Source organism: Pituophis catenifer, unplaced genomic scaffold (assembly GCF_029215685.1).
Source record: "Pituophis catenifer annectens isolate HBS135680 unplaced genomic scaffold, rPitCat1.0.hap2 SCAF_3, whole genome shotgun sequence".
In the NCBI taxonomy this organism is placed as follows: Eukaryota; Metazoa; Chordata; class Lepidosauria; order Squamata; family Colubridae; genus Pituophis; species Pituophis catenifer.
Window position 1 is genome coordinate 211344349 of NW_027256883.1, and position 69971 is coordinate 211414319.

The 69971-nt window shown below is 47.0% G+C and overlaps 3 protein-coding genes across 3 annotated transcripts; 1 reads left to right on the forward strand and 2 right to left on the reverse strand.

Moving 5' to 3' along the window:
• Positions 1-8988: 8988 nt before the first annotated feature.
• Positions 8989-21624, reverse strand: ZGPAT (zinc finger CCCH-type and G-patch domain containing). Its single transcript, XM_070940229.1, has 7 exons — positions 21362-21624; positions 19222-19964; positions 18442-18575; positions 16186-16347; positions 15133-15264; positions 14586-15003; positions 8989-9548 (listed from the first exon to the last, which is right to left on the reverse strand). The coding sequence occupies exons 2-7, from the start codon at positions 19833-19835 to the stop codon at positions 9410-9412; spliced, it is 1599 nt and encodes a 532-aa protein (XP_070796330.1). The 5' UTR covers positions 19836-19964; positions 21362-21624; the 3' UTR covers positions 8989-9409.
• Positions 21625-22146: 522 nt separating this feature from the next.
• Positions 22147-44181, forward strand: ARFRP1 (ARF related protein 1). The gene is made up of 8 exons (XM_070940230.1): positions 22147-22232; positions 23956-24055; positions 26377-26464; positions 28714-28796; positions 30999-31080; positions 31784-31854; positions 42021-42121; positions 43123-44181. The coding sequence occupies exons 2-8, from the start codon at positions 23963-23965 to the stop codon at positions 43208-43210; spliced, it is 606 nt and encodes a 201-aa protein (XP_070796331.1). The 5' UTR covers positions 22147-22232; positions 23956-23962; the 3' UTR covers positions 43211-44181.
• A 16776-nt stretch (positions 44182-60957) lies between these two features.
• LOC139314555 (tumor necrosis factor receptor superfamily member 6B-like) lies at positions 60958-67870 on the reverse strand. The gene is made up of 4 exons (XM_070940237.1): positions 67853-67870; positions 65513-65897; positions 63454-63648; positions 60958-61387 (listed from the first exon to the last, which is right to left on the reverse strand). The coding sequence occupies exons 1-4, from the start codon at positions 67868-67870 to the stop codon at positions 61107-61109; spliced, it is 879 nt and encodes a 292-aa protein (XP_070796338.1). The 3' UTR covers positions 60958-61106.
• Between the last annotated feature and the right edge of the window lie 2101 nt (positions 67871-69971).

Here is a 69971-nt window from a genome sequence, read left to right on the forward strand (position 1 = left end):
CCTTGAAGCGCACCCGGAAGACCACCGGAAGCCAATTCAGCTCGCGCAGGAGAGGTATTACATGGGAGCGCCATGTCGCCCTCATAAGTACCCGCGCGGCTGCATTCTGCACCAGCTGGAGCCTCCGGGTGCTCCTCAAGGGGAGCCCCATGTAGAGAGCATTGCAGTAGTCAGATGGAGAGTCAACAGCCCCCAGGTCTGGAGGTGGCTGATGAGGAAGAGGAGGAGCAGCTGGGTCCAGTGTCTGACGCGCGGATGCGCAGAAGGCAGAGGAGAGGAGAGCAGTGGAAATCTATGGGCCGGTCCTTGGGACGGAAGAGCCACTGCTGCTAGCGAAGCCTCACCCGAGCTCTGGGGATAAAAGGGGGGACGGGGGGCGGAGATGACATAGGTGTGGCAGACAACTATTCATCTCCCTGCCGGATGGACTTGTTAGCCTGTGGTGAGCGAGAAACTTTTTGCCGGGGCTGCTGGCGCTCCTAATAAAGGAATCATTGATTTAACTACAGAGGGTTTGTCATGTTTGGGGGAGCTGAGTCAGAACAAAAACCACCAACCTCAGAGAGCACCAAGGACTCCACAGTTAAACCCAGAGCTACAAATATTTTCTGGAACGTTCTAAAGTCCCCAGATACCCTCCGAAGGATGGAAAGACCAAGAAACGCTCAATTCTATTCATCGGAGGGTATTGCTTCATCTTCCAACATACCCAGAACATCCCTTGGAGGACTAAACAAGGCAGGTGTCAGGTTTCGATGTCATCTCAAATAAATTGCACTCCCAAACAATTAATCTTTGCTGAAATATTCCATTTATTGAGTACGACAGATCTGGGCCCGACTTCATCGTAGCCGATACTAACCCTCTGACCCCCAAACCCTTCCCTTTCTGTTCCCGAATTCTCATCTTCTCATTGGCCATCTTCCAAGTCAGTTTCCCCAGCTTCTGACCTCACCCCACAGGAATGTTCCCCCCCACATCCCATCTCCTAGGGGATATTATCTACAGAGAAAATAAGTAGGTGAAAAGTCAAGCCTCGGCTTTTTATGGCAGCATCAGAATGCTGACAGCAGGGGCTGAAGATGGGGCTGGGCCAGGGGTGGGCTTCAAAAATTTTAGCAAGGGGTTCTCTGCTTGGTTGCTGGGTGGGCGTGGCCATGGTGGGTGTGGCATAGTCAGCCTCCTGCACCATGGCAGGAGGAGAGCATTTTTGCCCTCCCCGGGCTCCAGAGGATTTTCTCGAGCCTCCGGGAGGGCGAAAACGGCCTCCCCAGGCTCCGGAGGCCCTCTGGAGGCCAAAACTGGGCCCGTTTCCGGCCTTCCCAAACTTCTAGTAGGCCCGTTTTTCACCCTCCCTGAGCCTCTGTGTGCGCCCTGCACTTACCTGCATCCAAAACGGGCTGCGTGGGGACTCCTGGGAAGGGTGGGCGGGGCCAGCCAGGAGTGGGATTTGGGGCTTCTCCAAACTGCACAGAATCTTAGCTAGAGGTTCTCCCGAACCCCTACGAACCCCCAACAGCCCACCCCTGGGCTGGACAAGGGGAAGATGGTCAGGGTCACGTCTGATACATCTGTTCATTTTTAAAGTAGGGTGTGCTCAGATGCTGAGCTCCTTTAGGGGGGTCCCTGGCCAACAAATTTCCCAATGTTTACCTTTTGCAGGCTGCACAGAGAGCCACAAAACAGGCGGAGAGCAGGGATACCCCGGCAATGAAGAAGGGGAGCCCTCCCACCGGTCCTTCCCCGAAGACGGATGCCATAAGATGGAGGCCGAAAAGCTGCTTGGCACAGGAAGCTGTAAGCAAAGAGAGAGAGAAAAAAAATCAGCCACTGAAACACAGGTAGTCCTCGACGTACGACCACATCAGAGCCCCACATTTCTGTCGCTAAGCGAAACATTAAGTGAATTTCGCCTCATTTCACGACCTTTCTCGTCATAGGGAAGCACTGCAGTTATTCAGTTAGCAACCCTGTTGTTAAGTGAATCTGGCCTCCCCGTTGAATTTTTATTTTTTTTTTAATTTGATTTATATGCCGCCCTTCTCCGGAGACTCAGGGCGGCTTACAATGCGCTAAGCAATAGCCTTCATACTTTTGTATATTTTTACAAAATCAGCTTATTGCCCCCACAAACTGGGTCCTCAATTTACCCACCTTAGAAAGGATGGAAGGCTGAGTTAACCTGGTGAGATTCGAACTTACAGTAATTGCAGACAGCTGGAGTTAAATTACAATGCATTAGTCTGCTGAGCTATCCAGGCCCTTAGAAGGTTCCTTGCTCGTCAGAAGGTCACAAAAGGGAATTACGTGACCCCAGGGCACTGACAACCGTCATAAATACGAGTCAGCCGCCGTGTGCCTGAGGTCATGGGATTGCTACAATGGTGTGAAAGAAATGGTCCTAAGTATCTTTTTTCAGTGCCGTTCTAACTTTGAAACCGTCACTGTGAATCATTGTAAGTTGAGGACTACCTGTACCAAGCGCCCGAATTGCTTTTTTGGGTTACCAAGCGCCCGAATAGTTTTTTTCAGAAATCAATCTTGGGACCTTAAGTAATTGTCCCTCATATGCCAAATTAGAATGTATGGATTCCAATAAAATAAGCCATCTTAAACAACATTTAACCAACATAGCTGATGGAACCACCATCCATCTTCCAGAACATCCCTACACCTTGATCAGTTGGTTAGTCTTCGCCATCTCACATCATCTTCTCTCCTGCCCTACGTCTAAGCAAGCCCATTCTCAACATCTGTCTCCTCTCTGGAGCTACATCTGAGCTCCAGGTTCCACAGAATAACAGAGCTGGAAAAGACCTTGGAGGTCTTCTAGTCCAACCCTCAGCTCAAGCAGGAGACCCTGTACCATTTCAGACAAATGATTCTCCAGTCTCTTCTTAAAAAGTTCCAGTGTTGGAGCATCCACAACTTCTGGAGGCAAGTTGTTCCACTGGTTGATTGTTCTGTCAGGAAATTTCTTCTCTCCTTGATTAGTTTCCACCCGTTGCTTCTTGTCCTGCCCTCAGGTGCTTTGGAGAAGAGCTGGACTCCCTCTTCTTTGGGGGCAGCCCCTGAGATATTGGAAGACTGCTATCATGTCTCCCCTAGTCCTTCTTTTCATTAAATTAGACCTACCCAGTTCCTGCAACCGTTCTTCATATGTTTTAGCCTCCAGTCCTCTAATCCTCTTTGTTGCTCTTCTCTGCACTCTTTCTAGAGTCTCCACATTTTTATATTGTGGTGACCAGAACTGGGTGCAGTATCCCAAGTGTGGCCTTACCAAGGCATTATAAAGCCTGAGTGGCGTAGGAGGCTAATGCCTCCTACTAAGGCAGCATTTAACATCCAGCTGCCTGCAATTACTGCGAGTTCAATTCTCACCAGGCTCAAGGTTGACTCAGCCTTCCATCCTTTCTAGGGTGGGTAAAATGAGGACCCGGTTTGTGGGGGCAATAAGCTGACTTTGTATAAAATATACAAAAGTATGAAGGCTATTGCTTAACGCATTGTAAGCCGCCCTGAGTCTCCGGAGAAGGGCGGCATATAAAAATAAATAAATAAATAAATAAATAAAAAAATAAATAAAAAAATAAATACTAATACTTCACGTGATCTTGATTCTAACCCTCTATTAATGCAGCCTAGGATTGCATTGGCTTTTTTGGCATCTGCAGCACGACACGGGCTCCTATTTTAAGCGATTGTCCACTAGGACTCCAAGATCACAAACCCAACCACGTTGGCCTAGAAAAGGACCAAGGGGGCTTCACAGAAGAGAAGAGGACCCCCAGCGAAGTTATAGTAGTGTTCAAAGAGGCAACTCGCCAAGGCTCAAGGTCGACTCAGCCTTCCATCCTTTCTAAGGTAGGTAAAATGAGGACCCAGTTTGTGGGGGCAATAAGCTGACTTTGTATAAATATACAAAAGGATGAAGGCTATTGCTTAGCGCATTGTAAGCCGCCCTGAGTCTCCGGAGAAGGGCGGCATATAAATCAAATTAAAAAAAACAAACAAACCTTACTTCACTCGTTCAGGAAGAGCAGGAAGCCAACAGTCATGCTTACGATCTTTCCCACCCGTTTCTCATGGATCTTCTCGCCGGCTGGATCTTCTTGTAGGCGTCCTTCAAGCCAACTCAAGCCCCCAACTCCTGCTCGGATGCCCTTTTCTGCTGCTGGAGGCAGCTCTCTCACACAGCCGTTTCCACCAGGAGGTGTGGAGAAAACCAGCCAAACAGAGCCCAGTCAAAGATAATGCTTTGGTTTCCTGCCCACGCGCCCCAAAGACAAAGCAGCTGTTTGAAACCAAACAACTGAAATGCAGGCAACTCTGGCAGGCAGGTAGGTGGGGAGCGAATCGGCTCCAGGTAGTCCTTGACTTACGACCACAGCTGAGGTCGGCATTTCTGTTGCTAAGTGAAACATTGGTTTGAGTAGAGTTTTGGCCCATTTGAGGGCTTTCCTTGCGAGGGTTGTGAAGTGACTCCACGCAGTTGGTTAAGTTAGTCCCACGGTCGTTAAGTGAATCCGGATTCCCCGCTCGTCAGAAGGTCTCGATCAGGTGGTCCTTGGACACCGCAACCGTCATAACTAGGAGTCAGTTGCCAAGCGTCTGAATTTTGATCAAGTGAGCGCGGGGAGGCTGCGACGGTCTTAAGTGTGAAAAAATGGTCATAAGAAGTCACTTTTTTCAGTGACGTTGTAACTTTGAGCAGTCACTAAATGAACTGTTGTAAGTCGAGGACTACCTGTACTTTGGAGGGACCTTTTCAGCCAAACCGTCGTTCTTTGGGGCACTAATTCATAAAGGGCAGAGAGAAAGCCTGGGAGAAAGGAATGGATGTTCCTGACCATGAATGGATTCTCATTCGTCCCAATCAGATCAAGACTGGTGGGACCCATGTCAGCTGAACAAGAACTCACAACAGCTCTTGTAAGAAACCCAATTTATAAACAGAAAAATCATTTAGCAAAACATTCTTGAGAGCCAAATCACAGGTAGTCCTCAACTTACGACCACGATTGAGCCTGGAATTTCCATTGCTAAGTGAGACAGTTTACATTTTGGCCCATTTTATGATGACGTTTCTTGCCAAGTTTGTTAAGGGAATCACTGCAATTGTTAAATTAGTTACCCGGTTGTTAAGTGAATCTGGCTTCCCCCATTGACTTGGCTCGTCAGAAGGTCGCAAAAGGGGATCACGTGACCTTGGGACACAGCAACAACAATTATAATAATTTAACAAAGTTAGAAGGGACCTTGGAGGTCTTCTAGTCCAACCCGCTGTTTAGGCAGGAAACTCCATACCACTTCAGACAAATGGCTGTCCAGTCTCTTCTTAAAAACTTCCAGTGTTGGAGCATTCACAACTTCTGGTGGCAAGTAGTTCCACTGGTTAATTGTTCTCACTGTCAGGAAATTTCTCCTTAGTTCTAAGTTGCTTCTCTCCTTGATTAGTTCCCACCCATTGCTTCTTGTCCTGCCTTCAGATGCTTTGGAGAAGAACTTGACTCCCTCTTCTTTGGGGCAGCCCCTGAGATATCAGAAGACTGCTATCATGTCTCCCCTAGACCTTCTTTTCATTAAACTAAACATACCCAGTTCCTGCAACTGTCCAACCTTAGTTTTATCCTCCAGTCCTCTAATCCTCCTTGTTGCTCTTCTCTGCACTCTTTCTAGTCTCCACATCTTTTTTACATCGTGGCGACCAAAACTGGATGCAGGATTCCAAGTGTGGCCTTACCAAGGCCTTATAAAGTGGTATTAACACTTCACGTGATCTTGATTCTGTCCCTCTGTTGATGCAGCCTAGAACTGTGTTGGCTTTTTTGGCAGCTGCTGCACACAGCTGGCTCATATTTAAGCAATTGTCCACTAGGACTCCAAGATCCCTCTCACTATTGAGCAAGGTACCACATATACTGTACCTGTGCATTTTGTTTTCCTTGCCTAAAAGTAAGTACTCATAAGTACGAACCAGTCACCAAGCGTCTGAATTCGGATTGTGTCTCCACGGGGATGCTGCAACAGTCCTAAATATGGAAAACAGTGATAATTCACTTTTTTTCAGTGCCATTGTAACTTCGGTCACTAAACGAACAGTCGTTAAGTGGAGGACTAGCTGTGTTCCCAGATATTTCCCTCCGCAACTGATCGTTGATGGGTCTTTGTACTTTCTATATTGCTAATGTATATATAATAAAAGGAGGAAAATGGAAAGGTTTGCGGACGTTAAGGGGGCATTATTAGATCCAAAATGAGAAACTTCCCAATTTGGGGAATTAAAAGAGCGAAGAAAAACTGCATTTTACAAAAGGACAAACTGTCTTTAAGCAGTTTGCGATGGAGTCTGAATTTGCAAAAAACGCTTACAAAGATGAAACGGGGGGAAAGAGAAACCATAGCGAGCTCATTTTTTTTTCACTTCAGGGGATGCGCGAGAAAATGTGCACAGGAAACGGCAGCGATAAACAGTTATTGTGGTCCCATGACTTCACCGCTGCTCTTGGCGTGCACGCCGGGAACAGGCCGCGGATTATCTCGCTGAGGTCTAGCAGCTTGTTCGCTTGCCATCATTGCCCCTGGCTGAGTCTAAGGAAAAAAACAACGGTTGTTTTCTCAAAATTTTTGCTTTTTCACAAGGCAACCGGGCTTTGTTTTGCTAGAAGACATTTCGCTTCTCCTCCGAGAAGCTTCTTCCGTTCTGACTGAATGGTGGAGGATGGAAGGATTTACTGTATATTCTTTACAGTCATCTGGTCGTTAGTACTCTCTCTGAGAGTCATTGAGGCCACTTGGTTTATCTGTGCCCTCAATCGCCTGAATAGTGATCTTCTTGCAACTGCTGAAAGGAGGGTGTGGTAGACAGGGGAGAGGGGGCGTCCTATTCCTCCATCCCTTTTCAAATAATCAGTGGAACCACTTGCCTCCAGAAGTTGTGAATTCTCCAACACTGAAAGTTTTTAAGACGAGATTTACCATTTGTCTGAAGTGGTGTAGGGTTTCCTGCCTGAGCAGGGGGTTGGAATAGAAGACCTCCAAGGTCCCTTCCAACTCTGTTATTCTAATTCTATTCTATTCTATTTTCTATTCTATTCTATTCCATATTTTCTATTCTATTCTGTTCTGTTCTGTTGAGAGAGGGCTGTTAAATCTTAATGCAGATGGCCTCTTTGACCCCATGCTGGACAGAGAGGACCGCTGGTATGAATGAATTCTAATCCCGCCTTAGGCATGAAAGCCGTCTGGCTGCCTTTGAGCCAATCACCAGGAGACGAGGAATTCTAGTCCCGCCCCTTAGCCACAAAAGCCGTCTGGGTGACTTTGGGCCAATCACCAGGAGACGGCGAGTTCTAGTCCCGCCTTAGGCACGAAAGCCGTCTGGCTGCCTTTGAGCCAATCACTAGGAGACGGCGAGTTCTAGTCCCGCCCCTTAGCCACAAAAGCCGCCTGGGAGACTTTGAGCCAATCACCAGGAGACTGTGAGTTCTAGTCCCGCCTTAGGCATGAAAGCCGTCTGGCTGCCTTTGAGCCAATCACCAGGAGACGGCGAGTTCTAGTCCCGCCCCTTAGCCACAAAAGCGGTGGGAGACTTTGAGCCAATCACCAGGAGACGGCGAGTTCTAGTCCCACCTTAGGCATGAAAGCCATCTGGCTGCCTTTGAGCCAATCACCAGGAGACGGCGAGTTCTAGTCCCACCTTAGGCATGAAAGCCATCTGGCTGCCTTTGAGCCAATCACCAGGAGACGGCGAGTTCTAGTCCCGCCCCTTAGCCACAAAAGCCGTCTGGGAGACTTTGGGCCAATCACCAGGAGACGGCGAGTTCTAGTCCCGCCCCTTAGCCACAAAAGCCGTCTGGGAGACTTTGAGCCAATCACCAGGAGACGGCGAGTTCTAGTCCTGCCTTAGGCATGAAAGCCGTCTGGCTGCCTTTGAGCCAATCACCAGGAGACGGCGAGTTCTAGTCCCGCCCCTTAGGCACAAAAACCGTCTGGGAGACTTTGAGCCAATCACCAGGAGACGGCGAGTTCTAGTCCTGCCTTAGGCATGAAAGCCGTCTGGCTGCCTTTGAGCCAATCACCAGGAGACGGCGAGTTCTAGTCCCGCCCCTTAGGCACAAAAACCGTCTGGGAGACTTTGAGCCAATCACCAGGAGACGGCGAGTTCTAGTCCTGCCTTAGGCATGAAAGCTGTCTGGCTGCCTTTGAGCCAATCACCAGGAGACGGCGAGTTCTAGTCCCGCCCCTTAGGCACAAAAGCTGTCTGGGAGACTTTGAGCCAATCACCAGGAGATGGCGAGTTCTAGTCCCGCTTTAGGCATGAAAGCCAGCTGAGTGACTTTGGGTCAATCACCAGGAGACAGCGAGTTCTAGTCCCGCCTTAGGCATGAAAGCTGGCTGGGGACTTTGGGCCACTCATCTCTCTCAGTCCAACCTACCTCACAGGATCGTTGTGGGGAAAACAGGAAGAGGAATGCGTGCGTTGGATCCTTTTGCTGCCTTATTTGTAAAAAATAATAAAGGCAGGATGTAAACAAATAGGAGCCTTGGTAGTACAGTGGTCTAAAGCACCCTGTTATTAAGACCAGCTGCCTGCAATTACTGCAGGTTCGAATCTCCCCAGGCCCAAGGTTGACTCAGCCTTCCATCCTTTCTAAGGCAGGTAAATTGAGGACCCAGTTGTGGGGGCAATAAGCTGACTTTGTATAAATATACAAAAGGATGAAGGCTATTGCTTAGCGCATTGTAAGCCGCCCTGAGTCTCCGGAGAAGGGCGGCATATAAATCAAATTACAAATAAAATAAAATAAAAGAACCGAAAGAGGCATGGCCCCTAGGAAAAGGGTGGGTTGAAAAGCTATGCAACCCAAGGAAGTGCTTTGTGCAAGAATATTGTTGCGCCTCCTGCTGGTCAAACAGATTAATGGTAGAACAAAAAAACAAACAAAAAAAGACATAATAGAGTTTTTCTCATTTTATTTTTCTCCATTCACCATAGTAGTGCTCCTGTCCGCTAAGAGGGGGAGAAAAGAGGCCATCAGTCCCCAAGGAACCATAGAGAAGTCCTGGAGGAACCAAGTACCAAAGAGATGGGCAGGACATAACACAGGAGTGGGCAACTCGGGCAACTCTAGGACTTGTGGACTTCAACTCCCAGAATTCCTGAGCCAGCGTTGCTGGCTCAGGAATTCTGGGAGTTGAAATCCACAGGTCGTACAGTTGTCATAACAGAAAACCTTCCTTAATCAAATCAGTCCTGAATCTGCTGTGGATATCTGGGGGAGCTTTTCTCTGAAGCTACCAGTTCAAATCCAGCCCACTTGTCCAACGGGAGAGAATGAAACCCAGAAGAAAGGAAGGCTCCTCTGCAGCCTATCCTTTTTTTTTTCCCCGCAACACGGAGAAAAACCTAGAACTCGGTCATTTTTTTGTGCGTGTCAGCTTTCTTCTGCTCCTGCTGAAGACTCGCCTCCAAAGATCGCAGCTCGCCCAGTTTCTTGTGGGCTTCAGAGAGCTTCTCTTCCAGCTTCGCGGTGGCGACGGTGTGCCTAGAAATCGTCAAGAGAGAGAGAGAGAGAGAGAAAGAGAGATCAGGAATGGGACAGGTAGCCCTCGAGTTACAACCGGCCCCTTTGCAATCGTTCCAATGTACGACTGACATCTATGAAAAGAGGACTTACGACCTGGATTCAAAGTTCTGACGGATGGGTCCCTCCGTGGTCGCATGGCCGAACTTCGGGTGCTGGGCAATACAGCTGCATTTATTGTGGTTTGCAACATCCTATAGCAGTAGCACGTAGACTTATATGCCGCTTCACAGTGCTTTTGCAGCCCTCTTTAAGCGGTTTACAGAGTTAGCCTCTTGCCCCCAACAATCTGGGTCCTCATTTTACCGACCTCGGAAGGACGGGAGGATGAGTCAACCTGAAGACGTTCAAGATCGAACTCCTGGCAGTGGGCAGAGTTTACTTGCAATACTGCATTCTAACCACCGGGAGGGAGGGAGGGAGGGAGGGAGGGAGGGAGGGAGGGAGGGAAGGAAGGAAGGAAGGAAGGAAGGAAGGAAGGAAGGAAGGAAGGAAGGGCAATACCAATAGCACTTATATACTGCTTCATAGTGCTTTTACAGCCCTCTCTAAGCAGTTTACAGAGTCAGCCTCTTACTCCCAACAATCTGGGTCCTCATTTTACCGACCTCGGAAGGACGGGAGGATGAGTCAACCTGAAGACGTTCAAGATCGAACTCCTGGCAGTGGGCAGAGTTTACTTGCAATACTGCATTCTAACCACTGGGAGGGAGGGAGGGAGGGAGGGAGGGAAGGAAGGAAGGAAGGAAGGAAGGAAGGAAGGAAGGAAGGAAGGAAGGAAGGAAGGAAGGAAGGGCAATACCAATAGCACTTATATACTGCTTCATAGTGCTTTTACAGCCCTCTCTAAGCAGTTTACAGAGTCAGCCTCTTACTCCCAACAATCTGGGTCCTCATTTTACCCACCTCGGAAGGACGGCAGGATGAGTCAACCTGGAGACGGTCAAGATCGAACTCCTGGCAATGGGCAGAGTTTACTTGCAATACTGCATTCTAACCACCGGGAGGGAGGGAGGGAGGGAGGGAGGGAGGGAGGGAGGGAGGGAAGGAAGGAAGGAAGGAAGGAAGGAAGGAAGGAAGGAAGGAAGGAAGGAAGGGCAATACCAATAGCACTTATATACTGCTTCATAGTGCTTTTACAGCCCTCTCTAAGCAGTTTACAGAGTCAGCCTCTTACTCCCAACAATCTGGGTCCTCATTTTACCGACCTCGGAAGGACGGGAGGATGAGTCAACCTGAAGACGTTCAAGATCGAACTCCTGGCAGTGGGCAGAGTTTACTTGCAATACTGCATTCTAACCACTGGGAGGGAGGGAGGGAGGGAGGGAGGGAAGGAAGGAAGGAAGGAAGGAAGGAAGGAAGGAAGGAAGGAAGGAAGGAAGGGCAATACCAATAGCACTTATATACTGCTTCATAGTGCTTTTACAGCCCTCTCTAAGCAGTTTACAGAGTCAGCCTCTTACTCCCAACAATCTGGGTCCTCATTTTACCCACCTCGGAAGGACGGCAGGATGAGTCAACCTGGAGACGGTCAAGATCGAACTCCTGGCAATGGGCAGAGTTTGCTTGCAATACTGCATTCTAACCACTGGGAGGGAGGGAGGGAGGGAGGAAGGGAAGGAAGGGAGGGAAGGAAGGAAGGGCAATACCAATAGGACTTATATACCACTTCATAGTGCTTTTACAGCCCTCTCTAAGCAGTTTACAGAGTCAGCCTCTTAACCCCAACAATTTTGGTCCTCATTTTACCCACCTCGGAAGGACGGAAGGATGAGTCAACCTGGAGATGGTCAAGATCGAACTCCTGGCAGTGGGCAGAGTTTGCTTGCAATAATGCATTCTAACCACTGGGAGGGAGGAAGGGAGAGAGGGAGGAAGGGAGGGAAGGGAGGGAGGGAGGGAGGGAAGGAAGGAAGGCCAATACCAATAGCACTTATATACCGCTTCATAGTGTTTTTACAGCCCTCTCTAAGCGGTTTACAGAGTCAGCCTTTTGTCCCCAACAATCTGGGTCCTCATTTGACCCACCTCGGAAGGATGGAAGGCTGAGTCAACCTTGAGCCTGGTGAGATTTGAACTGCCAAATTGAAAGCAGCTGGCAGGCAGCAGAAGTAGCTTGCAGAACCGAACTCTCACCACTGCGCCACCGTGGCTCATCCTATGATCATCTGATCACGTTTTGCGATCCTTATGCCCAAAACTGGAACTTATTTCGGGCAAAATGGCACTGATTCACTAAACGACCACTTTATTCGCTTAACAATGTGTTGGGGAGAGTGAAGAAGACATTCAGAGGGGTACAAATCAATCTCAACTAGGGGAAAGTCAAGATTAGCCAAACACCCCCTCCCCCAACAAGGGGAGCTGCCGTCTTTCTTATTCTTTTTGCCATTTCTGTGTGGTCAGATCTGCAGCTGGGTAGCCACGAGCTGCAATCAAATAATCCTGAAGCCTGAATTGGTGGCCCTGAATTGATACCCACAAAAGAGCAAATGCTGGTTATGGACCCCACACCACTGGGAAAATCCCCCATGTTTGTTTGTTTATTATTTATTTATTTATTTATTTATTTATTTATTTATTTATTTATTTATTTATTTATTTATTTATTTAAATTTGATTTATATGCCGCCCTTCTCCGGAGACTCAGGGCGGCTTACAATGCGCTAAGCAATAGCCTTCATCCTTTTGTATATTTATACAAAGTCAGCTTATTGCCCCCACAAACTGGGTCCTCAATTTACCTACCTTAGAAAGGATGGAAGGCTGAGTCAACCTTGAGCCTGGCAACCTTGAGCCTGGCAAGATTCGAACTTGCAATAATTGCAGACAGCTGTTCTTAATAACAGGATGCTTTAGACAACTGTACTACCAAGGCTCTTATTTATTTATTCATTCATTCATTCATTCATTCATTGGTTCGATTCTCCAGAGACTCAGGGCGGCTTACAATGCGTTAAGCAATAGCCTTCATACTTTTTGTATATACCTGCTTAGTAGGGCTTTCGGGGCCCCTAAGCGGTGTTCTTTTTTATATAAAGTCAGCTTATTGCCCCCACAATCCGGGTCCTCATTTTACCTACCTCGGAAGGATGGAAGGCTGAGTCAACCTTGAGCCTGGTGACATTTGAACTCGCAGTAATTGCAGGCAGCTGGCAGCTAAGTGCTACTTTAACAGCACTTTAGTCCGTTGCTCCACCAAGGCTCTTCTCTTTTGCCCTTCCCTTCCTTTCCCCTCTTTCCTTCCCTTCCTCCTTCCCAACCCTCCTTCCTTCCTGTATTCCTTCCCTTCCCTTCTCAAAACCTTCCTCTCTTCCTTCACCAAACTTCTTCCTCCCTCCCTTCATTTCACACAACCTATTGACACTGGTGGGATTCAGCCGGTTCGAGCGAATCGGTAGTTAAATTGCTGGCTGGCCTTGCCCCTCCCAGCCCTGCCCTGCACCCCATTTTGGCTCCCAGGTAAGTGCAGGGAGGCCTTCCAGGCCCAAAACAGGGCACGGGTGTGTATGGTCCCCCCACCCCCGCGGTCCATTTTTGCTCCCAGGGAGGCCTACTAGGCCCAAAACGGGGTGCGGAGGTGGTGGTGGCGCGTCCCCCACCCCGGTGGCCCGTTTTTCCTCCCAGGGGGATGCAGGAGGCTGAGTGCTGCCTGTCACACCCCTGGCCACTCCCACCCATCCGGTCATTAGGGCAGAGAACTGGTTGTTAAATTATTTGAATCCCACCACTGCCTAACTGACCAAATTCAGCTTAACTCCCCGGTTTGCACAATATAACAAATCACGAACGAACTCAACAGAGCTGGAACTCCACAACCGGCTAACTGCACTGGCTCCCTATTGGTCTCCGGTCACAATTCAAAGTGTTGGTTATTACCTTTAAAGCCCTACATGGCTCAGGGCCAGGTTATCTTCGAGACCGCCTTCTACCGCATAGCTCCCAGCGACCGGTAAGATCCCACAGAGTTGGTCTCCTCCGGGTCCCGTCAGCTAAACAATGCCGGCTGACGGGCCCGCAGGGGAGGGCCTTCTCTGTGGCTGCCCCAGCTCTCTGGAACCAGTTACCTCCTGAGGTCCAGACCATCCCCACCCTATTGGCCTTCCGGAAAGCGGTGAAGACCTGGCTCTTCCGGCAGGCCTGGGGCCGTTGATCTCGCTCTAGCGATCCGGTGAGATCCGGCCATGAATGGCGCGAATGAGTTTTAATGTTTTTAATGTTTTTAATTCTTAAACAGGGTGGATAAAAATCAATGATTTTTTTTAAAAAGATCAAAAAAACCAGATTTTTTTGATTTAAATCGGATTTTTTTGATTTTTATTGAATTTATTTTAATAAAAAACTTTTGGGGTAAAAATCTATCGTAAGATAGTTTTCTGTTTAAGATACATAAATCATTTAGTTTATTCAGCATGAAACGGAGCTTAGTGATGTAGCAGGAGGCTGTTTATTCTGCAACACTGGGACTATCGGTGAGTCAACAGCGGGTCAGAGGAGTAGCAGAGAAGACAGTTGCTCTTTAAAAATTATGATTTAAATCGAGTTGATTTAAATCAAGCCTTTTTACTAGTGATTTAAATCATGATTTAAATTGTGATTTAAATCAACTCGATTTAAATCAAATCCACCCTGTTCTTAAATGTTTTTTATAATGATTTTAAATATGTTGTGAGCCGCCCTGAGTCTTCGGAGAGGGGCGGCATACAAATTGAATTAATAAAAAAATAAAATAATAACCCGCATAAAACCTTCATCCGAGCGAGCCACAAGCAGAGCCTGCAGGTTGGGGAAATCTAACCTCTGGACCTTGGTCTGACCTGCCTATAAAGGCCTTTTTCTTAAAGGCAGAGCTGTCCTACTGAGAGCAGGTACCTGCACTCTTGCCTAACCTACGCGGGAAGACCTGAGAGATGGGTGTTAATTTCTGCCCCCGCCACAGGAGCAGCAGAGAAGGTCATCCGAACGACCCCTCTCCCGCCCACCAGGCCGTCTCCTTACCGCCCGACGTTGCGTGCCAAGGCCTCGCGGATCCCTCGGATGTCCCTCTGAGTCTGCTCGATTTTTTCCACGGTCTGGAAGAGGCGGACGTTGAGGGCCTTCTTGGTAGTCTTGCTGGCGTGGTAGATCTCCTTGCTGCTCCTCTCCAGCGGGGGGAGCGTCCCTCCCGGCTGCCCCCCCGAATCCTGGCTCTGCAGCTTCTCGTTCAGAAAATCAAACACGTTTCGGCGTTTCGGGCTCTGCTGCCGGACGCGGGACGCGTTCTTGCCTTTCGCCCTCCGTTTCCTGGGCTTGGACGGATCCAGCTTCCCCTCCCTCTTCTTCTGCAAGATCTCCGCGCACTGGTCCAGCGATTTCCCCTTGGGGAGCACGACGGCTAATATTGGCTCGATCCGACCCTCTGCATTTTTGCCCAGGCCTGCAAGGAAAAGTGTGATATGGGTGTGCATGTGGTACAAGAAGAATTGCAGCTGGGGCATCCATCGGGGGGCAGAGCCTCCTTGGGGGTGTACACCTCATACTGTCCTCCCACTGGACCCACACGTACCTTTTCCAAGCTCGTAACCCATCTGGGCCATAAGTTTGGAGCCTATGCCGCGCGTATGGGCTTCCCAGCTGCCGAAGGACGAAAGACAAGTGGATGTCCCTTCCCCATTCTCCGGAATGCTGCCATCAATGACTGGAGACAAGAGGGAGAGATAAGAGGCAGAAAGAGGCATTCTGGGAGTTAAAGTCTGCTGGCTGGGGAATTGTGGGAGTTGAAGTCCACCCATCTTAAAGGATGCTGGCTGGGGAATTCTGGGAGTTGAAGTCCACCCATCTTAAAAGATGCCGGCTGGGGAATTCTGGGAGCTGAAGTCCACCCATCTTAAAGGATACTGGCTGGGGAATTCTGGGAGCTGAAGTCCACCCATCTTAAAGGATGCTGGCTGGGGAATTGTGGGAGTTGAAGTCCACCCGTCTTAAAGGTAAGCTGGCTGGGGAATTCTGGGAGCTGAAGTCCACCCATCTTAAAGGATACTGGCTGGGGAATTCTGGGAGTTGAAGTCCACCCGTCTTAAAGGATGCTGGCTGGGGAATTCTGGGAGTTGAAGTCCACCCATCTTAAAGGATGCTGGCTGGGGAATTCTGGGAGTTGAAGTCCACCCATCTTAAAGGATACTGGCTGGGGAATTCTGGGAGCTGAAGTCCACCCATCTTAAAGGATGCTGGCTGGGGAATTGTGGGAGTTGAAGTCCACCCGTCTTAAAGGTAAGCTGGCTGGGGAATTCTGGGAGCTGAAGTCCACCCATCTTAAAGGATACTGGCTGGGGAATTCTGGGAGTTGAAGTCCACCCGTCTTAAAGGATACTGGCTGGGGAATTCTGGGAGTTGAAGTCCACCCGTCTTAAAGGATGCTGGCTAGGGAATTCTGGGAGTTGAAGTCCACCCATCTTAAAAGTTGCTAAGGTTGAGAAACACAATGTTACCCAATTGTAAGTCAAGGACTGCCTGCACGGTGGCCAAAGGGAGATTTGGAGGGTACAAGCAGACGATTAGGAGTAAAATAAATGCAGTAACCACAGGGCAGTGGGAAAGTCAGAAAAGCATTATCTTTTACCTTTAGCGTACGCAGAGCTATCCAGTTCATCGCCTTCGGACTCAGAGGAGGAGGAAGAGGTCTCCTCGCTACGGAGCGGAGGGATTATGCCATCCCCTTCCACCACCGCTTCCTTCAGGAGCAGCGAGTCAAACTTCACTGTGTAATAACCGCTGTCAATGTCTGAGAAAGGAGATTATTCATGTTATTTACATCCGCCTTAATTATTTCTATCAATAACTCAGGGTGATGTATATACAGGTAGTCCTCAAATTACAACAGAATTGAATAGAATAGAATAGCATGTAGAATAGAATAGAATAGAATAGAATAGAACACAGAATGGAATGGAATGGAATAGAACCCGGAGTGGAGTGGAATGGAATGGAAGGGAAGAGAAGAGAAAAGAATAGAATAGAATAGAATAGAATAGAATAGAATAGAATAGAATAGAATAGAATAGAATAGAACAGAACAGAACAGAGGAGAGGAGAGGAGAGGAGAGGAGAGGAGAGGAGAGGAGTGGAATGGAATGGAATAGAATAGAATATAGAATATATAGGACAGGATAGGACAGAATAGAATAGAATATATGGAATAGAATAGAAAATATAGAATATATAGAACAGAATAGAGAATAGAATTATTGTCACTTTGAATCTACACTTATTGGCATACATTAAAAATGAAATTTCATTGCATACAGCTCTTAAAGGGTTACCACCTCCAATTTTATAGTACATAAACGTGACAAGATAAATAAAAACAAAATTATGTAGATATCCACATATATTAGTTCACTTGGTGATCGTTTGACGTTAAGGTGGTCCTGAAAAAAGTGACGTAGGACCATTTTTCACACTTTTTCACTTTTCACACATGACTACTGCAGCATCCCCATGGTCACGCAATTTACATTCGGATGCTTGACTCATATTTATGACGGATGCAAGGTTCAGGAGTCACGTGATTCCCTTTTGCGACCTTCCGACAAAATTGACGGGGGAAACCAGTTTCACTTAACAACCACATGGCCAATTTAACAACCGCAGCGGTTCACTTAACAACTGTGGCAAGAAAAGTCGCAAAATGGGGTAAAATTCACTTAACAAAATCTCTCACTTAGCAACATCAATTTTGGGCTCAATTGTGGTGGTACGTTAAGGACTCAACTGCTTGGAAACTCATCGAATTTGGTACTCAATGCAATCTGATGCAAAAATTTTGTCCCAGTACTCATTATTTGTTTGGTACTCAACGCATATTTAGAACTTGTCGGTGTTTGGCTGCCTTGTGATTCACTATATTATTCCTTAGGGGGAAAATGTGGGATCTGGGATTTTAAAAGCTGCAGTTTGAGAAACACTGAGTTAAAAGGATGGCAAAAAAATGGGCTGCCTCAGATCTCCGAAAGCTTCTACATCAGTGAGCCAAGGAAACGTTTAAAAAATGAGCAAATTTGGAATACAGCAGCAAAGCTAGGGGGGGAAAAAGTGATCTCTGGATTTTCTTAAAAGAGCAAATCATCCACCAAATCTGGGTGCAATTAAGGGGCCCACAATTCTAGGTCAGAGTTCTACCTGTCCCAGGTGTAGCTGCCAGCGTCCTAAGCTGTTCTGACCCAGCCTTAGCACAAGCAAGAAACAGACTCCATCTTTATTTATCTCCTGTGAATTAATGGCATTCACACACCAAAAAGTCTAGGCAAGAGTCCTTCAAGGAGTTAACTGCAGTAAAAGACCTTATCAGTTCCTTGAGATAATTGCCAGGCCACAAAGCTGCAAATTAAGTTCTGGCAAGCAGTCTGAGGCACGGAACAGGATAAGCCAAATCTTCAGAAATACAAACTGTTGTCTCCTACGACCACCCACTCCACTTTCCTTCTATTTATTCCCCAGCCAGGGAGGGGCGATTCAGCGTCCACATGTGCTTTCCTTCCCAAGTTGACTCCTTGTCCTCCGTTGCTCACCTCTCCTAAGAGCTCTGTGCATACATGCATCTGGAACAGGCCCCAGCTGTTCTTCCTCCCCACTCATATCACTCTCCAAAGGCAGCTGCCTCTCCAATGGCTGGGAAATGTCGGACGGCCCTGGCTCTATCTTTGCGTCCGACGCAGAGCATCCATCAGAGCCTTCTCCAGACTCCAGAACTGGCTCAATTTCCTCCCCAACTTCCTTATCGTCCGAGTCTGCCGCCAGCTCAGCTGGCAGCTGGAGGGCCACAACATAGACTCTTCATACAATGAAAACCCATGGGGCGTGCCGAAATCGACCTCACCTGTGATTTTAGCAGCGTACCAGATCCCATCCTGGTGTCTCGCCAGGCAGGCTGACCCCACAGCTAGACAACTGAGGTCAGGCTCTTCGAAGGGATGCAGTTCCTCAATGGATACCACCTGCCCGTGGGAAAACCTGCCATGAAGACCACGAAGGGAGAGTCCATTGTAAGTGCCTGGGTTTCAAAACAGCGTAGCTTTATACAGGAAGTCCTCAACCTACGACCAGACTCTGTAGCAAACATTGCAGGTTATGACGGACTTCCTTGGCGGCACACATGACCCAGATTTGAAGAACTGATGGATGTCCATTCCCCACTTCCCTGGACAATTGGGCTGCACTTATGGCCATTGGCAGTGTCCCGCACATGATCAAAATTTGGACACTTGGAAATTGACTTAAAATAATGACGGTCGTAGCCGTCCCAAGTCATATGACCACCTTTTGCGACCTTCTGACAAGCAAAATCAATGGGGGAAACCAGACTCACTTAACAACCGGGTAACTGACTTAATAACTGCAGTGATTCACTTAACGATTGTGGCAAGAAAGGATGTAAAATGGAGCAAAATTCACTTAGCAACCCTTTTTGCTTGGCAAAAGAAATGTGGGGCTCCACTGTGGTCATAAATCAAGGACTATCTATACAGAGATTCCCCAAGCAGAAAAAGAGCAATCTTATCAGGTAGATTCTGCCCACAGGATGTGTCCTGCATAATGAAAGAAGTGCTTTTTGGACATATCAGGGTATCCCGCCCATACTACCAGTCGATCTACTTACCGACAATTCTCCTTAAATCGACATTTGTCATCCAGGAAAAAGGGACATGGCTTCAAAGACTTGTGAGTTGGGTAGAGGTAGAGCACCCTAACTCCAGGCCCTCCATCTTCCAAACACTCACTACCTACAATCATAGCATTGTGATACTCCAGGGTTCCCCAGGAACTGTAGTAAGGAGCTTTCACTTTCATCCCGCTGGCTATTTCTTCTTCTTCCTCCTCCTCCTCCTCCTCTTCTTCCTCTTCATCACCCGTCCCATCTCTGTCCTCTTGAGTCCTTAATGGACCATCCTCTTCCCCTATTTGCTCAATGGCTTCCTTAAAAGCAGCATATTCGTCATCAGCGTTCGGGCGGCCAGCTTCTCCACCACTCTGTTGAGGATGGGTGGAGGAAGGCGTGGAGAGCGCCTCGGGGTTCAAAACTGAACAAAGTTTGCTTTTTTTCACAGACAGGAGGCTGGCTTCGGTCAGTTCTATCAGCTGCCTTAAATCGCCCTGCAGCTGCATTAGATCGGCCTGTTGCGTTGGGTCCAGCCCAGCTCCCAAAGCCAAGTCCACCTGCTGCAGCTGAGCACTGTAAGTCTGAATGGCTGTTTCCAAGCTCTCCTCGTCCATGGCTGCGCTCCTTTTCTCTTCAGAATTCAGCACATTTCCAGCTTAACAGGCAACAGAGAAATACGATATTCATCCAACAATAAGGGCCGCACTTTAGTTCATCGCTGCGTCTGTTTTTTACTCATCTCACTGCAAGAAACGCAGATAATTGTCAGTAGGTTTATACTATTTTTCAGGAAAAGCTTTCACAATTCTGCACAATGGCACATGAGACATTTGAGCAGGTTACAAAGCAGTATTACAGGTAGTCCTCAATTTACGATCACAGTTAAGCTCAACATTTCTGTTGCAGAGCAGGGCGGTTGTTAAATGAGTTGCCCGCATTTTACCTCTTTTGCCACATTTATTAAACAAATCCTGTGGTTGTTTAAGCAAATCTGGCTCCCCCCCATTGATTTTGCTCGTCAGAAGCCAGATGGGAAGGTTACAAAGGGGAGGGGGGGGTCGTGTGACCCCAGGACAATGCAACTGTCATGAATACATGCCAGTTGCCAAGCGCCCACGTGACCATGGGGATGCTGCAATGGTCATAAGTGTGAAAATTGTTCATAAGTCATTTTTCTCAGTGCTGTTGTAACTCCACTAAACAAATGATTGTAAGCCGAGGATTATCTGTATTGGGAAATTATGCCGATAGCATCTAAAAAGCACCAAGGTATTTATTCTATCTTCTAGAGTGGCAGAAAATTTGCAGTAAAACGTGCCTCCATGTTATGACTCCGGAAACGAGTGCCTTTTCAGGAAAAATAGATCAAAATAGAGCCCTGGTGGAACAGCAGACCAAAGCACTGTTATTAACATCAGCTGCCTGCAATTACTGCAAGTTCAAATTTCACCAGGCTCAAGGTCGACTCAGCCTTCCATCCTTTCTAAGGTAGGTAAAATGAGGACCTGGATTGTGGGGGCAATAAGCTGACTTTGTATAAATATACAAAAGTATGTAAGGCTATTGCTTAGCGCATTGTAAGCTAGCCTGAGTCTCCGGAGAAGGGCGGCATATAAATCAAATTAAAAAAAAAAATTCAAAGGAAAACCAAGTCAGAAAACCAATTTTTTGTCAGGAAACCAGGTTTGAAAATCCATGCGCTGTAGATAAAAACTGCAACCAAGCTATAGCCCCCCCCTCTTTTGCTGCTACCGGTGTTGCCTTTTACGAAAAAAGCCAATGAAATAATTCCTAATACAAAGGGATTAAAATTTCCTGCGGTTGATATTTCTTAATTTCTTAATCAATTAATTTCTTCACTTTGATATTTAATGGCACAGGAGCAAAGGCAGGAAAGAAAAGGTGGCAACTCCAGGTAGTCTCTGAGCAGAGAAAAGAAATATGATTTTTTTTTCTCTCTTTTATTCTTCGGAGCTGACAGCTTCTGCCTTATGAGCCAGGCAGAAATTCAACAGGAAAAGCCCCAGCAAAAAAAAAAAAAAAGAAAAAAAAAAGGATTTGCGAGCAGATAGGAAGAGGCCTCGTTCCAGGCTAAACTTTTCTTTCGTTTGCAGTTAATTCAGACGAAAAAGGAGCCCACCCAAGACAATGGACGCATCTCCCATCATCCACAGCCTTATGGGTCCCTTAGGAGGGAGGACGATTAGCGTTGTAGTCCTGGGCTTCTGGGCGGGGTCCGACTGGAGACCAGCGAAAGCTCCCCCGCGCCACCCAAGCGAGGGGAAAGCGATTCACCAGCACGACCTCCCCGCCTCAAAGACGGACAGCTTTTCCCTCTTTCAGTATCCAACGACCGCCATGACGGTTCTCGCAAACCGCCTCCGCTTCCGGTCTCCTACAGAGGCTTTCATGACCATAGAGAGAGGCCGACCGGAAACGGCTCGTCCTCCCTCTTCTTTCCTTCCCTGTCTATGGTTCACGCCCGGCGAATCCCACCGGAAGTGCCTTCGCCTACCTCTTCTTTCCTTCCCTGTTTATGATTCGCGCCCGGAGAATCCGACCGGAAATGGTTCCTTCTCCCTCTTGTTTTCCTTCTCTGTCTATGGTTCGTGCCCGGCGAGGCCGACCGGAAATGGTTCCTTCTCCCTCTTGTTTTCCTTCTCTGTCTATGGTTCGTGCCCGGCGAAGCCGACCGGAAATGGTTCCTTCTCCCTCTTGTTTTCCTTCTCTGTCTATGGTTCGTGCCCGGCGAAGCCGACCGGAAGTGGCTCCGCCTGCCTCTCCTTTCCTTCCTTGTCTATGGTTCGTACCCGGCGATCCCAGAGAGGGCGCGGCGTGGAGGCGCAGAGGCTCATGGGGATCGTGGTCTTTTACAGGCAGCGGGACGCCGTCGGCGGGCGGAGACCGGACTCCATTTCCCAGGGTGCCTCGCACGACCGAGGAAGAAGCCCATAAGGAAGGAGAGCAGGAGCCGTTAACCGAATTCGCCCCCCCCTCTTGTAAAGTGCCCGGTAAGTCTCCTCCGGCGCCGCCCGCCTGCCTCGGGGACAGCGAAGGCCAAAACCTCAGCGGGGAAGGCGGGACTGCAATCCCCATCTCGCAAGTGGGTGGGCTGAAACCAGAAGCGCCTTGGGGGGGCAAAAGAAATCACTCTGTGCATGCTCAGGGGCCCTCTTGACACTTCCCAGAGGACGTTGAAAGGCCAATACATTTGCATGAATAATTAAGCAAATAGAAGGAAATTCCTTGCTGGGATATTATTATTATTATTATTATTATTACTTTTGGTTCCTATTGTGCAGGTAGTCCTCGACTTACGACCACAGTTGAGCCCGGTGGGGGGCCGTTCTGTTGCTAAGCGAGACATTGGTTAAGCCCATTTTATGACCTTTCTTGCCCCAGTGGTTAAGTGAATTGCTGCAGTTGTTAAGTGAGTAATGTGGTTGTTAAGCGAATCTCGCTTCCCCGTCGACTTTGCTGGTCAGAAGGTCGCAAAAAGGGGATGAAACGATCCAGAGGACCCGGCAGTTGAAAAAGGGTAGCTGCTGCCACCTGTTGTACATACTTCGATGGGTACAGAACTCTGGTTGTATATACACACAACGTCTCCCTTGAGTTGCATTGCGCACTTAGTGGAAGGGTTCATGTAGTTTCCTTGAAAGCAATGTGGAATTTTTTTAGTGTGAAAAAGGTAGGTGTTTTAAGGGCGAGATTACAGGTCGTCCTTGATTTATGACCGCGGTTGGGACCAGAATTTCCGTTGCACAAGGGAGGCAGTTGTTCAGTGAGATGCACCCAGTTTTACTACCTTTCCAAGTTAGAAGTTGTAAGTTACAATACCTGTACAACCATTTGTGCCTAGACCAAGTGGTTAAGGCACCAGAAATTGGGAAGCTTTGAATTCTAGTCCTGCTATAGGAATGAAAGCTGCTGAATGACTTTGGGCCAATTCAACCAGGAGACTGTGAGTTCTAGTTCTGCCTTAGACATGAAAGCTGGCTGGATGACTTTGGGCCAATCCCCAGGAGACTGTGAGTTCTGGTTCTGCATGAAACATGAAAGCCAGCTCGGTGACTTTGAACCAATCACCAGGAGACAGTGAGTTCTGGTTCTGTCTTAGACATGAAATCCAGCAGGGTGACTTTGGGCCAATCCCCAGGAGACTGCGAGTTCTAGTTCTGCCTGAGACATGAAATCCAGCAGGGTGACTTGGGGCCAATCCCCAGGAGACTGCGAGTTCTAGTTCTGCCTGAGACATGAAATCCAGCAGGGTGACTTGGGACCAATCCCCAGGAGACTGTGAGTTCTAGTTCTGCATGAGACATGAAAGCCAACTGGGTGACTTTGGGCCAATCCCCAGGAGACTGCAAGTTCTAGTCCCACTTTAGGCATGAAAGCCAGCTGCTGACTGAGCCAGTCACTCTCTCAGCCCTACCTCACAGGGTCATTGTCAGTAAAATAGGAGGAAGGTATGTGTTGGGATATGTTTGCTGCCTTGAGTTAAATAATGAAGGTGGGATACAAATAAGTAAATAAATATAAAAGGAGCATAATGCTAGGCTCACACAGTTTCATCATTTTAGAAAATCTTGGGAAAATAACCGTGGTATCAATTGATGAACCTTAAATAAGTCTCCGTTTCTTTTCATTAATGAGGGAAATTCCTGCCTGGATTTGGACCAGGAAGCAGTATCAAACTTTTGGCCAACTCAGTGTTGTTGTCTTTGTTTACAGGAGCACAATGTACACACTGCTTTCCGGCCTTTACAAGTATATGTTCCGGCGAGATGAATACTGCATCTTAATCCTGGGATTGGACAATGCTGGAAAAACGGTGTGTATCTAGGCTTGTTCATAGAAACGGGAAAAATCTTCACCCGCTCTCTGTGCTTCTATTGGTTTATTCCTAGTCACAAAGTAGAAACTTCCAACTCCTGGATGGGATAAATTTCACCCGTCTCTAATTTCATTAGTGTGGTGTCACCTGCAGGTAAAGAGGCTGTCAACTCAGGGCCTCCTCAAATGAAAATTTTACAATAATAATAATAAAAAAAAACCGTTTAAATTGCCAAGACTTCATGAGATTGACTGTGTGCAAAAACAGCGTCTGCATTTCCTGTGTCGGATGAGGAGAGCACATCTTTCTCCTCCTCTCCTGACCGCTTTTTACAAAGGCACAATTGAGAGCGTTTTAACAAACTGCATCCCTGTTTGGTTTGGTAGCAGCAGTGCCTCAGAGAGAAGGTCCATACAGAGAGTGGTGAGGACAGCAGATAGAAAGTCCATACAGAGAGTGGTGAGGACAGCGGAGAAGATTACAGGAAGTTTGCTTCCCGTTATTCAGGATGCTGCTTATAAGAGCTATGCACTTAGAGCTTGAAGCATTGTTAGAGACCCCATACACCCATTTTACGATGTGTTTCTGCTGCTCCTCTCTGGGAGGAGGTTTCCAAGTATTTCTAGCAGGACTACCAGATTCTGTAACAGCTTTGTTCCCTAGGTCATCCGTCTGATAAATTCACAACAGTCCCTTAATAAATGGTTGTAAATCCATTATAGCAAAAAAAGATGCTGAACATATAATTAAAAATAATGTCCTCAGAGAATCAATTAAATATCAAAAATATTCCAGACGGGCAGTCCTCTATGACTGTTCACTTAAAAATGGTTCGAATTAACAATGGCCTCCAAAAAATATCAGTTATGGATTCAATTTAAACTTACAACTGAATTGTGATTGCAATTCAAGCCCTGGGCAACCACCTCACAATTTCAGACAAGTGATCACAATTTGTGACATTTCCCCCCCCCCCCACTTTGTAGTAAAAACTACCACTGGTTTAGCAAGATTCACATTTATGACCATGGTGGCTTGACTTATGACCATCGTAATATTTGGTTCAGTCACATAAGGACTCAACTTACAACTGCAACGACTTAAATTCCGGTCCCAATTGTGGTTGTAAGTCAAGGACTCCTTATAAGCAGAGATGGGCTTCACATAATTTTAACAAACCAGTTCGCCTAGTGCAGAACGGAAAATGTGAGCGTGCCGCTTCAAACATACGGGGATTTCATGTGCACAGCTTCCAGCATACCTTCTCGGGCAGCTGCGTAGAGTAGAGCGGGCAAGGCGCGGAAATCAGCTGGGCTGTTTGGGCAGGGCGAGCGAGCCAGAGAGTGAGATATATAGGACGGGATAGCACCGGGGCGGGGGGGGGGGGGGCAGGCCCAGCCGGTGGTCGGAACTACCGGTACGGGAGAACCGGTGTGAACCGGCAGCAGCCCACCTCTGCCTATAAGGGATCTACTACTCATTCTAAAACAAATTTGGGGAAAGGAGTGTTGTGACCCAGGCCCCGGAGGCTGATTTATCTTCGCATGCTGATTCGGAGGATGATATGGAGGAGGAGGAAGCTGTCACGAGCTATGTGCCGGAGGGGCCGTCTTCACTGGTGAGTCAGCAAGAACTGACAGTTGCTGACGTGCCTATGGACCCCAGCCAAATTGAGGAGGAAACAGAGGCCGGTAACGACGAGGGGGAGCCCCTATTGGATGCAAGAGAGAGACGTAGGAGACGTCGGAGAGAACAGCTATTGCCATGTCCTAAGAGGGGTGGTCAGGAGACGTAGGGCCACACCCTACAAAGTATAAAAGGGGTGGGACTGGGCTGGAAAGGCGTGGTGAACAATTTGTTGGCGTTTTGGATGCAGTGGAGTTACAACTGTTAGTTTGGAGTTTTTGACAAGAGTCTGCATTCCTGCATTAGCCTGCTGGCTGTCTGCCAAGACCTTTGGAACATTGCCCGGTAACTATTGGACTGATATACGCTTTGGAAGAGAACTATTTATTAAAGGGCCAGCTTCCGTCTCTCTAGCCTGCGTTTGTTACTGCTGGGCTATTTGAGCCTCTGCAAGGCCACTCGTGGGAGGGGACAGAACAAGGATCATTAAACAGATCCATCTCAAAGGCCAATAGTTTTTCTGTAGTTTCAAAAGAAATGGTTAACAAATCGTTCTGAGACAGCAAGGTTCTTTTTGCTTAATCTCCAGATCCAGAATTTGCATTAATTTTTGTCTCGTTTCCATAGCAATCAACGGATATAAACAACTCAGGTTTTCCTCTACGTTTCCTTTCCTTTCTTTTCTTCCTCAGACTTTTCTTGAACAGACAAAAACGAGATTCAACAAGGCCTACAAAGGAATGAGCTTATCCAAAATCACAACCACGGTCGGCTTGAACAGTAAGTTGACCTCGATAGCTGAAGAGCGGGAGAGTACGAGTGGGGGACATTTGCCTTGGATTGGCGTTACCCAAAACTATGTGGGTCACCCAACAGATGCTGAGGAGACCAAAAATTAACCCCATCAATTTTCATTCAGAGGAATCTCTGAGCTTGGTTGTTTTCTTGTAGACATTTCATGACCCAACTAGGTAACATCCTCAGTGCTAGAAAGGAGTGTGAGGAGGAGGAAGATTGTGAGGTCCCTGGTGCTCTCTGAGCTTGGTTGTTTTCTTGCACATTTCATGACCCCACGAGGTAACATCATCAATGCTAGAAATGAGTGCGAGGAGGAAGAGGAAGATTGTGAGGTCCTTGGTGCTCTCTGAGCTTGGTTGTTTTCTTGCAGACGTTTCATGACCCAACTAGGTAATATTATCAGTGCTAGAAGGGAGTAGGGTTTGCTCTCTTTCCTGATTTTATGATGGGGTTTTTAAAATTTGAAATTGGTTAAATTTGAGATATTTAAATTATGGGCCAAATTATTTAATTATTTTAAATCTATTTTAACTTTTGTATATAAAGTGTTTTACTTGGCTGTTCACCGCCTTGAGTTCGAAAGGAGAAGGGCGGTATAGAATTTTTAATAATAATAATAATAATAATAATAATAATAATAATAATAATAATAATAATAATAATATATACACAAGTGGCTTTTCCTGTCAGTGTTGCTGGGAGTGTTCTTCATGGTTCCTTGACGAGGCCACAGTTCACTGTTTGATTGTTTGTCTGAATGTGATAGTTCCTTGATCGTCCCAACAACGCTGACAAGGCAAGCCATTTCTATGCAGGTAGTCCTCGACGTACGACCACCATTGAGTCCAACACTTCTCTCGCTGAGCGAGACAGTTGCTTAGTGAGTTTTACTCCATTTTATGAACTTTCTTGCCACAGCTAATAAGTTAGTAAACATGGTTGTTAAGTAAATCTGGCTTCTCCATTGACTTCGCTTGTCAGACCGTCGCAAAAGGGGACGACGTGACCCCGGGACACTGCAACCGTCATAAATATGAGCTGGGCGCCAAGCTTCTGAATTTTAATTTCACATTTTTATTGAGGTATAGGATAAAATAAATGATGTGACCTAGGCTTACTGAGTCATTACACAATTAGTCCCAAATAAACCTATTTTATTGTAACAGCTGAGAGTTACATTCATTCCCAGCTGAGTCCCAATTAGTTGCAAAACAAGTCATTCGGGATAATCACCGACCTTTATCTTTTTTGACACCCTGCCAAAGGCCTTACTTGGCAAAGCCCCACGAAGTTCAGAAACAAACAAGAGACGCCGACTGGAAACAAAGTTAGCAATGTTGCTTTCCTGCAAAAGGTCCCAAGTGCCTTTGTTTCTCTTTTAAGCCTTATGGGAGGGGCCAGTCATCTCCTGGCCTTACTCCCGAGTCGTCCCTTTTGCTTTAGCTGCTCTTGCCTTCTGGCAGCTCTGAGCATGCGTGCACTAGGAACAGGCTCCTCCTGTCCCTCTGCTGTCCGACTCTGGAGGCTCCGGAGTCCGCGCATCACTCCCAGATGTCCCTGGCCCCTTCTCTGCCTCCGACACAGAGCCCTCGTCCGGGCCTTCCCCAGACTCCAGGACTGGCCCATCTTCCTCCCCAGCCTCCTTACTGTCCAACTCCGCTGCCAACTCCACAAGCTGCTGTCGGACCACAACAATAAGATACAAAACACAAAAGTAAATAGGAAAGCAGTGGGGAGGAAGAGGGCGAAGAGAAGTGAGGAAGGATGTAGAAAAAAAGAAAAAGAAACATTGACTTCCGAATCTCTCTGTTACAGTAAGACACTGACATCAAATCATATCTTTTTGCTTTTTCATATTAATATGAACAAGCCATTTTTTATAAGGATCTATCAGTCTAATCGGTAAAACCCAAAGTCAAAGTTTCACTCTTTTCCAAGCATCTGAATTTCGATCACGTGATGACGGAGACGTCGCAACCGTCATAAGCCAAGTATCACTGGGGATGCTTCCAAGGTCGTAACTCTGAAAAATGGTCATAAATCATTTTTTTTCAGTGCCTTCAGTTCACTAAATGAACTACTGTAAGTCGAGGACTATCTGTATATCCAAAGCTCTTTAGCCTTTCTGTTGCAGGCCTGTGTTTTAGACTTGAGTCGATCCCCAAAGAAGTTAAATTAGACGCAATGCAGAAAAATGTGCACACTTTGAATTGTCCCCTTGTGTCTCCTAGTTGGCACCATAGACGTTGGCAAAGCTCGGCTGATGTTTTGGGACCTCGGAGGACAAGACGAGCTTCAGTCTCTTTGGGACAAGGTAGGGTGGATAGATACGACTACAGTATTACACGGTCCTTAAACAAATCAATGGTGCATTACAGATGCAGTTTTGCTGAAACCGGACGTAAAATACTAGTTTTGGGTTAAAAACATCATAAAACATTTTCGTGTGACTGCTGGACACTGCAAAGGGTAGTAACTGTGATCCGGTTGCTGAGTTCAGTCACATGACCACGGTGGGAGGGGCAGAACCGTTAGAACTTTGAATCCAAATCCAGGTAGGTCCGTCAGAACTTCAGATCGTCACTAAACAACCGGTTGCAAGTCAAGGATAGGGTTTTCTTTGGGGCTGTTGGAATATTTACTTTTTCCAGTTTGTTAGCTAGTGTGATATTCTCCAGATATGTTGGCATAGCTTAGTTCGATATTAACTACATTGATAAGTCTAACTAAGTTATTAGTTAAATGTCTGAAGTGGTATAGGGCCTCCTGTTTGAGCAGTGGGTTGGAATAGAAGACCTCCAAGGTCCCTTCCAGCTTTGTTCTGATTAATTAATTTTACTGTTCCTTCTTTGATTCCTTGCCATATTTCAGTGGTTATTCCATATCGGTAATGTCTGGAGTGCTGATCCAACAATATTTTAATATTAGAGGTTCTTGTAAGTAGGGAATATCTTCTAAGGCAGGGGCATCCAATCTTGGCAACTTTAAGACCTGTGGACTTCAACTCCCAGAATTCCTTGGGTAGCATGGGGAATTCTGGAAGTTGAAGTCCACAGGTCTTGAAGTTGTCAGGGTTGGACACCCCTGTTCTAAGGTATCTTGAATGTTGATCGCTCTACTCTTTCCTTGAATATTCTTCTTTCCTCTCCCCTGCTCTCCCCTCCCATCTCCTCCCCCTTCTCTCTCTCTCTCTCTCTTCCTTGAATATGTCTGTCTCTCCCCTCCCCTCTCCCCTCGTCTCCCCCTCCTCTCTTTCGTCGGGGAATTCTGGGAGTAGAAGTCCACATACGACTTCAGTGGCCGATGTTGGGAAACAATGCTGTGGAGAAAAATCCCCTTCCCTTCCCTCACCCCTCTCCTCCTCTCTTCCCCTTCTCCTCTCCTCTCATCCCCTCCCCTCCTCACTTCTCTCTGTTTCTTTCTCTCTCTCTCTCTCTCCCCTCACTTCTCATTAGTTGGGGAATTCTTGGAATTGAAGTCCACATGACTTCAGTGGCCGATGTTGAGAAACAATGCTGTGGAAAAAAAATCTGAGAAATGAATAATTCTCTTCTCTTCTCTTCTCTTCTCTTCTCTTCTCTTCTCTTCTCTTCTCTTCTCTTCTCTTCTCTTCTCTTCTCTTCTCTTCTCTTCTCTTCCCTTCCCTTCCCTTCCCTTCCCTTCCCTTCCCTTCCCTTCCCTTCCCTTCCCCACTTCTCTATGTCTCTCTCTTTCTCTCTCCTCTCTCCCCCCTCACTTCTTGCTTGTTGGGGAATTCTGGGAGTTGAAGTCCACATGACTTCAGTGGCCGATGTTGAGAAACAAAGCTGTGGAAAAAAATCTGAGAAATGAATAATTCTCTTCTCTTCTCCTCTTCTCTTCTCTTCTCTTCTCTTCTCTTCTCTTCTCTTCTCTTCTCTTCTCTTCTCTTCTCTTCTCTTCTCTTCTCTTCTCTTCCCTTCCCTTCCCTTCCCTTCCCTTCCCTTCCCTTCCCTTCCCTTCCCTTCCCTACTTCTCTGTGTGTCTGCCTCTTTTTATCTCTCTCTCTCTTGCTAGTCAGGGAATTCTGGGAGTTGAAGTCCACATGACTTCAGTGGCTGATGTTGAGAAACAAGGCTATGGAAAATAATCTCTTTTCCTCTCTCTCCCTCTGTCCGTCCGTCCGTCTATGCTGCCCGGCTTGCCGAGATGGATTCTGGGCATCTTATATTCATGCCATTAAAATTCCATCTATAACATTAAAAGGATAAGCAAGAACCATACATTCAAAATTCAGCACACATTTAATTTTCAACATTCAAAATGTTACTCTTTGCAGTATTGCTTTCGGGTTTTATTATATTTGCAATGAGACCTATTTTAACGTAGGTTTGCACTGAAGGATAGAGCAGCAGCGTATAGAAACATTACCAGGCAGAGCTGGCAAAGTCCAAAAGGAACTTTCTAGAAGTGGGAAGAGTTGTAATGTAAAGCGTGAAAGCTTAAAGCTCCCTTAACGGACTGCAGTTTCTTTTTTGCTTTTTTTATGTGGCCTCAGTATTATGCAGAATCCCATGGGGTCATTTACATTATCGATTCCACCGATGAGGAAAGGCTGTCGGAATCCAAGCGAGCTTTTGGTAAGTGTGTGTGTGTGTGTGTGTGTGTGTGTGTGAGCAAGAAATCCAGATATTTGGAGTTTGACACATCTCCAGGGGTTACTGGAGTTTCCTCCCTTCAGTGAGGGAATTCAGTTGCACAAATTGCCAACAGCCTGTTTGGTGTAGTGGTTAAGATATTGGCCAAAAACAAGGAGACGGTGAGTTCTAGTCCCACCTTAGGCATGAAAGCTGGCTGGGTGACTTTGGCCCAATCCCCAGGAGACGGTGAGTTCTAGTCCCGCCTTAGGCATGAAAGCTGGCTGGGTGACTTTGGGCCAATCCCCAGGAGACGGTGAGTTCTAGTCCCGCCTTAGGCATGAAAGCTGCCTGGATGACTTTCAGCCTATCACCAGGAGACGGTGAGTTCTAGTCCTGGTTTAGCCCTGAAAGTCGGCTGTGTGGCCCAGTCTCTCTCTCTCTCTCAGCTCAGTCCAACTCACAGGATTGTTGTTGTGGGGAAAATAGGCGGCAGAAGAGGTACTATGTCTGTCCTCTGCTTTGACTCAACTTATATAGTGATAAAGGTGGGATCAAGCTCGAGTCAATAAATACGCATGCCATCTTATTTTGAAATATTTCAAAATAAGGTTTCAAATATTATTGAAGCCTTATTTTCAGAACATATTTTGACAAACCTAGCCTGGATTTTAGATCTCTCTCTCTCTCTTTTGCTCCTTTACAGAAAAGATGATAACCAATGAAGTTCTGGAAGGTGTCCCTTTGTTGGTTCTCGCTAACAAACAAGATATAGAGGTATGATTAAAAAAATATATATATATTATTTTCTAAAAGATACCTGTATTTATTTTAATAGATCCAGATTGCTTTTCTGTCCACAAAACAAGGAGAGCATCATTGAAGGATGGATGGATATGTGTGTGCATAATTATCACATACACCTCTTTATTTTTTAAAATTATATGCCCCCCATCTCTCTGTCAAGTGACTGGATGGCTCTATAATTTTTTTTCAGGGGTGAAATCTACTTACCTTCCTTACCGGTTCGGAAGCGCATGTGCAGAATTTAAAAAAAACATTACTTCCTGGTTAAAACCAGGAAGTAATGACACCTGGGCGGGTGGGAGGAGCTTTGCTCCGCCATCGCTACCAGATCGCCGAACCAACGGTCAAGATCGCTACCGGATCGGGCGATCCAGTCTGATCCAAGAGCATTTCACCCCTGGTTTTTTGGTTTTTTGTTTTTTAAAACCCAGAAGTAATTATTACACAAATGAAAAAGTTGAAACAGAAGCCAAACAGCTTTCCATTGAATGAACTAAGGCAGAGATGGCTAACCTTTTTGCCGTCGCGTGCCAAAAGCAGGGGGAGCATGGGGGGGTCACGTACCCGCGTGCCCACACCCGTAATTCAATGGCCCCCTACGCTCCACCCCACCACGCGACCCCTGCTTTTGGCATGCGACAGCAAAAAGGTTACTGGTGGGCCTGGTAGGCCTGTTTTTTGCCCTCCCCAGGCTCCAGAGGCATTCTTGGAGCCTGGGGAGGGTGAAAACAGCCTTCCCCACCCACCCTGGAGCCCCTCCAGAGGCCGGAAACAGCCCGTTTCCCGATGTCTGGTGGGCTCGGAAGGCCCGAAAATCAGCTGGCTGGCGTGCATATGCACACTGGAGCTCAGCTAGGACAACACTCGTGTGCCCACAGATATGGCTCCGTGTGCCACGTGTGGCATGCGTGCCATAGGTTCGCCATCATGGAACTAAGGTAACCTCGTTTTTCTGGTGGTTTTCTTAAAATATTGATACATAGTCTGTGATTGGTTTAATTGGTTCAAGAGCCTTGGTAGTACAGTGGTCTGAAGCACCCTGTTATTAAGACCAGCTGCCTGCAATTACTGCAGGTTCGAATCTCGCCAGGCTCAAGGTTGACTCAGCCTTCCATCCTTTCTAAGGTAGGTAAATTGAGGACCCAGTTTGTGGGGGCAATAAGCTGACTTTGTATAAATATACAAAAGAATGAAGGCTATTGCTGAGCACATTGTAAGCCACCCTGAGTCTCCGGAGAAGGGCGGCATGTAAATCAAATTAAAAAAAAAAAAAGTAGAAATCACCGGTAGACACTTCCCTGTTTTACAATGGTCACAGATTTTGCATTACATACCAATGTTTCTGTGGATACACATTGATCAAATTTCAATCTAGGGCAGGGGTGTCCAACTTTGGCAACTTTAAGCCTTGGCGGACTTCAACTCCCAGAATTCCTCAGAATTCCTTTGCAAAGCTGGCTGGGGAATTCTGGAAGTTGAAGTCCGCTAAGGCTTAAAGTTGTCAAGGTTGGACACCCCTGATCTAGGGGAAGACGCAACAAAAAAGCAGCAGATTTTTTTGCAGCCTTGAATGCCATCGAGTGTACAGGTAAATCTTTGACTTAACAACCACAATTGAGGCCGGAGACTTAGGTCGTTGAAGGAAGCGGTCATTCAGTGAGCTGCTTCCCTCAACGACCACAATCCTGGCGCTTCCAGTTGCAATCGTTGCCAGTTATCTCCTGGGACGTTAAGCAGGCAGAAGAAACGAGAGAGACTGGAGCGACTCAAAGAGGCTGACTGAAAAACATCCATCTCATAACCCAAGCAGGATTTGGGGAACCGTCTCTGTTGGCTGCAAGAAGCCAGGAACCAGAGTGGTTCAAATGAGTACAAGTTTATGCCATGGTATCTCTCAACAAGAATCTACTAAACCAGGTGTGTCAAACTCAACGCCTGGGGGCCAGATCCAGCCCCTGGGGTGTTTAGATATGGCCCGCGGGCCGCCCTGAAAACAGCAAAGGAACGGCCCCAGTAGTGGGTTCCACTTCCCTTCGCTACCGGTTCGGGAGTGCATGCGTGCATGTGCTTTCTTCACTCGCACACAGCACTTCTGCGTGTGCGCAGAGCGTCTGTGATGTCGTCCGGGTGGGGGGCAGAGCCTCCCGGCCCCGCCACTAGTGGTTCGCCCGAACCGGTAGAAACTCAACACTGACCGACCCACGGTGGTTCTGCTAGCGAAAACAGAGCACGTGGCCCTCCGGAGCTCCATTTTCACCGGCAGAGGGTTGCAGGAGGCTGTCGCAGTCGCCCTCCGGAGCTCCGTTTTTCACCAGCAGAGGGTTGCAGGAGGCCATCGCAGCCGAAAACGGAGCTCGGGAGCCTGTTTTCGCTGGCAGAGCACTTGGGCCACCACAGGCGCCCCCAACATGAGTGATGTTGAGCTGACCACGCCCACCCTGGCCACGCCCACCCATCCGTCCACCACCACCACCTCACCGAGGTCAAACAACCCTCATGCGGCCCTCAATGAAATCGAGTTTGACACCCCTGTACTAAACGGTCAAAGCAAATTGGCGGTCGGTAAGAGTCGACGGAATTGATCGTGTGACGCGTTAGTACCCCTTTACAATTGGTGATATTCAGCCGGTTTTATCCGGTTCGGGCGAACCGCTAGGGGCGACTGCGGGATGCCACGCCCATCTGCGCAGACAACATGATGTCCCATTTTTCCATGTTTTTGAAGCTTTGTGCATGCGCAGAAGGAAGATGCGCGTGCGCAGATTTGCGAACCGGTAGGGAAGGTAAGTGAATCCCTCCCCTGTTTTACAATGCCTTGGTAAGTCCAGTTGCCTCTTGAAAAAAAATCACCTTTGGGATAACCATGACCTGGATGGACTCTTTCCATAGACCAGAGGTCTTCAAACTTGGCAGCTTTAAGACTTGTGGCCTGGCTGGAGAATTCTGGGAGTTGAAGTCCACAAGTCTTAAAGCTGCCAAGTTTGAAGACCTCTGCCATAGACATTTGCTGAAAAGGACTGTGTTGTCAACAGGAGCCAGGCAGTGTCATATCCCTCCCCTTCTGTTGGGAATAACCCAGGAGGCCTCGTTGACCCCCCTTTCAAACCCTACGCCCTCTCTGTCCAGAGTGCAAACGTGGCCGTGTTGAAAAGACGCTGGGATGTTGCCGTTTTGAATTTTACACGCCTTTTATTCTGCCCTTAACAGCTGCAGTAGCAGGTGCTGTCCCCCAGAGGGCGCCAGCCCTTTGTTGAAAATGAACATTTACCGTTTCATGCCACAGAGGGCTCTTTGGCCGTTGCGTCTAGCTCTTCTCACACTCTTGCATCATGCCAGGTCCAAAGAGTGCATTCTTTTGGGTACCGCCAAACCAAACGTGAAGAAAGGAAGAAGGCATTGCCGTTTCCAAATATTTAAACATCAAACACCTCATTCGAAGAGACTCAGGATGTTTGCGTCGGTAGCGCCTCCCGACTCAAGACGAGGCATCGAGTCTGTTGGCTTGCACAACGCAGAAGCCACGTCGCTCACCTTATGTGTTAAGACTGTGGTCTGTTCGAAGTGTTTTTAAGCACAAAAATTGCCCCCATGCCAACTCTAGTAATTTCTTTTCAATTTATCTGGAAAAGTCCGCAGGATTACAAAAACTACCCAGGAGATGGGTCAAAGCATTTTCGTGTTCTGTACAGGTAGTCTTCGACTTACGAACATTTATTTATTTATTTATTTATTTATTTATTTATTTATTTATTTATTTATTTATTTATTTATTTATTTATTTATTTATTTATTATTTGTTTGTTTGTTTGTTTGATTTATATGCCGCCCATCTCCAGAGACTCAGGGCGGCTTACAATGCGTTAAGCCAGTGGTCCCCAACCCCCGGTCCGCGGACTGGTGCCGGGCCGTGGAGTACCTGGCACCGGGCCGCACAGCGGCCGGGGGACATGAACGCTGCAGCGCAAAGGCTCCTGGGCCGTGCGCAAAAGCTCCTGGGCCGTGCGCAAAAGCTCCTGGGCCGTGCGCAAAGGCTCCAGGGAAGAGAGCCCCGCGCAGGTACGCATGTGTGGCCCAAAGCCCCCACCCCTGCGCGCGCTCAGCGGGCCACCGTAAAATTATCAAAGGCTGATTGGTCCGCGGCGATAAAAAGGTTGGGGACCACTGCGTTAAGCAATAGCCTTCATCCTTTTGTATATTTATACAAAGTCAGCTTATTGCCCCCACAAACCGGGTCCTCATTTTACCTACCTTAGAAAGGATGGAAGGCTGAGTCAACCTTGAGCCTGGTGAGAATTGAACTCGCAGTAATTGCAGGCAGCTGGCAGCTAAATACTACTTTAACAGTAGTTTAGTCCACTGCGCCACCAGGCTCTTATTTAGCGAACAAAGTTACAGTGACATTTGGAAACGGGGACTTACGACCGGTCCTCGCGCTTACGACCACCTTAGCATCCCTAAAGCCACATGATCAAAATTCATAGCGCTTAGCAAACAGCGTGTACAGGTAGTTCATTTAGTGACCATTCAGTGTTGCAAAGGCATTGAAAAAAAATGACTTATGACTGCTTTTTACAATTAAGGTGGTTGCAGCATCCCCATCTCTCTCTCTCTGTCCTGGAACTCAAGCCAAAAATGTCTTTTTCAGCAAATGTCTATGGGGATTCTCAGTCATCCAGGCCGTGGTTGTCCCAAAGGTGCTTTCTCAAAAGGCAAACTGGACTTTTTTGGTTTTTTTCCCTTGAAAACGTTTCGCTTCTCATCCAAGAAGCTTCTTCAGTTCTGACCGAATGGTGGAGAATGCAAGGATTTACTGTATATTCTTTGCAGTCATCTGGTCGTTAGTACTCTCTTTGAGAGTCGTTGAGGGCCACTCGGAGGTTTATACGAGCCGTGGTGGTGCAGTGGTTAGAAGCAGGGTGGATTTGATTTAAATCGAGTTGATTTAAATCACAATTTAAATCATGATTTAAATCACTAGTAAAAAGGCTTGATTTAAATCAACTCGATTTAAATCATAATTTTTAAAGAGCAACTTGTCATCTCTGCTACTCCTTTGACCCGCTGTTGACTCACCGATAGTCCCAGTGTTGCAGAATATACAGCCTCATGCTCCATAACTAAGCTCCATTTCATGCTGAATAAACTAAGTTATTTATGTATCTTAAATAGAAAACTATCTTACGATAGATTTTTACCCCAAAAGTTTTTTATTAAAATAAATTCGATAAAAATCAAAAAAAATCCGATTTAAATTAAAAAAATCTGATTTTTTTTATTTTTTAAAAAAAATCATTGATTTTTATCCACCCTGGTTAGAAGGCAGTACTGCAGGCTATTTCTGCTGCCTGCCGGCTGCCTGCAGTTCGACAGTTCGAGTCTCACTAGGCTCAAGGTTGACTCGGCTTTCCATCCATCCTTCCGGATAAAATGAGGACCCAGATTGTTGGGGGCAAGAGGCTGACTCTGTAAACCGCTTAGAGACGGCTGGAAAGCACTGGGAAGCGGTATATAAGTTTAAGTGCTATTGCTCTCTATGCCCTCAGGCTCACCTGAGCAGTGCAAATGGGTGTGGAACCTTCTTAGACCTGCTGAAAGGACTATGTTGTGGAGAGGGGAGAGGGGGTGTGGCATCCCTCCCCCTCTGTTGAGAGGGGGCTGTTTGATCTTAACGTAAATGGCCTCTTTGACCCCATTCTGGACAGAGAGGACCGCTGGTTTGAGAGAGAGGGATAGGTCACCACTGGTCTACAGCACAGTCCTTTCAGCAGTTCCAACAAGGTTACACACCCATCCGCACTCTGATTCAGTGACTCCCGAGGGCACAGACGGACCTCCAAGCAGCCTCAGTGACTCTCAGAGAGAGTACTAACGACCAGAGCACTGCAAAGAATACACAGTAAATCCTTCCACTCCCCGCCATTCAATCAGAACCGAAGAAGCTTCTCGGATGAGAAGCGAAACATCTTCAAGGGGAAAAAAACCAAGGAAGTCCTGTCGCCTCTTGAAAAAGCCCCTTTGCGTATATTATTTAAAAAAAAAAAAAAAAAAAAACGAGATTTTATTTCGAAATGCAACTGGAAGTGATCGTTGTCGGACCTTCAATTTTCTAATCTGGGCGTATTCCGAATTCCACCCGATGAGTAAAAACTGCTTTCGTGCCTTATTTATCATGCTTTAAACATTTGTGGCCTAATTCAGCATGAATGTTTTGGAAACAGAAGCCCGGTTACTAAAGAATTTCAGAGAAGCGTAACATTGCTTAAAAATGCCGTCTGGGCAGGGTCTTAAGAAACGCCGATGGCTTTCGAGTTCGGCTTGGCCCATGTTGCTGTTGTGTAAAACTTAAGGAATTGTGAGTCAGTTCTTGTTCATGCTGACATTTCTAGACAAGAAGTTAATCCATTCTCCCTTTTCCATGTGTTGATTCCCCCCCCCAGTGCGACTTATGACTTAATCCTGCCCTTTTCCCTCGCATTTTAATGTTTAAATAACAGGCAAACCCAAGAGTGGATTAAGATCCTTAGCGGATTAAAAATACAATGACAATGTACGGATGGTCCTTGATTTACAACAGGTCGTCTAGTGCCCGTTTAAAAGTTACAACGGCACCGAAGAAAGGGACTTACGACCATTTTTCACACTTACGACCTTTGTGGCACACACACACACACACACACACACACACACACATGTGATCCTGTGATCAAAATTTGGATGCTCGGCAACTCATACTTACGACGGTGGCTGTGTCCCCAGGCCCTGCCATCCCCTTTTGCGAAGTTAACGGGGTTAGCCAGATTCACTTAACGACCGGTTTAACCGACTTTATCAACTGCAGTGATTTCACTCGACAGCTGTGGCAAGAAAGGTCGTAAAACGGAGGCAAAACCCACTTAACCAATGTCTCCCTTAACCGCAGAAATGTTGGGCTCAACTCTGGTTGTAAGTCGAGGACTGCCTGTATTCATTTCGGGAAAGTTTTGCTTTCTGTTGCCGTTTCTTAGAAGTCAGGTCTGTTACTGAAAGCATCTTCTGAGTTGGCACTGAAACCTTGCAGTCATCTCCTCCTCCTCTGTTCTCAGCCTTGGCGTCAATAGTTTGTGGCAGTCTGGCATATATTTGCTTTTGGTTTCCATATCTCTCTGTTTCTTTGCTCCGTGCCAGGCTGTAACCTTATATTCAAAGCATAAGTAATTGTTTGAATGAAAGCCATTTAGTAGCGTGGAACATTTTGCGTCACGGCTCTTGAGTTTCGGTGCTTGGAAATTGTTTGCGGGGTTGACTAACCAGAAATAATGAAACAGATCCCAGCTTCAGAGTAACCGAAGCAGCGTGTAGATTAAATTAATGGCTCCACGTTGGGGTAAACGTGTCTTACTTTACCCAGAATGCGCTAAGTCTTGCAAAAATGTGCGAGGAGTCCTTGGTGCTCTCTGAGCTTGGCCGTCTTCTTGCAGAAGTTTCATTACCAAACCAGGTAACCTCAATGCACTGATGATGTTATCTAGTTTGGTAATGAAACGTCTGCAAGAAAACAACGAAGCTCAGAGAGCACCCAGGACTCCACTGTCATCATCATCATCGTCCTCCTCCTCCTCCTCCTTCCCGCCCGCAAACCCCACATCCTTCTAAGAACAGATGATGTTTGCTAGTTTAGTAATAAAACACCTGCAAGAACACAACAAAGTTCAGAGTGTCCACGGAGATTCTAAGTCCGTGATGGCGAACCTATGGCACACGTGCCACAGGTGGCACATGAAGCCATGTTGCCTGGCACGCCAGCTCAGCTCCGTCAGCTGATTTTCGGCTCTTTTGGGGCCACCAGAAGAGGGCCTGGGGAGGGGGGGGGGAAGGCCCGTTTTTTTTTCTCCCTGGCTCCAGATCCTCTCTCTGCATCTGGGGAGGGTGAAAACAGCATTCCCCATCCCCTCGGAGGCCCATTTCTCAACTTCCGGCCTCCGAGAGGGTGGGGACCATACCGGGCCATCGCGTGCCAGGATTGGGGGGGGGGGAATGGGGGTCGCGCTCGCATGCAAGTGGCAGGGCACATAGAATTATGGGTGAGGGCACAAACCTCCCCCGCCCCCCCTTCCTGGCACGCGATGGCAAAAAGGTTAGCCATCACTGATCTAAGTCATCCAGCTCACGGTTCTCCCAAAGGTGCTTTTTCAAGAGGCAACTGGACCTTGTCTTTTCTTGAAGACATTTCGCTTCTCATCCAAGAAGCATCTTCAGTTCTGACTGAATGGTGGAGGGTGAGGGAAGGGATTTATATTCCTTGCAGTCATCTGGTTGTTAGCGCTCTTTCCGAGGGTTGCTGAGGCCACTTGGAGGTTTCAGCAGTTCCAAGAAGGCTCCATGCCCATTTGCACTCTGACTCAGGAGGCCCTCAGGGCACAGATAAACCTCCCAAGTGGTGTCAATAATTCTCAGAGAGAGGACTAACGACCAGATGACTGCAAGGAATATAAATCCTTCCATCCTTCACCATTCAGTCAGAACTGAAAATGCTCCTTCGATTAGAAGGGAACTGTCACCAAAGAAAAACGAAGTCCAGTTGCCTCTTGAAAAAGCACCTTTGGGACAACAAAGCTCAGAGAATACCAAGGACTCCATAATCTTCCTCCTTCTCCTCTCCACAAACCCCACTCCCTTCTAGCATTGACAATGTCACCTAGTTGGGTAATAAAACATCAGTAAGAGAACAACCAAGCTCAGAGAGACTAAGGACACTAAGTTTCCGAAAGATGCCCTAATTAATTCATGAGCCATGAGCCAAACTTCAAAAGAAATATAGTCATTTATTAGGAGCACCTTTTCAGCAATATTCGGATTATTCGGCAATATTCGGCAGTTAGAACTAATCCCACGTAGATTTACGTTCCCCTATGATCCTGTCTCTCCCCTCCTCCCTGGCCATGTCATAAATCACATTCTCCAATTAACCACTTTGGCTGGCTGTGAAACCCAACACCCTCCTACTGATTGCGGTAAGAAAGCATCTATGGAATGCAGCTTCAGTTATGGAAATCAATCAGCTCTATCAGTTCTCCCTCCCTCCTGCTCATGGCAACTTGAAAGCTTTACAAGTTGACAGTTCAACCCTGAATTACAAAGTCGTCCTCCTCTTCCTTTTCCTCCTCTCCACCAACCCCACACCCTTCTAGCACTGATGATGTTACCTAGTTGGGTCATGAAACATATGTAAGAAAACCACCAGGCTCAGAGAGCACCAAGGATCCCTCATTTCAACCCTTTGCTACAAATATTCCCCTTTATCGAAGTAAATGTGTAACCAAAAGCTCACAGGCCATATTCTCTGATACTATATGATATTAACCTGGCTAGTGCAGGGGGAAAAAGGGTGAAACAAAACAGCTTTCTCTCAGAAATGTTTTCATTTAAACTGGCAAAACAGTCCACCTCAAGGAAAATGGCCCCAGGACTTCCCCGATCCTGGAGGCACCCCGTGCTCTGCACATTCATTTAACGACTACATTCAGGAAAAGCAGGAGTGCGGGCATCATTAAATAAGGTTGTCTCACCCAACAGCCATCCCCACTTGGGACCGTACAGGTAGTCCTCGACATTTCGATCACACACTTGAGCCCTGCATTTTGAAACGTTTCTTAAGTGAGTTCTGCCCCGTTTTACGACTTTTCTTGCCGTCGTTAAGTGAATCACTGAAATTGTTAAGCTACTCACACAGTTGTTAAGTGAATCTGGCTTCCCCACAGACTTTGTTTGTCAGAAGGTCGCAAAAGTTGATTACGTGACCCTCCCAGGACACTGCAACCGTCATAAAGATGAGTCAGTCGCCAAGCGTCTGAATTTTGATCACATGATTATGCTGCAAAGACCGTAACTGTGAAAAGCATCACAAGTCACTTTTTTCAATCCCGTTGCCACTTCGAAGAGTCGCTGAATGAACTGTTGTAAGTCGAGGAGTACCTGCAATGGGTAGGTTCCATTGCAATTGTAGGTCCAGGCCTACCTGATTCCACCCTCCATGTTTCCCAACAGGGAGCAGAGTGTCGGAGGTCTTCCAGACTACCCATGCTTGAGCTATTCGTTCAGAGATATTTGTTGAATAGATTTGCCAAAACGTGACTCTTCCATTTCTCTTCTTCCTCCAGAACTGCCTCTCGATCCCTGATATCAAGACGGCGTTCAGCGACTGCATCAACAAAATTGGGAAGAGGGACTGCTTGACCCAAAGTTGCTCGGCCCTCACTGGGTAGGTAGGGAGCCTGTCGGGGAAGGAGAACAGGAAAGGCCTGGTCAAAAGGCGGTCAACTCACTCTTAGGACCCCTACTTAAATAGTATTGGCCTGGATTCTGGCGGAACCTAGAATCTAAGAATGCAAGTGTCAGGGCTCCGACGAATGCCCTAATTAACTCATAAGCCTCGAGCCAAGTTTCAAAAGAAATCCAGTTATTTATTAGGAGCAACATGTTGGCAGCTTCCCAAGTGTAATCAACTCTGCTGCATGTAATTTACAGCTCAACTATGACCCTGTTCCCCCCCCTCCCCTCAGGCTGTGTCATAAATCACATTCTCCAACGAGGCACTTTCCCAGGCTGTGGAAACCACGCCTCACAAACTGGATCACAAATCTGAGATCCAACTTTTGAGGAAGGTATGTTTTGAGGTAACTTTTGAGGAAGAATGTGGCTGCTGAATTGCTCCATCAGTTCTCCCGCTTTTTCTACCCATGGCAACTCGAGCCTGGATAGCTCAGCAGACTAATGCATTGTAATTTAACTCCAGCTGTCTGCAATTACTGCAAGTTCGAATCTCACCAGGCTCAAGGTTGACTCAGCCTTCCATCCTTTCAAAGGTAGGTAAAATGAGGACCCAGATTGTGGGGGCAATAAGCTGACTTTGTATAAATATACAAAAGTATGAAGGCTGTTGCTTAACGCATTGTAAGCCGCCCTGAGTCTCCGGAGAAGGGCGGCATATAAATCAAATTAAAAAAAAAGAAAGAAAGAAATTGGGGGCTCAATTGTAGTCGTAAGCAGAGGACTATCTAAAGTAACTCTGGGCAGCTGACCGGTAATTTGAATGTAGATATATGAAAACTGAACAGTCCCGTCAGGGAAGGCCAAATATCTAGAACCCCCTAAAAAAGGGTATTTTTATGGCGCAGGCCTCTCTTTTAAAAGAACGGGACCATCCCACACATGGTTTGGAAGTCATGCTGGACTCTTCTGTGTCTCTCTCCCTTTCCACAGGAAAGGCGTCAACGAAGGCATCGAGTGGATGGTCAGGTCCGTGATGAGGAACATCCATCGTCCCCCGAGGCAGAAGGACATCACATAGGAGGGACCACCAAGCGATCGCCACGCCGGACACTTTGGCCCCTCCACAGAGACTCTTCTCCTCCTTCCTCTTCGCCTCCCTTTCTCCTCCCCTCTCTCTGTCCTTCAAGGAGCTTCCTAGGACCCCCCCTCCCCTCTCCGAATCAAAGATACGTTTGTCCCCTCTCGTGGCATCTTGCAAGAGATCTCAACCCCGAGAAGAACTGAGACGGGACTTCCTTTCCTTCCTGCTCTGCTGTCCCTCCTCCTGAGCATGGAGTGGGACGGGGTGATCGATATTCCAAATATGCATAGGACGCATGTCCCCTTCTCTCCTTTTTTTTTTCTTTTTTCTTTTGCAAAGCTACAAATCTGTCGGGAATTGGAAGACTTCTGGGGCTACTTGATCAAACGGGGCCACGGAGCAGAGGGGGAAAACCCCGTTTTCCAGGGATCTTCTGGGCCGTCCCATAAATCTGATTTTGCACTTGTGTGGAAAAGGAGCGATCGGCATGTACACCTCACAAATGCTGCAGAGAGAGAGAGAGAGAGAGAGAGAGAGGAAAAAAAAGAGAGAAATCACTGCCGGAGCTCTCTGTCCTTTTTTCATCTCGGTTCCTATATTTGTGCACAGGATTAAAACTGATTTCTAGTCCTTTTCCGCTCCGTTGCTTTTCTCTACGGTGTGAGTAGAAAAAAAAAAAAAGAATCAAGTGTTCGTGCTAGAGAAGGACTCATTGAGGAAATGTTCCGGCTCTGGTCGCGGAATGAGACAACTCGCTTCGGCCAACTGACCTCCGGACAGTTCAACGATCCCATTGAATTATTGAAAATAATTTAAACGACGATTGTAATTGTTGTCACTCCCGTTTCATTTTGGCATTCCTTCATTTCATGATTCTATCCCCGCCGTTTCTTCGGGATCGGTGTAACTTTTGTCCCGCAGCGAGTTGGCCGGCGATGTGTTAGCAGTGGCCAGTTGGGCCATGGTGAGTCATCCAAGACCTCTCTGGTCTTGCCAGGGTCCAATATCTGAAGAGATTGTAAAAAGATTACAGTCCAGTAAAACGTCATTATCCTTTGGTCCAACGTTGACCTGAACGGGGTTTGTGGCTCTCTTCCATTCTGTGCAGTGGAGATGGTCAGCCTGGCATAACGTCCAACGGAAAACGAGGTCATCTTCACAAAACCACATCATCAGTTTTAGAGGGGAGTGGGGTTTGCGGAGTGGAGGAGAAGAAGAAGGGGAGAAGGAAGTGAAGGGGAGGAGGAGGAGAGGAGCAGAGGAAGGAGGAGAACTGTGGGGTCCTTGGTGCTCTGACACTTGGTTATTTTCTTGCAGACCCAGCTAGGTAACATCATCAGTTTTAGGAGGGAGTAGGATTTGCAGAGAGTAGGAGAAGAAGGGGAGAAGGAGATGGAGGAAGAGAAGAAGAAGAGAGGAGGAGGGAAGGGGCAGAGGGAGGAGGAGGAAGACTTCGAGGTCTTCAGGGCTGTCTAAGCTTGGTTTCCTTGAAGTCATTTCATGACCCAACTAGGTAACATCATCAATGCTAGAGTAGGGAGGAGGACTGTGGGGTCTCTGAACTTGGTGGTTTTCTTGCAGACCTTTCATTACCCAACTAGGTAACGTCATCAGTTTTAGAAGGGTCTGAAGTTTGCAGAGTGGAGGAGAAGGAGGTGAAGAGGAGGAGCACTGGTGGGACCTCGGTACTCTCTGAGCTAAACGAATGGTTATAAATTGAGGACTACCGTACATACAAAGTCAGATTGGTTACACCTTGTTTATATGACAGCTTTGTACATTTTTTTAAAAAAATCCCGGGGCCTAATTTTCAGTTTGCCTGTGTCTTGCTCAATTACTCTCAAAGGACGGAGGTTCACGGACCCTTTCCCATTCCAAAGTTTTACAAGGTGAGAGCCAGTCGGGCGCCAATAGTAGAGGGCAGGGGTGTTAAACTCAAGGCCTACGGGCCGAATCCAGCCTGCAGGGTGGCCTATGGGGCCACGCCGGATGCAGCGAAGGACCAGCTTGCGGTGCCTCTTCCACTGAAAACGGAGCTAGGGGGCCATGCCCACCCCCCGAATCTCTATTTTTACTGGCAAAGGGCAAGCAAAACAAACTGAACACAAAACAAAAGGAGAAATGTTTCCCTTTTTGCATTTGAGCATGCAAGAAGGGACAGGAAAGGAGAAAGGGAAAGAGGAAAGACAAAGAAAAAGGGGAGATGGGAAGAGAGCAAGTACAGGTAGTCCTCAGCTTAAAACAGTTTGTTTAGTGACCATTCAAAGTTACAACGGCACTGAAAAACAGTGAGTTAAGATGTGTTCACATTTAGGACCATTGCAGCATCCGCATGGTCACCAGATCAAAATTTGGACGCTTGGCAACTGCCTCATATTTATGACGGTTGCAGTTTCCCGGGGTCACATGATCCCCTTTTGCGACATTCAGGCAAGCGAAGTCAATGGGGGAAACCAGATTCACTTAACAACCGTGTTACTAACTTAACCCCTGCAGTGATTCTCTTAACAACTGTGACAGGAAAGAGCAAAATGGGGCAAAACTGACTTCACAGAGGTCTTGCTAAGCAACAGAAAATTGGCGCTCAGTGGTGGTCGTACGTCGAGGACCTCCTGTGGTCCTCACTTAATGACCATTCATTCAGCGTCCGTTCCAAGTTACGATGGTGCTGAATGCAGGGCAGTTACAGCCAGTCCTCAAAGTTACGGCTGTTTGAGAAAAAAAAAACCCCAGTCACGTGTTCATAATTCAGGCTCTTCGCAGCCCACCGGCATTTATGACCAAATTTTGTAAGGTCATCCAGAATCTTTTGGGGCTGATGAGGTGATCTAGAAATGTTGGTCACACACACATGTACATACAGTACATAATGTTATAAAGCAGTGGTTTTTCTCTCTTCTTTTTTTTTTTAATTATTTTTATTTTTCATCAACATGTTTAAATGTACAGTCTTTTATCCATCCTTATACATTGTTCGCTCATCTTCTTCTTTAACTCCCATTAGGCCATTAATTAATTATTTGTTCGGGTCTGCTCTTTTACCATTTTTTTCTTTTGTTTTACTACAACCTTTCCTTTTTCCCCTTCCCTTCTTTCTCCTCCTTTCTTTCTTCTTTCCTCATTCCTCCTCTCCTCTCCTTTCCTACTTCCTTTCCTCTTTCCCCTTCTCCTCTCTTCTTCCTCCCCTTCTTACCCTCTCTCCTGCTCTTCTTTTCCTCTCCTTTTCCCATCCTTCTTTTCTCTTCTTTTCACCTCCCAACTCCCCTACTTTCCCCTCTCTACTCCTCCCCTCTTTTCCATTCCTTGGTTCTTTCCTTTTTGGATTCAATCTGAGATGGTATTCGAGCAGACCTAATTTCTATTTACATGCGTCTCCATTTCCAATTTCATTTTTTACTTTACTATTATCCCTCTAGTATTCCTGTACGTTTTTTAATCAATCCATGTATCATCTGGGTATAACATTTGTGCTATCATCTTCAAAGCAGTGGTTTTTCAAGGTTGGAAGATCAGCGTTCTAAATCTTGATGGGAGCCAGTGGAATTGACATGCGATTTAAAGAGATAAACAGATTTACAGAATTGGAAGAGACCTTGTAAGGTCATCTAGTCCAACCCCCCGCCCCAGCAGGGGACCCTACACCATTTCCGACAAATGGCAGTCCAGTCTCTTCATGTCTCCCCTGGTCCTTCTCTTCACTAGACTGGCTATGCCCAGTTCCTGCAACCGTTCTTCGTATGTTTTAGCCTCCAGTCCCCTCATCATCCTGGTTGCTCTTCTCTGCACTTTTTCTAGAGTCTCCACATCTTTTTTATAGCGTGGTGACCAAAACTGGATGCAGTACTGTAGGTGTGGTCTTACTAGGGCTTTATAGAGTGGTATTAGTACCTCCCTTGATCTTGATTGTATCCCTCTGTTAATGCAATTTAGGATTGTGTTGGTTTTTTTGGCTGCCGCCGCACACGGTTAACTCCTATTTAACTGGTTGTCCACTAAGACTCCGAGATCCCCCTCACAGTCACTGCTATTAAGCCTGGTTTCACCCAGTCTCTATGTGGACTTTTGGTTTTTCTTGCCAGTGTCAGAGGTGGTATTCAGCCAGTTCACACCAGTTCGGGCGAACTGATAGCGGCGAATAGGAAAGCGGAAGAGGTGTTAATGCCACAAATTCATTGCATATTTTATACATACAAAGGAAGAAAAAGACCATTTTTTCAGGTAATCACTCAATGTCAAATTCTGTGTTCCAGATTCCAGAGAAGCTCAGTGATGTAGTTCCCAAAAAAAAATTCCAAGAGGTTCTGGTAGCTGTTGAGCTAAGGACTTCAGCAGGGCCATAAAAGGAAAATTATTTACGAAGCACATTGGTGCTCTCGTTTACTCCAAATTAGGTTTTTTTCTGATGCTGGATTTCTATTATATTCCGGGAAAATGTACAGCTTCAGAGCAGGCCAAATGACCAACGCAATTATCTCCGGCTGCAGGCTATTCTGCAGCTTTCCAGATGAGTGTTTTCCACCAGATCATAATTACGTATTAATCATGATGTTAGTCATTGTTATTGTATTGCCGCAGGTAATTTAATCCGTGCTTCAATAGGCTTTGTAGAAATAGGCAATTGGAAAAATGGGGCTGTTTCCTGCAAATGTTTTGTGCTCAGGCTAGGGAAGAGTCCAATCCCCCCCACACACTCAAGCAGGAGACCCTATACCCGTGATGGCGAACCTATGGCACGCATGCTCAAAGTGGCATGAGAAGCCATGTCGCCCGGTACATGCAGCCTTGCCTGTTTGTCTTCTGGGTTTCTGGCACGCATGCGCACGTGACGATCAGCTATCCTTCGTGCACGCGGCAGTGTTGAAAACTGGCCTGCACATGTGTGCCAGCCAGCTGATCGTTGGGCGCGCATGTGTGCTTGAACCCGGAAATTCGGCTTTTCTGAAGCGCGGCCCTGACAAGCGTGTGCGCCTTTCTGTGCGACCCTTTCGGCACTTGGTGCCGAAAAGGTTCACCATCACTGCCCTATACCATTTCAGAAAAAACACTGACCAGTCTCCTCTTAAAAACCTGAAGTGGGACTGGAAGTTGGCAAACGGGCCATTTTCAATCTCCGGAGGGCCTCCAAGGTGTGGGGGGGAGGCCGTTTTCGTCCTCCCCAGACTCCTAGAGAGGCGCTGGAGCCTGGGGACAGCAAAAAACAGGCCTTCCGGTCCTACTGGAAGTTGGCAAATGGACACTGGAAATGGAAACAGCAAAAATTGGCTGTTTCTGGCCTCCGGAGGGCCTCTGGGCGGTGGGGAAGGCTGTTTTCACCCTCCCCAGACTCCTAGAAAGGCTCTGGGGCCTGGTGAGAGAGAAAAACGGGCCTACCAGGCCATCACGTGCCAGGAGTGGGGGGAGCAGGGGTAGTCATGCGCGCATGCGTGGGGATGGGGCACATAGAATTATTATATTTATATATTATATTAATATTATTATATTATTATATATTATTATAGATTTATATATTATTATAGATTTATTATGTACCACCAAGTCGTTTTCAAGTTGTGGCAACCACATAGGGATAGTCGTCCATGACTTACGACCACAATGGAGCCCAACATTTCTGTTGTTAAGTGAATTTTGCTCCATTTTGCCACCTTTCTTGCCACAGTGGTTAAGTGAACTACTGCAGTTGTTAAGTTAGTAAAGCAGCTGTTAAGCGAATCTGCCTTCCCCATTGACTTTGCTCGTCAGACGGTCGCAAAAAGGGACCCCATGACCCCGGGGACCCTGTGGCCGTCATAAATACGAGTCAGTTGCAAGCGACTGAGTTTTGATCACTTGACCATGGGGATGCTGCAACGGTCCCAAGATGCCTGGGGCAAGAAAGATCGTAAAACGGGAAAAATTCACTAAACTGTGTCGCTTAGTAACAGACATTTTGGGCTTGGTTGTGGTCATAAGTCGAGGACTACTGTAGAAAGAAAGCCAGTTAAATTCTTCTCTTTGATGAAACGGGTTTTGCCATCTGTAACTCCTTTACTTTCGATGACTAAACTTTGCATCTACTCTGACTCTTACCCCTAATATGATTTGTGCTTTGACTGAAAACTTACCATGGATATTATTCACATGTTTTTGATTAATCATAAGGGGATTTCCCCCCTCTCCCCGTTTTGACCTTGGCTCTCTGTGTTTCAGTGCAAAATTTAGCAATTGCTTATTTGATGAAGTCTGAGTTTACATCAAATAACTGTATAAGCAGACCCCTTTGCTAGGTGCTCAACGAGCTGTCATGTGTCCGGAAAGGGAAGACGGTCAGAACTTCAAATCCCGGTCATAAGTACAGGTAATCCTCAATTTATGGCCACAATTGAGCCCAAAAATGCTACCTTTAAGCATCGTAAGTCACTTTTTACAGTGACGTTATAATTCGGGACAGTGACTAAACGAATAAGTGTTACTTGAGTATTACCTGTACTCCCAGGGAGATAACTTTGAATAATTGCTAAGCAATCGGTCACTGTTGTGGCCTATTGGCTGCCAGCCCCTCCAGCAACCAAATCAGAGGAGGAGGAGGACGCGTGGGAGTCAGGGCCAGCATCAAGGCAACCTGAGAGCTCCGAGGGGGAAGAGGGAATGGAGCTGGCTGTTCTGTCCCCGTCCCACACACGCACCCCCACAGACGGACCGGAGTTAATAAGCCACACGACAAAATCTTTGAAGCTAAAGCTGGCAGCAACCCAGTGGCTAGCTGCCAATTCAGACTTTACTCACACAAAACAAAGATTAGACTGCAAGCCTTGGTAGTACAGTGGTCTAAAGCACCCTGTTATTAAGACCAGCTGCCTGCAATTACTGCAGGTTCGAATCTCGCCAGGCTCAAGGTTGACTCAGCCTTCCATCCTTTCTAAGGTAGGTGAAATGAGGACCCAGTTTGTGGGGGCAATAAGCTGACTTTGTATAAATATACAAGAGGATGAAGGCTATTGCTTAACGCATTGTAAGCCGCCCTGAGTCTCCAGTGAAGGGCGGCATATAAATCAAATAAAAAAATTAAAAAAAAAAATTAAAAAAAAGCATTCCGATAAAGCAGGCGAAGTTTCAACAATACAAGGATTAGTCCAAATGCAGTCCGACAAGGCAGGCAGAAGTCCAGTAACGCAGAGATCATGGATTATTTCTAGTTGTTGCTCGTCACAAACTGAACCAGCCACCACACCCACATTTATACCCTGTGGGGTGTGGTCCAGTAACTCAGCTAATCTCTGGCACGCCTTCCCCTCTGCTGCGCACGCTTCTCCCTGCGCCGCTGCCAGGATCCAGCCAGCACTTATCTACTTCATCGCTGTCCACCTGTGGCTCCGGGGACATGCTTGGCTCTGGGCCTATCTCTTGGCCTTCGGTATCCTCCGGGGGCATTGCCAGAGAGGAGGGCCCTGGAGAAGGAGGCCTTGCCAACTCCTCTCCCTCACTCTCAGAGTCTGCATCTGTCGATAGCCCAGGCTCAGGCAACGGAGCCACAACAGTGGCAGAGAGAGAGAGAGAGAGAGAGAGAGAGAGAGAGAGAGAGAGAGAGAGAGAGAGAGAGAGGAGAGAGAGAGAGAGAGAGAGGCGGAGCTGGGCCATCCATCAGCCCTCAGATGGAGAGTCAACACCCCCAGGTCTGGAGGTGGCTGATGAGGAAGAGGAGGAACAGCTGGGTCCAGTGCCTGACGCGCCGATGCGCAGAAGGCAGAGGAGAGGAGAGCAGTGGAAATCTATGGGCCGGTCCTTGGGACAGAAGAGCCACTGCTGCTAGCGAAGTCCCACCCTAGCTCTGGGGATAAAAGGCAGTGGCCGGAGATGAATAGGTATAACAGACAACTATTCATCTTCCGGCCAGACAGACTTGTTAGCCTGCAGTGAGAGAGAAACGTTTTGCAAGGGCTGCCGGCACTCCTAATTAAATAAATCTTTGAATTAACTTCAGAGGGTTTGTCGTGTTTGGGGAGCTCGGTCAGAACAGTTATAAATCAAGGACTACCTATAGAGGCTCGTAAAAAGGAGGCAAAATTCACTTTACAACTGCCTTCCTTAGCAATGGAAATTTTGGGCTCAGTTGTGGTCGTATGTCAAGGACCATGTCAGACCTGCCACCACTTAAACCTCTAAGTAGAAATGATATTTGGTTCCATTTGTTGAGAAAAGTATAATTTTATTAGAAGCGCATCGCGGTAATGAAAAGCCAGAACTGAGAATCGAGCGCTAAAATTAAAAAGTTCAACTTTTTCCTCCTTAAACTGCCTCCCGTAGCTGACTCTCCCATGACCAATCAGGTTCAAGAAAGATGTTTTCAGAACGGTCAGTTCAAGCCTAGGTTGGTATGCAGCTGCTTTCTGACCTTGAAGCAGCATCTCGGGGAGATACAGAAGTTAGTTACTTTCGGTTTCCCCCAAGCAACCTCCCTCCCATCCATCCTCCCCAGAGTTTGTTTGTTTGTTTGTTTATTTATTTATTTTATTCAATTTGTATACCGCCCTTCTCCTAGTGGACTCAGGGCGGTGCACAGCCAGAACTAAAACACATGCCAATACAAAATTTAAAATTTTTAAAAGAATTACATAACTGGCCCAATTTAAAACAATTCAATTAAAACCCAATGACAATTTAAAAACTGAATAACTAAAAAAGACTAAAAAGAGGGGAGGGGGGTTCACGCCAGCCCTGCTTGATGGAAAAGAAAAGTTTTCAGGGCACGGCGAAAGACCCGAAGATCCGATGTCCTCCGTATCTCCAGGGGCAAATCGTTCCAGAGGGCAGGAGCTGCCACAGAGAAGGCCCTCCCCCTGGGGGTCGCCAGCCGACATTGCCTGGCTGACGGCACCCTGAGGAGTCCCTCTCTGTGGGCGCGTACTGGTCGGTGGGAGGCTATCGGCGGCAGAAGGCGGTCCTGCAAATACCCAGGTCCTATGCCATGGAGCGCTTTAAAGGTGGTGACCAACACCTTGAAGCGCACCCGGAAGACCACTGGAAGCCAATGCAGCTCACGCAGGAGAGGTGTCACATGGGAGCGCCCCCTCGCTCCCATAATCCCCCGCGCAGCCGCATTCTGCACCAGTTGGAGCCTCCGGAGGCTCCTCAAGGGGAGCCCCATGTAGAGAGCATTGCAGTAGTCCAGGCGGGAAGTGACGAGTGCCTGAGTGACTGTGCGTAAGGAGTCCCGATCCAGAAAGGGACGCAACTGGCGAATCAGGTGGACCTGATAAAAAGCAACCCTGGCCACGGCCGTCATATGCTCTTCTAAAGACAGCCGTGCATCCAGGAAGACGCCCAAGTTGCGAGCCCTCTCCGTGGGGGCCAATGATTCGCCCCCAATAGCCAGCAATGGCACCAGCTGGCTATATAGGGATGCCAGAAGCCACAGCCACTTGGTCTTGGAAGGGTTGAGTCAAAGCCTGTTACTCCCCATCCAGATCTCCACGGCCTCCAGGCACCGGGACATCACTTCAAGGGCATCGTTGGGATGGCCTGGGGTGGAGATGTACAGCTGAGTATCATCAGCGTACTGATTAATGGCAGACTGTCACTGCATGGTGGCAGAGCACAAGCCAGTGTAAGATGGCAGCTGACAGACAACCCATAATGCTCAATAGCCCCTTTTTGACTACCATACCCAAAACATTGTTTAACAATCTGTTCATAATCGTTTAAGGATTCTCAGCCCACAGGTTTACAACTACAAGGGATTGTAACCACAAAAGCCAGCTGTGGTCCACCGTGACTCATTTTTCTATGACTCCAGAGATGTACATATTTAAAACACACAAAAATAAAGCTGTTACAGATGATTGGCTGGCTGTCCCAATCTTCGTTGGTAAATTACAACTGGATCAGGGGTGAAATGCTCCCGGTTCGGACCAGATCGGGCGATCCAGTAGCGATGGCGGCAGGTAGTTCGGAGAACCAGTAGCAAAAATTCCTGCCCCCCCCTCCATGCCCATGCCCACCTAATCACCCGGTTCCCACTTGCCCACTTTGCAGCTTGCTGCTTCTTTTGGGCTCGCTCGCTTTTCCTGCCTTGCTTCGGCTGCTGCAATCCATCGCATCAGCTAGCAACTCAACCTGCCTGCCTGCAATCAATCCAATCGGTGAGCAACTCAATCTGCCTGCCTTGTGCCTTCAATTGGGTAAGTAACTGGGAGCTTTTTAAAAAAATAGTTAATTGGAGGTTTTTTTAGGAGTTTTTTTTTTTTTAGGCAGCAATTTAAAGTTAAGAAAGTTTTAAATTTAGCTGCTTTTATCTAAAAATATAAATAAAATAAAAAAATAAAATATTTGTGCCGCTTTCTGAGATTTGGTGTGTTTCTGTAGTGTTTCACTTTAACTACATAAACACACCAAATCTCACAAAGCTGTATGTGGCATTTTGTGTAGAAAAAGTGTGAAAGTTGGTTTTTGAGCTTTTTGTGGCTGTGTGAGGTTCCTGCTTGTTGCAGGAGCCATTTTGGGTGAAGTGCAGCTGCTTTTACATTGTGTGTGAGTCAGTTGTGTTGTGTTGTGTGTGTGTAAAGTGTGAAAGTTGGTTTTTGAGCTTTTTGTGGCTGTGTGAGGTTCCTGGTTGTTGCAGGGGCCATTTTGGGTGAAGTGCAGCTGCTTTTACATTGTGTGTGAGTCAGTTGTGTTGTGTTATGTTGTGTGTGTAAAGTGTGAAAGTTGGTTTTTGAGCTTTTTGTGGCTGTGTGAGGTTTCTGCTTGTTGTAGGGGCCATTTTGGGTGAAGTGCAGCTGCTTTTACATTGTGTGTGAGTCAGTTGTGTTGTGTTGTGTGTGTGTAAAGTGTGAAAGTTGGTTTTTGGGACCTCTTATTGTTTTGTGTACTTTGTTTATTATTGTTATTATTTATTATTATTGGCCACGCCCATCCAGTCACCTGACCGCCAAGCTACGCCCACCCGGTCACCTGACTGCCAAGCCACACCCACCAATTAAGCCACGCCCACAGAACCGGTAGGGAAAATTTTTAGATTTCACCCCTGAACTGGATGAATTTATTCTACCCATGAGAATCATTAAAATAAATAGCTGGAAAAACATCAGTATCCCCACATTTGGAACACATTAGTTCTACATAACCATCGTGATAGAAAGGGGTTAGAAACAAGAAACTACAATGAATGATTAAAATAGAAGTCAGATCTCTTCCGAAACCACATGGCCTAGTTTTAATTAAACCCAGGCGGCTGTTCTTTTTTCATCTTTCATTATTCCTACAGGCTTTCCAAGAAATCTGGTGATTTGTTTTTTTAATGTAGAGGGATTAGAAATGGCTTATCGTACTAGCTATTTTTGGTGAAGTGTGTTTACTTTTGTTTTTAATGGGCTGCACTTTGATGTAGGAGTATTTTTCAAGGGTGGGGAAGGAACATTTAGGAATGAATAATGGCCACAACTTTAATATTAAATGTGGTTTATGCACAAGCATGAACAAAACATTATACGGGTCATGTTTCAGTGGTGGGTACTTCCCGGTTCAGCCCGGTTCTGCCGAACTGGTAGCGGTGACGATATGACGTCACCGAACTGGTTCTGCCCCCCCCGCATCCCCTGCACACCCCCGCGTTATTCTTACCTTTTATTTGGCCTCACCCCCAATCTACTGCTGCCTCCCGAGTCCCAGCTGATCAGCTAGAAGGAAAAAAACTGTTTAAACTCTTGCCACAAAGGGCCGCCCTACAGCTGATCAGTGTTAAAAGGCAGTGTGATGGTAGACCAGTGCCTCCAAAAACAAATGGGTAGACCGGTGCCTGCAAAAATAAATGGGTAGACCAGTGCCTCCAAAAACAAATGAGTAGACCGGTGCCTGCAAAAACAAATGGGTAGGCCAGTGCCTCCAAAAACAAATGGGTAGACCGATGCCTGCAAAAATAAATGAGTAGATCGGTGCCTGCAAAAACAAATGAGTAGATCGGTGCCTCCAAAAACAAATGAGTAGATCGGTGCCTCCAAAAACAAATGGGTAGACCGGTACAGCTCTGCAAGCAGTTAAAAGCCTGGTAGACCAGTACCTCTGCTAAATCCTAAAGAATTGTCACATGACCATCAAGCCACACCCACAAAATAAGCCACGGCCACAGAACCAGTAGTAAAAAAATGTAGATCCCACCCCTGTCATGTTTGTATGAAAATGTTTGTAGCTCAAGGTTGAACTGTGGGGTCCTTGGTGCTCTCTGAGCTTGGTTGTCTTCTTGCAGACGTTTCATTACCCAATTAGGTAACATCATCAGGGCTAGAAGAGAGTGGGGTTTGCAGAGAGGAGGAGAAGGAGGAAGAGGGGGAGGAGGAGGAGGAGTGTGAGATTCCTGATGCTCTCTCAGCTTGATTCCTTTCTTGCAGACATTTCACTACCAAACTAGTAACATCATCAGTGCTACAAGGGAGGAAGGGTTTGCAAGGAGGAGAAGCCGGAGAAGGACTGTGAGGTGCTTGGTGCTCTCTGATCTTGGTTGCTTTCTTGCAGATGTTTCATTAGCCAACTAGGTAACATCTGGCACTGATAGGTAATTACGTAACACAGCTGGGGGAGGAATTCAGGGAGTTGAAGTCCACCCATCTTCAAGAGGCCAAGGTTGAGAAATAAGTTTTAGTAACTCTGAAAGGTTATGTGGCTCTTAATAAAGGAACATAGATAATGTCACAGTAAGTAAAATAATACCGTGTTTCCCCGAAAATAAGACCCTGCCTTATTTTTTTTTGAACTCCAAAATAAGCGCTTGGCCTTATTTTCGGGGAGATCTTATTATTTTGGGGCGCAGGGAACAAGACGGGGTTCCTCTTGCCTTCTTACCTGATTTTCAGCTCTGTCTCCCTAACCTTAATCAGAGGAAATGGCGGGGACCAGCTGTACATGCGTTTAAATATTTTTGGGGAGGTCTTATTTTTGGGAAGGGCTTATTTTCAGGAGGGCTTATTTTAGCGCATGTGCTCAAAAGCCCGATTGTGCTTATTCTCAGAGGATGTCTTATTTTTTGGGAAACAGGGTAGCATTCAGTGGTGAAATGTAAAATTTGTTACTACCGGTTCTGTGGGCGTGGCTTGGTGGTGGTGGGGTAATATGACTGAGTAGGCATAGCCAACTTTTTTTTTTTTTTTACTTTTAAAACCATTTTTAAAAATGCTTTTAAAAGCCTCAGACGATCCCAGCTGACTTGCCTGATCAGCAGAAGCTTTTTTTTTTAAGCCTCTGATGATCCCAGCTGAGCCACATGATCATTAGAGGCTTTTTTTTTTTAACTTTTAAAAGCATTTTTTTCGGTCAAAGAGGTTGTAGAAAAAATGCTTTTAAAAATTAAAAAAAAAAAAGCCTCTGATGATTGCGTGGCTCAGCTGGGCAATGGGGGGGCAGGGATTTTTGCTACCGGTTCTCTGAACCACCCGCCTCCATCGCTACCGAATCGGGCAATCCGGTCCGAACCGGGAGCATTTCACTCCTGGTATGACTGTTCAGTAAGGAGTAAACCAAGGCAAAAAAATATATATATAACATGCATTTGTTGCCAGGGCAATTAAAAGGGAAGAAAAGTGACGTGCTTAATCATGTGAAACACTAAAAAAAGATTGCTAAAGATCTTTTCTCTAATTAATGGAAACATCAGAGGTGAGGAATTAGCACATGGGAGAAAACTCCCGCCGTACTGAAATCCTGACTCACAGTTGAAATGTCATCCAAGAACTTCAAATAAAAACCCAAACAAAGAAATCGTGACAGCAACAACCTTTCACGAAATTAAAAAAAGGGTAATTCCCTTCGATCCTGATCCAACTTCCTCATGGTTTGTCCTACACATCAGAGGGGGGAGGTATGTTACACAACTCTGCTGTTGTTGCTGATACTACAGCTGCTTTAAACAACAGTCATGGAAGGAACGGGACGAAAAGCAAAGGTTACGATGCTGAGTGGCTACTTCGGATCAGTGTTTCTCAATCTATGGAGATTCTCCACCATCCAGGTCATGGTTGTCCCAAAGGGACTTTTTCAAGAGGCAATTGGATTTCCTTTGGATTTGTAGATGTTTCACTTCTTGTCCAAGAAGCTTCTTCAGCTCTGACTGGATGGAGGCAGAGATGGGGTCAGGGCTGTCTTGACAGTTATCAGCTGCCTTCGGAGTCGGACATCAGTGAGGCAGAAGAACAGCTGGAGCCTGTTCCCAGTGTGCGCATGCGCAGAGCTGCCAGAAGAAAGGAACTGTTGTTGTCCACCAGCAAGCTGCAGAGCTGGCAGCGCAGTCGGTGTTGTGGCCCATCAGCGGCCTGTGCAGCTAGTAGCTGATTCCAACAGCGAGGAGGCTGGTATGGTGCAGCCTGTGCAGCTGGCACTCGAGTCGGACAATGAGGAGGCTGGAGAAGATGTGGTGCCAGAGGCGAGGATTCAGCCAGGGCCTTCAGAACCTCCGGAAGCTCCCATAAGTGAAGAGGACGAAGAGGAGGAGCCTCTTCTCGATGCACGGGCGCGCAGAGCTGCCAAAAGGCAGGAGTGGCTCCTCAGGAGGAGGTCTCCTCGAGAGTAAGGCTTGGGGCTAATTGGCCACTCCCTTAGCATATTTGAGGAGGAATGCCAACAGAAGCAATTTGCAGGGAACAACTTCGTCCACATAACTTCATGTCTTGTCTTGCTTATCTTATCAGCTTCCTGCAAATTGCTTCTGGGCATTCTGCCAACCACAGTAAGCTTTCAGTTATTATTCTTTGAATTCTTGGCGGCTGTTAATGCTGGTTTATTTAGTAAACTAAGGTTTGAACGGACTTTGTGTGTGCTGCGTTCTTTGGGGTCCGTAGCTGGGACAGAACAGATGCTGGGATGTGGGTAGCCATTACTGGAACCTTTGGACAGCTGTACAGGTGCACCAGCTGCTCCTTCCTGCTCCTAAATTTAGCTGCTCCTGTAGCACAGCACAGGGTAGCCAGAAAGACCCTTTTCCCCCCCAAATCCTCAATTTAGGACTTTAATTGCAACCAGCATGTCTGTTGTTACGCGAGGTAGTTAAGTGAGATGGGCTCAATTTTATGATCTTTTTTTTTTATTGCCACAAGTTTTTTAATCGGATCACTGCGGTTGTTAAGTGGGTCACGTGGTCGTTAAGCGAATCCACTTTCTGATACCGTTTGTCGGAAGCACGCTGGAAAGGTCTCAAAGGACAATCGTGCGACCCTGGGAAGCTGCAAGGTTTGTAAGTGTGAAGTCATTTTTTTTCAATGCTGTTGTGATGGACCTAAACAAATGATTTTAAGTCAAGGATCACCTGTACTACACAGTGCTGGCCCACCCCACAGGGCAGATGCTGGGCCTGTAGCTGATCTACGGGGCAAGTGATGCACCAGGAGAGCTGGGTTTTCAGCCATCCAACCCTGTAGCCCTGGCAGGATGTGGGTTGGCCCTGTAGCCAAAGTGTGGTGGAATGTGGTCTGGATTCCCAGGAGGGAGGAGCTGCATTCCTGAGGGCCAAGAGATAACGAAGCTTAGATCATTTGGTTAGGAGGAAGAGAGTGGAGAAGGCTCCTCCCTGGCAACTCTCAAAAGATCTCTTTAGTCTAGGGACCTTGGTGCTCACTAAGCTGGGTTGTTTTCTTGAAGACGTTTCACTACCAAGCTAGGCAATACCATCAGTGCTAGAAGGCAGTGAGAGCAAGCGCCATTCCCTTCTGATGTTACCTAGTTTGGTAATGAAACATCTGCAAGAGCACCAAGGAGCCCTCATCTCAACCCTGAGCTACAAATATTTTCTACATTTTTAGTGCTGCAAATATTTCCTTTGATCTAGCACGATTTCTGTCTAGAAGAGAAGGACAAGCAAGGAAAAGGCTCCGGTGTCATGGATCTGCCCCCGGGGCCCTCTCCGGACACGAGTTTGGAGGAGGAGGAAGAGGAGAAGGAGTTTGAGTCAGCAGAGGAAACCGCAGAGCTGAGCAATGGCCCGGATTGGGACTCGGAGAGTGCTAGCCTCATGAGGCAGCCTCAGCTGGGTTGATCGGACAAACGACAGGTTGAGGCTGAACAAAATGAGCTGCGGAGAGTTGGCCAGAAGGCGCCAGGCAAGGACAGGGAGCAGCTGTGATGAGGAAGAGTTTGAGTCCACACCTCCTCCTCAGGGGTGAAATCCAGCAGGTTCTGGCAGGTTCTGGAGAACAAGTAGCGGAAATTTTGACTAGTTTGGAGAACTGGCAAATACCACCTCTGGCTGGTCCCAGAGTGGGGTGGGAATGGGGATTTTGCAGTATCCTTCCCCTGGAGTGGGGTGGGAATGGAGATTTTGCAGCATCCTTCCCCTGCCACTCCCACCAAGCCACGCCCATAGAACCAGTAGTAAACAAAATTGGATTTCACCACTGCTCCTCCTGATCCAAGGACACCTGCGGCCTGCCAGTTTGACACCCCCGATCTACAGGGTCAAAACATTTGCTGCATTTCCCCAAAAAATACACATTTGCAGAGAGGTAGTTCGCCACTTATGACTGGTCACTTGGTGACCATTCCCAAACGCAGAAAAAAAGTTATTTATGACCGTGTTTCAAAGTTATGGCTGCTGCAGCAGCCTTGGCATCGTCCACCCTTAAGACCGATCCCAGGGACCCTGCAGTGCCCCCTTTCCCCTCCCTATCTCCCTCCCATCCTGTCCCATCGGATCCGCACAATCCTTGGACCTGTTTTCCACCCACTCTCCCCACCCCTTGTCACCCATTGAGGATATATGTTTTGAAGATCTCCAGAAGAGCCTCAGAAGATCTCCAGATCTTTCTTATTATTTATTTATTTATTTATTTATTTATTTATTTATTTATTTATTTATTTATTTATTTATTCATTCATTCATTCATTCATTCATTCATTCATTCATTCATTCGTTCGATTTATATGCCGCCCTTCTCCGGAGAATCAGGGCAGTTTACAATGCGTTAAGCAATAGCCTTCATACTTTTGTATATACCTGCTAAGTGGGGCTTTTGGCACCCCCCCAAGCGGTGTTCTTTTTTATACAAAGTCAGCTTATTGCCCCCACAAACTGGGTCCTCATTTTCCCTATCTTCGAAAGGATGGAAGGCTGAGTCAACCTTGAGCCTGGTGAGATTTAAACTTGCAATAATTGCAGGCAGCTGGTGTTATCTTAACACTGCTTTAGTCTGCTGCACCACCAAGGCTCTTTTATCTCGTGTTGGGGAAGGAGGGAAGGCCACTCAGCATCCGTGGACCGCCTGGTTGTGTCCCAGAAGTGAACGCCATTTTCTGAGCAGCTGCTGGAAATTGTGCCCCTCCAAAATGGCAGCTCCTCCTGGGACGCAGCTGTGTGGGCCAAGGATGGAGGGGGTTTATTCTGCTTCCCCAACGGGGTCTACGCAGGGTTGTGGAGACTCCGTTAGAGAAGCCGAATGAACCGGCCACCCTTCCTTTCCATAGAACTTTTTCTTTCATCGAGGATGGGGAGTGTCAAGTTTCCGAAAGATGCCCTAATTAATTCATGAGCCATGATCCAAACTTCAAAGGGATTATAGTCATTTATTAGGAGCAACATTCCAGCAATACTCGGATGCAGTTAGGACTGATCCTACGTAGATTTACATTCTCCTATGACCCTGTCTCTCCCCTCCTCTCTGGCCATGTCATAAATCACATTCTCCAATTAACCACTTTGGCTGGCTGTGAAACCTAACACCCTCCTTCTGATTGCGGTCAGGAAGAATGTATGGAATTCACTTCAGTTCTCCCTCCCTCCTGCTCATGGCAACTTGAAAGCTTTGCAAGTTGACAGGGAGACTGATTTTTCTTTTGAACAGCTAGCTTTTTTATAAATACTTTAACTCGACGATCAAAGTCCACAAATCCACGACCAACCATTTTATACCTACGATACAATAAACCCCCGTATCGAGTGGCCTCATCAAACCACAGAAAACCTGCTCAGGACGTTCTGCAGAATGTGTTCCAACTTCAGCTTTGTCAGGGCTACCTTGACCATATTCCATGCTTGCTGCTTCCCATGCAATCTCTTGAGTAGGAACAGGTAGTTATGAAGGTCCACCTGGAGCTCTTCGATGGGCTTCTTCTTCTCCGTCCCAGGATCAATTTGAGTGAACTGACGATGCAGTTGCTGGATCCTTCGTGGGGACTTCAGTTGGAAGGGTACAAAATCAAGGGCTGCCTCGAGACAGACTCCCGTACCTAGGAGAGAAAGGACAGGTGAGAAACACACATCAAATAAAAGGTGCTGGGAGAGCCAGTTTGGTCTAAATGGTTAAGGCACCACTTAGGATATCAGGAGACGGCGAGTTCTAGTCCTGCCTTAGGCATGAAAACTGACTGGGTGACCTTGGGTCAATTACCAGGAGACAGTGAGTTCTAGTCCCGGTTACTTGACTTTGGGCCAATCACCAGGAGATGGTGAGTTCTAGTCCCGCCTTAGGCATGAAAGCCGGTTACTTGACTTTGGGCCAATCACCAGGAGATGGTGAATTCTAGTCCCGCCTTAGGCATGAAAGCCGGTTACTTGACTTTGGGCCAATCACCAGGAGACAGTGAGTTCTACTCCCGCCTTAGGAATGAAAGCCGATTAGGTGATTTTGGGCCAATCACCAAGAGACGGTGGGTTCTAGACCTTTGGAACTGGCCTGCCCCATTCGCAGAAGGGGCATAGAACATAGAGTCACAGGACTGGAAGGCACCTCGGAGGCCATCTAGTCTAACCCCCTACTGAAGTCAGGAGAGCCTATATCACTCCAGAAAAAATGGATGTCCCGTCTCTTCTTAAAAGCCCCCAGTGTTGGAGCAACCACAACTTCTGGTGGCAAGTCATTCCAAGGGTTAATTGTTCTCCCTGTCAGGAAATTTCTCCTTAGTTCTTAGTTGCTTCTCTCCTTGCTTAGTTTCCATCCGTTGCTTCTTGTCAGGTGCGTTTGAGAATAGCTTGACTCCCTCTTCTTTGCGGCAGCCTTTCAAATATTGGAAGACTGCTATCACGTCACCATGCTCTGGACTTGATCAGCCAAGGAATTTCAGCTAGTAGGGCCTAGGAGAAAAACCTTTTCTGCCATGGCCCCTGACCTCTGGAACATCTTGCCACTGGAGGTGTTGTGCTCCACTAGCAGCTTGCAGAGCTGGCAGCGGAGTCAGACAGTGAGGAGGCTGGGGAGGAACATGGGCCAGTCCTGGAGTCTGGGGAAGGCCCGGACGAGGGCTCTGCGTCGGAGACAGAGATGGGGCCAGGGCCATCTGGGAGTGATGCGCAGACTTCGGAGCCCCCAGAGTCGGACAGCAAAGAGACAGAGGAACAGGAGGAGCCTGTTCCTAGTGCACGCATGTGCAGAGCTGCCAGAAAGCAAGAGTAGCTAAAGCAAAAGGGACGACTCAGGAGTAAGGCCAGGAGATGATTGGCCCCTCCCATAAGACTTAAAAGAGAAACAAAGGAACTTGGAGCCTTTTGCAGGAAAGCAACTTTGCTAACTCTGTTTCCAGTTGGAATCTCTTTATTGTTTCTGAACTTTGTGGGGCTTTGCCAAGTAAGGCCTTTGGCAGGGTGTCAAAGAAGATAAAGGTTGGTGATTATTCTGAAGGACGTGTTTTGCTACTAATTGGGACTCAGCTGGGAATGAACATAATTCTCAGCTGTTACAATAAAATAGGTTTGTTTCGGACTAATTATGTCTTTTTTTTTAAAAAAAAAATTTGACTTATATGCCGCCCTTCTCCGGAGACTCAGGGCGGCTTACAATGCGTTAAGCAATAGCCTTCATACTTTTGTATATTTTATACAAAGTCAACTTATTGCCCCCACAAACTGGGTCCTCAATTTACCTACCTTAGAAAGGATGGAAGGCTGAGTCAACCTTGAGCCTTGGCGAGATTCGAACCTGCAGTAATTGCAGGGAGCGGTTCTTAATAACAGGGTGCTTTAGACCACTGTACTACCAAGGCTCCTGAAACGAGTCTTGAAATGACTCAGTAAGGCTAGGTCACAACAGGAGGGGAGATCCACCCCTATCCTTTTCGCCTTCCATCTGAGGCCTTCCCAGCTTCGGACAAGCAAAGTCGATGGCAATCATTAAGCAGATTCACTTAATGACCATGTGATTCACTTAACAACTGCAATGATGGGCTTAACCACCATTGCAAAAAGGGTTGTAGTATGGGGCATGTCTCACTTAAGAACTGCCTGCTTAGCAATGGAAACTCTGCTCCCAGTTGTGATTCTAAGTTGAGGGTCTCAGATGGGGGGCGGGAGGGGGTCTTACCTAAGCCCACCTCCAAGTCTTTTTTAGTTCTGCAGGCGGTGCAATAGGCATCGTGGAAAATGGTGCCAGGCACGTTGACCCGAAGGTCTTCCGCGGCGCAATTCCTGTGGGTCTGGCAGGTCTCTTCAATGGAATGCTTGCTGGAAAAGCTCCCCTCTGGGCAGACACTGCACTGGGTATCTTCTCGGGGGTTGCCTGGAAAAACGGGAGCAGAAGAGAAGGTCTAGCTATCTCTCCAACCACGTTCCATGGCTGCTGTCTTGCGGGAGGACTTTATCAATGCATGTCAACATAGTAAAATAAAACCTTAAAAAGCGGGGAGAAGTGGAAGGAAGGGAAGGGAGAAGAAGGGAAGGGATGAGGAGGGGAGGGGAGGGGAGAGGAAAGATGAGTGGAGAGGAGAGGAGAGCAGAGGAGAGAAAAGGGAAAGAGGAGAGGAGAGGAAAGGAGTGCAGTGGAGAGGAAAGGAAAGGAAAGGAGAGGAATGGAGAGGAGTGGAGAGGAGAGCAGAGGAGACAAAAGGGAAGGAAGAGAGGAGGGGAGATGAGAGAAAAGGGAAGAAGGAGAGGAGAGGAAAGAGAAGTGGAGAGGAGAGAAAAGGGAAAGAGGAGGGGAGGAAAGAGGAAAGGAGTGGAGAGGAGAGGAGTGGAGAGGAGAGAAAAGGGAAGGAGAATGGGAGGAAAGAGGAAAGGAGTGGAGAGGAGTGGAGAGGAGAGAAAAGGGAAAGAGGAGAGGAGAGGAAAGGAGTGCAGTGGAGAGGAAAGGAAAGGAAAGGAGAGGAGTGGAGAGGAGAGCAGAGGAGACAAAAGGGAAGGAAGAGAGGAGGGGAGAGGAGAGAAAAGGGAAGGAGGAGAGGAAAGAGGAAAGGAGTGGAGAGGAGAGGAGTGGAGAGGAGAGAAAAGGGAAGGAGGAGGGGAGGAAAGAGGAAAGGAGTGGAGAGGAGAGGAGTGGAGAGGAGAGAAAAGAGAAAGAGGAGAGGAGAGGAAAGGAGTGCAGTGGAGAGGAAAGGAAAGGAGAGGAGTGGAGAGGAGAGCAGAGGAGACAAAAGGGAAGGAAGAGAGGAGGGGAGAGGAGAGAAAAGGGAAGGAGGAGAGGAGAGGAAAGAGAAGTGGAGGAGAGAAAAGGGAAGGAGGAGGGGAGGGAGGAAAGGAGTGGAGAGGAGAGAAAAGGGAAGGAGGAGAGGAGGTGAGAGGAGAGAAAAGGGAAAGAGGAGAGGAGAGGAAGAGTGGAGAGGAGAGGAAAGGGAAGGAGGAGAGGAAAAAGGAAAGAGAAGAGGAGTAAGGAGAGGAAAGGAAAGGAAAGGAGATGAGTGGAGTGGAGAGGGGAGGAGAGGAGAGAAGAGAAAAGGGAAGGAGGAGAGGAGAAAAAAGGGAAGTAGGAGGGGAGAGGAAAGAGGAGTGGAGTGGAGAGGAGAGGAGAGGAGAGTGGAGAGGAGAGGAGAGGAGAGGAGAGGAGAGGAGAAGAGGAGTGGAATGGAAAGAAGAGGAGAGAAAACAGAAGGAGGAGAGGAAAGAGGAGTGGAGAGGAGAGGAAAGGAGAGGAGAGGAGAGTGGAGAGGAGAAGAGTGGAGTGGAATGGAAAGGAGAGGAGAGAAAACGGAAGGAGGAGAGGAAAGAGGAGTGGAGTGGAGTGGAATGGAGAGGAGAGGAGGAAGGTTGATGTTATGTATATAGTTTTGGCGGGAAGTTTAAAAGACAATGGGTCAATTGTGATTGGTCAGCTCCCGGCCCAGCAAGGTATATAAAGGGAGCTGTGTTACTATATCTTTTGCTGAATTCACACCATACATTAAAGAGCTGTTGTTACTACGGACTACTGGTGGATTCCTCCCGGTTTGGCCCAGTTCGGCCGAGCCGGTAGCAGTGACGATATGACATCACTGAACCGGTTCTGCCACCCCCCCACCCCCGCGTTATTCTTACCTTTTATTTGGCCCCACCCCCAATCTATTGCTGCCAAACTACTCCCAAGAGATGTTAGCTTGTTCCAGTTTATCCCCCCCAAGCCCCCCACCCACCCAAGGAACAGGTTGCTGTCTGTCTTCCTCCCCGGTACGTACCGTGCTGAACCACTCCGCTTCCTGGCGGGCACTTGGTGTGCTTGATGCAAAGGAGCTTCTCGGCGTGGTAGCCCGGTTTGCACTCACACACCCTGTTCTGTGTCAACATGCACGGCGCCACCTCCACCTCCAGGGTGCCACAGGGGAAGTTGCAGTACATGCACCTGTCCAGGGTGTTCCAATACGGGATGTACTTCCCGTAATCACACGTCAGGCACTCGGTGAAGTCGTCCCGGGTACAAGGTTTGACTATGCTCATCCCCGGGGGGCACTTGTGACACAACAGCTTCTCGTGGGTTTGGGGGTCTATCCATTCGAATTTGGGCAGGGAAGCAGAGTACTCCAGAGTCAGGCTACTCCAGAGCAAGACGCTCCACATCGCCCACTAGAGACCGGGGAGAAGGAAAACAGGTTAGCAGAGATTCCCAGACACCGCTAGTCCTCGACTCACGACCACAATGGAGCCCGAAATTCCCACGGCTAAGCAAGACGGTTATTGTGAGTTTTGCCCCGCTTTACGACCATTCTTGCCACAGTTTTACCGCGAACCGCTACAGTTGTTAAATTAATAACGCGACTGTTAAATGAATCTGGCTTCCCCATTGACTTTGCTCGGCAGAAGGTCGCAAAAGGGGGTCATGTGACCCCGGGGACACAGCGACCGTCATAACTACAAGTCAGTTGTAAAGTCAGCCTTTAATCATCTTAATTGCTCTTCCAAAGTTTAAACATTTTGTATGTAACGTGGTGACCAAAACTGCATGCAATATTTGGCCGTACTAAGGATTTATAAAGCGGTACTAACGGTTCATGTGATTCGGTTTCCAATGACTTGAAACAAAAGCACGGATCAGCAATTCAGACATTTTACACCCAATTAGTTTTTTCTTGACTCCGTAATGGGTGGAGAACAGCAGTGTGGAAACGCTACGTGCTCTTAAGAAGCCCCAAGCAGAACATGGAGACAACAGTGTGGCATCATTGGTGCCCCTTAATCTTAGTTGCTTTCTGGAAGACGTTTCATTATTTATTTATTTTTTATTTTATTTTATTTTGAATTTGTATACCGCCCTTCTCCCTGAGGACTCAGGGCGGTGAACAGCCAAGTAAAAACATCAAGTACAAATATTAAAATACAGTTAAAAATATACATATATAAATTTGGCCCTGTTAATTAAAAACAATAAACAAAACACTTAAAAACACTTAAAAAATTAGGCCAGCCCGGCTTGCTGGAAAAGGAAGGTTTTAAGGGCACGGCGGAAGGCACTGAGGTCTTGGATTCTCCTTATCTCTGAGGGCAGCTGGTTCCAGAGGGTAGGTGCCCCCACAGAGAAGGCCCTCCCCCTGGGGGTCACCAGCCTACACTGTTTGGCTGATGGCACCCCGAGGAGGCCCTCTCTGTGGGAGCGCACAGGTTGATGGGAGGTCGTCGGTGGCAGCAGGCGGTCTCGAAGATAGCTAGGCCCTATTACCCAACAAGCTAACATCATTAGTATGAAGGCGTGTGGAGTTTGCTTCCTTTTTATATGCAGTTGCTTGCACTGGTAGTGTTGGTGGCAGTGTGGTCCCCATCCCTTGGTAGTTCCTTGATTAGGGCATTGTTTTCTACTTGAGTGTTTGTCTGGTGTTAATCCCTGCTTATCTGGGTTTCTCTTTCTGTGGAATCCTTAGTGATTTCCGAGCTTTCTTGTTTCCTTGCAGAAGTTCCATTACCCAACTAGGTAATATTGATGTTAGAAGGGAGTAGGGTGTGTGGAGAGGAGGAGGGGGAGGGGGAGGGGGAGGGGGAGGAGGAGGAGGACTGTAGGCTCCTTGATGGTCTCTGAGCTTGGTTGTTTTCTTGCAAACATTTCATGACCCAACTGGGAAACATCATCGGTGGTAGAAGGGAGTGGAGTTTGCAGAGAAGAGAAGGATGACGATGACTGGGGGGGGGGGGTCCTTGGTGCTGTCTTGAGCTTCCTTTTTTGCAGATCTTTTATTACCTAACTAACTAAAATCATCAGTGCTGGAAGGGAGTGATGTTTGCCGAGGAGTGGTGGTGGTGGTAGTGATAAGGAGAAGGAGAAGGTTACCTAATGAGGTAATGAAACGTCTGCAAAAATCCTCCCAGCTTAGAGAGCACCAAGGACCTCAGCTCAACCCTGAACTATAAACATTTTCTTCTATTCCTACAACCCTGTGTGTTGCCGTCACTCCCACAATTTCAAGATAAACTTCCACTGAAGATGCCTGCTCAATTTAGCTACAACCGGCGAATGGTACCCCAGACTTAACATTATCCTAAACATCTGCTCATTCGCTCTGCATTGGAAATATTATTTTAACATTTATTACCTGGCACAGATTTTGCATTGTCTTGAAAAGGTCGTCAAATCGATTCACTTTCCCAGAAATTCAAGGTGGTTTCTAGTTGTGCAAATTCTTCACACAACGGAAACTTCCTCTTGTTACAATTCTAGAGCAGGAAAGCAAGAAAAAGAAAGCGCAATTATTACTACAAGATAATTTTTTCTCAAAGCCGGAAAAAATTTGCAAGGTTTCCTGCTACCTCAAATATTGTCAAACTGCGCTTACAGGCAAACGTCCCGTAGAAAAAGCGACACAACACAAAATGTCTCGTCATCTTACCTCAGACGACGATTGTGGTTGCAACTAAATTCAGTTTCCCTTTTTTTGGAATTTATAAGGAAACTGAGGTTTGCTCTCTCACTCCTCCTCCTGGCTCACATATGTACACAGGTAGTCCTTGATTTACAACCACAATGGAGTCCAAAATTTCTGTTGCTGAGCGAGACAGTTGTTAAGTGAATTTTCCCCCCATTTTACAACCTTTCCTGCCACAGTTGTTAAGTGAATACCTTCAGTTGTTCCGTTAGTAAGTGAATCTGGCTCCCCCATTGAGTTCTCTTGTCAGAAGGTCGCAAAAGAGGATTACGTGACCCTGGGACACCGCAGCTGCCATAAGTATGAGTCAGTTGCCAAGCATCTGAATTTTGATCGTGGTCCTATGAGGAGTTGCAACAGTCGTAAGGGTGACAAACGGTCCTAAATCACTTTTAACGAACGGTTGTAAATCAAGGACTACCTGTACATATAAATTGAGATGGTTGGCTTTATTACATCTATCCATCCATCCAATAAATAAATAAATGAATGAATGATGCCTTGGGTGCAATCCCACAACATCTGGAGCATCAAATGAATGCCATCGGTGTTGACATAAATCCCCATCGGTCAATTGCCAAAGGCAGCTTGACTTGGAGCTGTTTAAATAAATAAAACGCTAAAAGAATGAGATGCAATCAATCTGGAATTTGAGGGGAAGAGGAAGAGAACAGCCATGCTGGCAACAGAGCAGCTGAACTGGGCCAGTTTCTAAACTGGTATTACGGGAAATGCTCCTTCCAGGCTTCCTAAAATCCTGTTGTATTTTGGGGAGGGTCTTTTAAAATTTGTTGAGGCTCTCAGCTTAGATGATATTCCAGAAAAGTCTTCTGCTGTCCTCAAGAACCAGTTGATGGCTTTCCGTCTGCCCAACAGCCTTCAACACCTCTGAACAACCGTCTCGGCCTATCCCAGATCTTTGGAAAGAATTCAATAGGTAGAGAAAAACCCCAGATCCAGTCTAAAGCTGAATTTGCCACAATCATAGTAAACACTGCGAGAGGAGCAAAAATAAAATAAAAATAAAAATATATCCCCAGGAATTTAGAAGCATTTTTCCCCCCAACTAGAGGTGGTCCTCTACTTACGACTCAGAATTGACCCCACCCCCAAGTTTCTGTTGCTAAGCGAGACAGTTGTTAAATATGTTTTACTGCCAAGCGTCTAAATTTTGATCACGTGACCGTGGGATGCTGCAAACGTCGTAAGTGTGAAAAATGGCCACAAGTCGCTTTTTCCAGTGCCGTTAAGTTTTTGAACCGTCACTAAACGAACGGTTGTAAGTGGAGGACTCCCTGTGGTTCAAACCGACCAGTTCGTTCTCACAGGGAGGGACTACTCAGGGTACCGTCAGTCAAATTATGCTGACTGGCGACTCCCAGGGGGAGGGCCTTCTCTGTGGGGGCTCCAACCCTTTGGAATGAACTACCCCCGGAGATACGGAATATCCCTGATCTCCGTGCTTTCCGCCGTGCCCTCAAGACCCTCATGTTCCAACGGGCGGGACTAAACATATGAACATGTGAATGTTTTTAAAATGTTATCTAATTTTAGGTTCTATTTAATTGGGCCAAACTATGTTATAATAATAATTTTAATTAGCAATTTTATGATGTTTGTGTATCTATATTTTTCTTGACTGTACACCGCCTTGAGTCCTACGGGAGAAAGGCAGTATAGAAATATAATATAATAATATAATATAATATAATATAATATAATATAATATAATATAATATAATATAATATAATATAATATAATATAATATAATATAATAATATAATATAA

Excerpts from the sequence above, each read along its gene's own strand:
- LOC139314555 (XM_070940237.1), bottom strand. Across the intron at positions 63,649-65,512 it reads AAGCGGAGTGGTTCAGCACG|GCAACCCCCGAGAAGATACC; the intron begins GTACGTACCGGG and ends CCGTTTTTCCAG. Across the intron at positions 61,388-63,453 it reads AGACTTGGAGGTGGGCTTAG|GTACGGGAGTCTGTCTCGAG; the intron begins GTAAGACCCCCT and ends TTTCTCTCCTAG.
- ARFRP1 (XM_070940230.1), top strand. The coding sequence starts at position 23,963 with ATGTACACACTGCTTTCCGGCCTTTACAAGTATATGTTCCGGCGAGAT. Across the intron at positions 28,797-30,998 it reads TTCAGTCTCTTTGGGACAAG|TATTATGCAGAATCCCATGG; the intron begins GTAGGGTGGATA and ends ATGTGGCCTCAG. Across the intron at positions 42,122-43,122 it reads AGTTGCTCGGCCCTCACTGG|GAAAGGCGTCAACGAAGGCA; the intron begins GTAGGTAGGGAG and ends CCCTTTCCACAG.
- ZGPAT (XM_070940229.1), bottom strand. The coding sequence starts at position 19,835 with ATGGACGAGGAGAGCTTGGAAACAGCCATTCAGACTTACAGTGCTCAG. Across the intron at positions 16,348-18,441 it reads GTACGCTGCTAAAATCACAG|ACATTGACAGCGGTTATTAC; the intron begins GTGAGGTCGATT and ends CTCCTTTCTCAG. Across the intron at positions 15,004-15,132 it reads GGGTTACGAGCTTGGAAAAG|GCCTGGGCAAAAATGCAGAG; the intron begins GTACGTGTGGGT and ends TTTTCCTTGCAG.